A 72,089-nucleotide genomic window follows, 5' to 3' on the forward strand; every position below is an offset into this window, starting at 1 on the left:
TGTTCCAGTTTCAATAAAATATTTACATCAAGCCCAGGTTTATACCTCACCCAACTGTCCTAGGAATCAAACCAGAATCATTCAATGGAGATACAAGAGCAAGCACCCTTAAGAAGAAGAGTTTGAAGTCCTTTTTCTTACAGTCTAGAGGAATGCTTTAATGAGCAGTCTGCTGCAGAAAGCACCTTTCCCTCCACAGGCTTAAGAAAAGCCCACTGTGAGAGCCCCTGCATCTCCAACAGAACAGACAGAAGTCCTTTCTGTACCTCTAGGCACACCAGGCAGCAGACACATGGTGCCTCTTGGATTTGGTGACAGCTGGATGGGACACTTAGGTATCTACAGCTGGGACTTGGGCACCTAAGGTGGATCCCATTGTGCCAGAGCACTCCAGACCTTGTAGCACAGTTTGCTCCAATATTTCAGTATAAAACTGGATGGGCAAGGGTGGAGCATCTGAGTGCAGATGCAGTTATCAACTTCTCAGTACACACTGCTTAACAGATTGCAGCAATCTAATCCTCTAGGAAAGACTCTGTTAAACCCTAAACCCAATACATACAAAAACATAGTGGCAGTAAACATGCCCACATACAGTAGTTAAAATATATTATTGCATATTATAAACATTATATACAAGGATAAAATGGTTTCTTTACCATTTACTTACAAGTGACATTTGTAGATGAATGCCTTACTTACAAGTCCTCATTGCTACGTGCTGAGAACTACCAGAGGTATTTAGCAAGACTATACACTATAGAGAGATATGGATCAATCTGAGCAAGTGAACTCTGTCAGCCACTTTCCCCATCTTTAGCACTGCACCAGTTTTTTAGCAATGATGGAGAGAACTACTGGTAAAGTGATTTACACCAGATTTCTGAAACTAGACCAGCATGGTTCCTTAACATGTTTTAGAATGAGCTTATCCACACTACAATAGGGATTAAAATGTTGCATTTCACATTTGCAGTGGGTCATCTGGTTACAAATCTGGGGGCTGGTAACAGCTTGTGCACTAGAGAGTGGAGAACAATAAATAAGGGACCAGGTTAACATGAGTGGCCTTGTGCTTGACAAACCCAAGTCTATATGCAGTGGGTGCACATGTGCAGAATGGACAGTATTTTCAAAGCAGTCTTGTAACAGTTTCTCTGATCAATGTCTGTCAAGTTCCCGGGGAATCTTCTGCTTTCCAAGAAGGATGAAATGCTGTGGTTCGTTACAAGAGGGCTCTGCCTGAGGCTAGATCTCTGTAAGTGTGATCTTGAAGCCTTCGACCATGCTCTCCATGTGCAGGATGAATGTGTCCTCATTGGAGTAGTGCTCTATAATGTTGTCATCCATGTTTACCAAGATACTGGTGACAAAGGCAAAAATCAGTATTTTTATGTACCAGGACAGTGAAAGGGAAAGCCATGCACTCTACCACAGCTGCTTTCTTTACTACCTCAAAGCAGCACAATAATAGACTCTAGCACATGCTGGAGTACAGGACAATAGTGGGAATCATCATCAAGATCTGCCCCATAGTCCCTAATAGCCTTTGGATTAGAGGCTGCTCCTTGCCAAAGTAGTTAAGATAAGAGACATGCCAGTGCTGGGGTGTTAACCCACTTCATAAGCTGCCTACAAGGTAAGCTGCACTCCAAATCCCTGGCAGACCCAGGTAGCTGCTGTTTCCCATGCTTAGTGTCAGCTCCCCCAGGTACACCCCTGTGCTACTCCTCAGCCATGCCATGTGAGCTGCTGCTCCTCTATGGTGTGAGTTGCTAACATGGGGAAACAGTGTAATTTGTGCTTTCCACACTGCTCACAGGCCTGGAACTCAGCTTGAATGTGAGAATATCGACAACAACTATTAGAAGTGTATATGAGTGTTTTCCTCATTCTTTACCATAAAGTGTTTCTTCCAACAAACATACCACTTGGAAACAGTGTTAGAAAGAAGCAAAACATGAGAAGTTTCACCTGTCTTGTCAAAAGCTAAAGAAATCCCCAGACAAAACAATGCTCTAAGCTAGAATTACAGCTGAAAATAAATGATTGATTTAAAATTATATTACTACAATATTGTGGTTATTTAGAAGTAAAAAAAGTTAAGGTGGAGAGATTTAGATTTATGGCAAGGAGTAGTAGCCTAGCTATTCTAGAATCACAGCTGTGATGCTCGTGTCTAAATTTACGCAGCTGAAACCCCTGCAGCAAACATTGCCTGCCTGCCTGCCTTTCAGATTCAGACAATGACCTGCTTCCTAACACTGTGGGGAAACTCCACAATGCCTTCACAGCAAAGGCTACACCTCTCCTATGCTAGCGCTCCACGATGTTATTAAGCATATAGTCTACAAAACAGACTTTATCCAAATACATTTTCCAAACACAAACTCTGTTTCTTCACAGTAAGCCTATGAATACTGGTCAGACACAGACTGGAGATTCATGTTTCCTCCTCTGCCATGCCTTGCTGTCTCCATAGATACTAAGATTTCAAGCATATGGGCATGTCTTCTAAAAGTGTTTATACCGCCCAGCATCACGAGGCCCCAAGCATAGTTGGGATCTCTGAGTACTTCTAAAGGATTCTGCAATAGTCCCTAGTCAGTATTAGTCCCTAGTTAGTTAGTTTACTTACCCCTTTTTGCTCTTCTTATAAAGTTTTGCAATTTTTTCAACTGGCAGCCCATATTTCTCAGAGATCTGAAATCATAAAAGACTAATGAGAAATATGAAATTATCACCTCTCACTTTACATAGAGCATTAAAACACTATCTCTGCAAACTTCGACAGGAAATATAGACAGGAAGTATAGAAAAAGTCACCCACAACCATATCATAGCTTCATTTAAAGATGATTTGGGGAGGAATAATCCTAAACATCTTGATCAAAAAACCCAATCGTTTCCATCCAGAAACTTGGAGACTATAGTTTTCATAGGGTGTGAGTCATCAAAACTGCTTCAGCATCTCCTACTGCTCTGCTCAAGGAGTCAACACTCTTCCCCACTTCAGATTTTACCAAGGAATTTCAGCCTGATCAGCCACCTTTCTGCTTTTTCTTATTCTGATTGTCTGGGCTCATGGAAGCAAAGGTTTCTTCCACCAGGCAGAAGGCAGATGAGTAGCAACACAACAGGAGCTGATGGACTGATGGATCAACAAAAAAAAATGTGCACATTTCTATTTCTCAGTGGCATTTCAAGGTTTGTTAAGCTAACAGGACCCTCCATGGTACTTCTTTTATCTGAAAAGTATCTTCAAGGTACCTTTTACTGTGGGAGGGCTACAAACATGCTCCACACAGGATTAGGAAGCTTCTGTATTGTTGGGGAGGTGACTCAGTCTAGTTACTAGGGTGGCAAAATGAGACTACTATTTAGGTCACAAAACATCATCTGAGTGTAGATAACAAGATGAGATGCCGCAGAGAAGTGTGTTAACAAGGTAAAGGACTTCTAAAATAAACCTCTTGCCAGCTACTCAAATGACAAAGCAGAAAATATAGGAAAACTTTTGAAGGAAGAACTACTTAGCTGACAAATTACAAACACTAGCAAGCACTTCACTGGGATGCTTTGGCATTGCTTGCAGAAGTGTATTAATAACTTTTTTGGACATCCATTCTGCAGTGAGCCTGTTGTGTGCTTGTGGAAATGGTGTCCCTGAGCCCTCAGTCTGCGCCAGGTTTTCTTTCCAAATTATTACTCTTCTTTGAGGGAACAGGACTCATGGCTCATACTTTAGCAGAGGATTGTCCCAAAAGGCAAAATAATTATGGGAAAATGACTTTTTGTCCGTAATTAATCACAGAATCACAGAATCATTAAGGTTGGAAAAGACCTGTAAGATCATCAAGTTCAACCACCAACCCAACACCACCATGACCACTGAACCATGTCCTGCAGTGGCATGCCTACTTTGAACACCTCCAGTGATGGTGACTCCACCACCTCCCTGGGCAGCCTGTTCCAATGCTTCACCACTCTCCCAGTAAAGAGATTTTTCCTAATATCCAGTCTAAACCTCCCCTGGTGCAACTTGAGGCCATTTCCTCTTGTCCTATCACTTGTCACTTGGGTGAAGAGACCAACACCCACCTCACCACAACCCCCTTTCAGGTAATTGTACATTATGTTCTGTGATACTCTACTGCCAAGCAAAGTAAGTTTCCTGGGCTTCCCAGGTGAAATCAAGTTGCAGCTAAATAGCTGACTATTTATCTTCTGCATTAGAGAACCAAAATGCACAATTAAAAATCCATTTAAAGACTGCCAAACATCAATCACTGTAAAATTCTTCTTTTGTGTTTGTGTTCAGACTTCGGTTGAGAAAAAGTGCTATTTTAGAGAAGCAAATTAAAGTAATTATCATGAAACAGAAAATGGAAAGAAAGCAATGGATAAACTCAGCACAAATGACAGATTCAAACAGCCACAGGTTGAACCCCAAGCATAGCTCCTGTGCAGAGAGCCAGGATTCTCTAAGGGAGAGAATTAATTAGCCTATACTTGCCTACCTCACCTATACTTGTATAATTGTCATCCTACCTAAGATACAACTTTGTATTTAAAAAGTATAGTGTAACTCCAAGATTTTGAAGAACCAATAAAGCTTCTTTTACACTGCAAACAGTTTCCTCTGACTACAGCGTACAACTGTGGCTAACAGAAAGGGGAGGACGTAAATAAGGAGTAACTGATAAAGGACACTACACCCACCCACTCCCTAAGTTTTGCACCTAGCAGAGAACAAAATACAAATTAAATTGTAGGTTGTATTTGCTACTTCAGTTTTACTTGCACCAGCATGTTTCACTGCCCTTTTGGATACGGTGCTGGAGATACTGATGGTAGTCCCGGTTCCATGGTCTCGCCTGCCTTAGGAGAGGCCTAATTCAGCATCAAGGCTGCACAAACTCATATGCTGTACAGTCATACCCTCCCTGCTGTGGGGAGCAGTCCACTTTGTACATTTATGAGAAGAGGGGCTTCACCCCACTTGTCTTATATCTCACACAAGCATCCTCACTATCAGACTATAAACCCAATCTTTTTCACTCTGAGCTCTATGCAGCCTATGCAAAAGGCTCTGTGTAGCCTACATAAAAGCTGTGTAACCACATGCACAGGGTGGAAATGCATCCTACAAAGAAGATCCACAACATACTCAGCTTATCTGGAGCAAGTTCAAGTCTTTGCTCCAAACAAGGCAGAACAAGGGTGATTCGAACCCAGGGTTTGCCATGTGTGGGATGTCCTAACCTATTCCAGCTACTCTCCAGCTGCTCTCCAACACAGATGGGACAGGCTGCCACACCTAGGCTTTGTGAACGCCTGACCCAGCCTACGCACATAAATCCAAGGGAGGATCCATGGACAGGACCCCTAGTAGAAGGAATCACCTATCTCTGGCCAGAAGCACTTGTGTAGGCACCCACACCTTGCCCCTCACTCTGCACTCTACCCCTGTCTACCACCATCTTTCCAAGTCTCCCTTCCTTCAATACCTCATCCTGTGCTGCCCATGGAGGGCAGCTGCCTGACCTGAGGCTGGCGACTCCTCTGGGGTAGCCAGGTGCCACACTGTGAGGGCAAATCTTAACTGTCTTAGAGAAGTTCTCAGAGAAACTTTCACGTTCTCCTTTTATTCTTTCTTACCTTCTGGCTTTGCTTATCACAGTCAGAATAGAATGACATCAGATAAGCAATCTGGTGCTGAACTTTTGTATCTGTGGTTTTGTTGTACCCCAAAATTTAAGTTTGCACATAAAACAATAATAAAAATTGCTCCATTTCATGAGATTGTTGAAAAAATCCTTCGTAACAAGCATCAGAGAAAAACTGCAATCTGAAACTGCAGAAAAAGTCACAACTGTACAAACATGAGGAAATGATATACCTGCGTCTCTGGGTTGTTAACTCTGAAGCCTAGTGATATTGTAAAGGTTAGTACTTGAAGACACTTCTTACTGACTCCATCCAAATAAACAAGCAGGGAGAAACATTCCTGTGCCAAGGAGGTTTAATAGCAGCTAATATACAGCATTCTGCACGTTCCAGCATAAAACTTCCCTAGGATATTTGGGATACCTAACACTTACACATTCCAAATGTTGCTCAAAGTGGCTTGGGACTCTGGGACACCACTTCCTACATAAGCTATGAGAGGTAGGGCTGAGAAAGCTTGCCTGTCACACTGCCTATGACAGGTGTAGGATTTATATAACATGCAGGGATTAGTGAGCTTTGTGAAAGATTTCCAGCTAACTGAATAAGCACATTTCTCAGGAACCCCTAAGGATTCAACCAGTTACACCAAATGGCGAGCCGTGGAAGCAAGGCTCGAAGTGGGAGTATGGGAGATCCTCCCCCTCACAGGGTCAGAAAGCACGTCCCCAATGCAAATGCGCTAAGTCCTGCTGCAGAATCTGAAAAAGCAAAGAGCTAGCATCTGCTAGGGCATCTCACTTAACACACTTTTCTGAAACATGTTTGTTGCCAACACAGGGGAAACACCACTACTGCCAACTTCCATATAAAACAACAGGATTTCTCACCTGACCCCAAGCAGGCTACAATAAATTTTAAAAAGATATATTTATTTGGAGGAATATTTTCCTTTATCATCTCCATTGTCCATTTTTCAATCTTCTGAGCAGAGAATTCTTTCCCTCCCTTAGCATGCCTGAAGCAGTGGGACAGCCTTCAGAGTGACACTGAAATAAGTCTGGGTGTCCCTTTGGACTGCAGTCCCCTGGCATGGCAAGTTTGTCTGTAGCACATATCTGATTGCACAAGCCACCAGAAATGCTTTCTCTGCTGGAGTCAGGAAGACAGAAAGGGCAACATCTGGGCTGGTTGAGGCACATAGGAAAACATCTTTGCCAACTTATTTCTATGGAATGGTCCAGTCTGTTGCCCTGCAATGGTTGGAAGGACACATACATAGACAGGTATCTAATAAACTTCGGTCTAAGCAAGCTCTATTGAGCTCAGCTCAGCTGTTAGCTTTTAAACTTGAATTTCCCAATTTATATTGCCTTCTGTAATTTGAATAAATATGTGATTCTGCACAATGTAAGACTAGGGTACCCACTGAGATCCACAGAGTTAACCTGACTTTGCATCAGGCTGAGAGCAGGGTTTAGAGCTGGTCAGTCACCATGTATGTGTGATGTTTTCTGATGAGCAATTGTTTCACTATTTTCTGTTGATTAATACTGACTAGTGTAGGATGCAAACATGTTAAACAACAAACATTTGCATCACTTTCTGAGATGTACTGTATCTCTGAAACCTGAGACCTCTAGATATTTGCCAGAAGAAAGAAATCTGAGAAGGAACCTAATTGTTCAGTTGGAATGGGGGTATACAAGAGAATAAAATAAACATAGTATCTGAGAAAACAATTCATTCATTGTAGAAAACTAAGAGAAAGCCACAGACCAGGAATAGTGATTAACAAAAAAAAAAAAAAAAGTAAAATCCATAAACAGATAAGGACGGTATGATTCAGGATCATTGGTGCTGTCTTTCAGATATGGGGCTCTATAGTATTCAGAGCCTCAGTTTCTCAGTTTAGAATTAGTTTAGAACTGAGCATTTAGGATGTGCACAGTTACAAAATTACATGATTTGCTGAAACGACTGTAAAGAGAGTATTTAAGAATATGCAGTTTGTCAGCTTTTTGGCATTGATTTATCCACAATATCCTACCAAAGAGAATTAAAATTTTCTGTGTTCCTTCCAGTGAACTGGGACATTTTACAACAGATCAGATTTCTCTGGTGCCGAAAACATGCCACTGAGTCAGCAGCTGTGCTGACAGAGGTATGCAGAAAGCTTTCCTGCTTCTGCACCAGCTTTGTTTTTATGTTACACAGTGGCTGGAGAACAGGCATGGAGAAGGACAGACTACTGGAGATAAAATATTCATGTTACCTTGAAGGGTTATAGAAGGATTATAACATACTTTTAAATTCCATACAAAGACAAGACGAAATCGTGTTACAGCTTATCATGAATCAGACTGCAGCTTCTTCAAGCGAAGCCTGGCTTTTATTAGACATGTGTGTTCTGCCTAACAACTGAGCTGCAGTCACGGCTAACAAACAGTTATCAGCAAAAGCTCAGTTAGGACATCCTTAGAATGCAGCTAACTCTCCTCAGAGATACTCTGACCTGAATAGGTGCTTTAAACAACTTCACTAACCCACAGATCTTTTTTTTTTGCCTTCTCCTGCTGGCCAAATATTGACCAAATACCTCAGTCTTTACTGCATCTGAAGTGTCCGGTACATGCAATGCTGTGACAGTTTTATGGGAGTATGAATATACATACTTTTAGCACTCAGCTGAGCTCTCTAGGGACACTTTCATCCATTCCCATCTTCTCTCCTGCATGTAACCAAGGCTGGAAATCAACTCAGTGTCCTACATGTCAATCTCACATTAGTCCCCCCACCGAAGCAGTGAGACACGTGGTTGCTTCTTAACTCTTCCCTCACCAAATTTCACACATCTACTAGCCATCAGCTCATATAAACAGGATTAAATGTGGATGTAGCCACTCATGATCACAGCTAACAGGTAACAAACAAAAAACTCAAGGCAAAGAAGCAGCAAAGAGGCAGGCTGGTAGGTAGGTCACTCTGGGAGTGAGGGCTAGAGAAGGAATTTGAGACAGGAGGTACGAATGACTAGTCCGCGTTGGCTCCGCAACTGCCCCTTATATGCTGGATCAGCAGTTGCACAAAAGCCATATGAAATTCACATGGAAACAGCGCATCCTTGGGCCTCTTGTTTAAAAGATGGCTGTGAACACACTGATGGGCATTACAGGAGAAGATTCAACAGGCTCTGAATCATCAGTTCAGAAAGAAGCGTTTCAGAAAATGGAACCCACACCTCTGCTTCCCTGACACTGGTCAATTACTGCCATTCCTCAAGGCTCAGGTCTCCAATAAATCAGCTCTGTGACACTATTTAATCCCAGCAACCTGCAGAGAGCACTGAATTCGGAACATGCCAGCATTTCAGAGGCAAGCTCCAGAAAGCCTTTATGAAACGCTTTAAATGTATTTGAGAATAACTTCATCTTTATATTATGTTTTATCTCAACAATACACTGAAAGCCTCAAGATTTTCTTGCCAAGAAACACAAACAATGTGAGGACATTGGATACTTACCGCTTCCATTAGCCCCTTTACTGTGGGTGATTTCAGCATCAAAGCATCAAACACCTCATCTGTCTCCTTCCTCACATACAAAAGCACTGCAACAGAAAAAAAAGTCAAACTTGGAGCAGGTTCAGTCAACTGAACAGATAAAACACCCCATACTGAGTAGAAAACCAAATTTTAATCCTTGACAGATAAAATGAACTGCTGAAGATGGTTTGCACTTAAAAAAATGTACTCTTATATCATCAGTGATCTAAACATGGAAGACACATCATAGTTGCTTTGAAAACACACAAAGAAAATTCAGGAAATTTATTTTAGTGTGAGGAATCTATATCTTCAAGAATTTAAACCTCCATTTACTGAAATAAAAGAAGCTAAAAAGCACTGGGGCCCCATCCCTGGGTCATAGGACAAAACACACAAGCTAGGTTTTTCTAAACCTGGGTCTCAGCTTGCACTTCTATAGGCTTCATCCAAAAGGCTGGGAAAGGATGTTCAGAAAAGGCAAGTCTGGTTTGCCTTTAGCTGAGCCTTTGAGAGCAAAATCAACAAAAAGGAAAATAAATAGTTCTGTCTGACATTACCACATGGATGACTGCAAATGTGCCTGGCCAGTCTGAAAATAAACACTGGAAAGAATGAGTCCAAAGTCATTTGAGACTTTACAGGGGAGACATTCAAAAGCATAGCTGGCAAGCAAGCATTTACCTGTGTGCCCATCCCTACTCAGGTACTCAAATGCCATTTTTACTCCTGAAAATCTCCTCTTCCTCCCTCAGATGTCCTGCTGGGTCTTAGTGGTTTACAGGTGCAGTGCCCTGCCCTCTCTAGCTCTTGTTTTCCCCTCTCTAACTTGTACAGGTAAAAGAAGGAAACTTGCTGTTACATGGCAAAAGTAAAGCAGACAGCTACAAAGCGAATAAACATAAACACTAGAGAAGTGTTTTAGGCATAATCTCACATGACTCTGATAAAGTAGCAGGTTAAATAAGGTGTTCCACAATTTATTTTGATCCCTAAATAAACTGCCTTTTCAAATAGCAGTGCTGCACGTTAGGTACAAACACACATGCACTGTTAGATATTTTATGTCTGTGTGACAAACTACATTGGCAATCATCTTTTTTTTTTTTTTTTTTGCTGGACAGAAAAAGATATCTTTTGAAACCGCTAATCCTTGTGGTCCAAAAGATTATCTTCACCAGGTAACTCAATAGATGACTTGCAGATGAACCAACAGAGATGATGGTATTTTTCATACATAAGCAAGGGTTTGGAAGCAAGTTCTCAGGTCAAGACTTGTAGCAGGATGGACTCAGGCCCATTTGCAGAGTATTGTAGCTTCTTTGCAAAGGTTTTGAAATGATTGAAAAAAGATTTAAACCATGGTCAGATCAGTCCCCCGTCTTGGTCAACAAACCAGACATGCAGGACAATGGTGGTTTTTTATATTTTTAATTCAGAAGTATAAGCCACAAAACTGCTACCACAGGCACACAGAGCCACATCCTTGTCACCTACGTTTTGGGAAGTCTTTGGGACCTGCCTGAGAATGTCCTTTTAAAGGACTTAGAAGCTGAGATAACTTTGGGTCACAGCCTAAATAACTGTCAGAATATAAAAGAACAAAAAAAACCCCACATCAGTAGTTAAATTTTATTGGGTCTGATATGTTTACTTGCACAAGCAAGCACTCGCTCAAAGTGCTAATTTTACCTGCACTAACACTATTATTAATTCAGAAATTCTTTTCTTGTGACTAGAGGGCTGTCCTGTAACTCCTGGCTTTTCAAACATCTGGACCTCTGCTAGCCTTAATAATTACAAACGTATCTGAAAGGAACAAAAAAATCACTCCGTCCAAGGTTAAAGTTGGGGACATTATACAATCTAAGTGCTGAACTTTAAATCTCTCTGTTGTGCTTGGCGTGTCAGGCAACGTTATGCTGAATGAAGGATCCATTACAAGGATAAGGGGGAACTTGAATCACTATTATACACACAGAGAGCCAGGATTAGTAAACATATGGGGGGTTGGTGGTTTTTTCTTTCCCCTGACAGGTGTGAAAATCCTGGCTTTGATTCACTAGGGCAGTTTTCCATAAATGGCTTCTGGTAACAGTGATACCTTAAGAAGCCCCTGTCTCATCCCTGCCCTTATGCTCTGTTACTCTGGCCTGTCTCAATGAATTTTCCTGGATGACGAACTCTCTCAAACAGCAGATGTGAGTGAAAAGGCAACCCTTTTTTCTGAGTTGTTCTTCAAACAGATCAAGTCCCTGCTTTAGTGTACAATGCAGTCCCACAAGCCTTCATGCTGGCATAACCGCAGAGAGAAGGCCAGCTGGCCTGCAGCAGGAGGCACAGCCAGGGTGGAGAGAAACGGGCTGCAAAGGCTCCATTGGGCTCAGCAGCATTGCCACTGAATGCCAAGCCATGACTGTGATGATGTGACACAACTCGTACTTATGCCCTCTGATCCTACTGTCACCATGTTCATGGCATCTAGATGGGCTCACTTTAATAGTACAGATTGCAATATTGGGGGGGGGGTGGGATTTTGTACCAGGCAATGAGCTATTTTTGACTGAAAGTTAAAAGATAAATTCAAATTTGTCTGACCTCTACACCACCTGGTCTCAGTTCTTAACCTTACCAGCATTGAAACCCATTGTAGTCCCTAATGCTCTTTAGATGTTAAAAAGAATTGCAAAAGGTGGGGTTGATAAATTTATCTTTAGCTGCTTAAGAAATAGCCCGGATTCACAAAATTGCAGAATGGCAACCAGGCTTTTCTGAAGGCAAGGGAGGTTGTTGCACCCGGGAGATTTTTTGGAAGCCAGGCCACTGAACTGAGGATTTAAGTGTGAATGCAGAAGAACAATGCTAGATACCTGTTTTAAAAGTGTTAACAGCTTGGCTCTCCATTGGCAAATCTGCCAAGGCAGAAGACAAGCAACAGAGGTGTGGCAAAAATGAAACTAAGGACATGACAGGACAGTAAGATTTGGGCCACTACAAAGGTCTGAGCCCAGTCATTACCGATACTCCAACTGACACCCTATGAGCAATGACTACAGTCTTGTAAAGTGGTCTCTGGATGGAGATGTGGCACATTTAAGTCAAGGAAAGTAGGGCTGGTAGCTGTGACCTGGCTTTCCTTTCCCACATTGGGAGTTTTCACTAATTGTCCAGGCACAAATTCGCTAGGTGACAGAGTGAATGCTGTCCTCCACGGACAAGGGTGGTTCACAAACCCCTGATTTTTATGAATCCAAAATGTTTCAGAGTAGTTCAACACTACTTTCCTGAGAGACAAAAGCTAGACAAAAATATGACTTTCTTCAAGCTGAGAACTACAAGACTGGAAATCTCCCTGATCTGTAACACAGCTGCTGGATTTATAATTAACGGGAAACTCCCTATGAAATCTGAAAGGGAAAGTGATTTGAAAACTCTTACTGAGAACTCAAAACAGGAAAAGGCCACAAGTCCTGCCAAGTAACTAGCTGTGCTGCACACTTGGTACAGATTAACATACTTTACATTTCTGTGTTGGGCACTTGTACCTCCCTTAGAGGTCAAAGAGATGAAAGAACAATTCACAAAGACGCAGCTACCTGTGTGAGAATACGAACCGTGTTTTATCAATGGTTTGCAAACCCCTTCAGACCTGTTCTCTTGAAGACTGCCCCTTAATACTTTTGCTTCCACCAGACAGTATTACAATTAGGTCCATCAGGCAGAGGTGAGGCCACACACTGTCACTTCAGTTCTTCAGCAGGGCTTGGACCCCTCACTGGGTGCTACTTTCCTGCACTGCTCTGATAATGAGCCACCTTGGGATTACATTGCTTTTAATACACATTTTCACATATCAGACCTGCTCTCTCTCAAACTTTACACCAGTGCCCCATCTATGCCTGCTCTCTAGGAGTTATTGATTCTGCTGTACCAAATAAATCTGGGAGAAAAAAGGCTCCTAGTATGGCTAAGCCTGGGAAAAAGAGCAGAACATTTTAATAGCCGGTGACTCCTGTGGCAAAGACAGTATTGTCAACTGGGCAGATTCAGCTGAGCTGCACTCCATCAGCACAATCCCAAATGCAGGGTTCCCAATGGCAGGAAGTTCACCAGAGCACAGGCCACGCTGGAAGAGGCTTGGCCTCCAGCCAGCATAGTCCAAGTTGCAAGAAACACTGAACAGGAAGGGGATGTGAAGAGAGCATCCTCCAGCTTCTCTGGTTCCGTGCCTCTCCTGGACTTAATTATTTAACATGTTTTTCAACTGGTGGCAAAACTATCTTTTTTGTTTCAAATCTTCCCCTTGAAAAGGTTGCAAGTCCTGGACAATATTAAAACAACTTATCACTGCAAAGGACAGGAATAATCAAAGCAAATGAAAACCCCCTTGCAGGCAACTCTCCAGGCTTCCAGCTGGGAAACCCAGGTGAAATGGCAAGAAGTTACAGTTCTTTACGTAGCCCTTGTGGCTGTCCCTTTCTGCTTGATGAAGCCATGATGATGTGAATTTGGTCAAGGGCTTGAGTCAACCAGATGCAAGTCTGTGGTCAGTGCTGACCTCACATAACTAATGGAAGATTTAATTAAAAGAAGAATATGTTCACATTTATTCCAGGAAGATATCAACCCCCATCCTGTAATCTTGTATGCTTCCTCTGGTTCAAGCACACCACCCTAACCAACAGAGAAACTTTGCAAATGCAGGCTCATGGGAAGTTGTTTCTATAAACCTCAAATGAGTCTTACAAATGGTGCAACTAAGAAAAATTAAGCTCACTTCTGTAGCTTGTTGCTTTGTTGTGTCACAAACTGATGGGTGAACCTCAAAATATTTGCAAATTTGAGTTATATAAGTTGGTCAAAACCCCGGATCCTCCAATAAACTTTCATGACAGAACTCATGAGACTGAAGGAATGGCAAATATTCTCCAGGGTGTCTAACTGTGGCAGTGTAGGAAGTTACCACCTATAGCACTGCACTGGAAGTGACTGTACACAAAGCAGATTTTGTGGACCATCTGCTCATCCTTACCTTCAGTGCAAAGTTTAACAGCTCTACCTAAACCATTGCTTCAATGTTACTCAACTGAAGCTTCACTGTAGCAGACTGGAAAACACTAGTTGGACTGGTATAGCATATGAAACGCAACTGTAATAATATTCACTCAGGGCAGTAAAAACAGTTAAGGGAAACAAACAATTAAACAATTCAGTTAGGTCTGCTGGAAGATGTTTCTCCATGCCTTGTATTTCTAATTGGGTAGGAAATTTCTGAGATTTTATTCAGGCTAATCTCACTCTGCAGTCAACAGGAGCTTGCCTCTGTAAGGTCTCTGTATTTGACCCAGTGCATCTTGCATATTTGCTTGTGATCCCAGCCAGAACAGGAAAGATGAGCAAAAGTTAAAAATAGACAACCACAGAGTTGCTACTGGAACATTTATGAACTATGTAGCTTGGCCAAGGATCAAGAAACTTTCTAGCTTTTTTATAGTTTATATACACTTGTGTCCTGATCCCTTCTTGAGATAGCACAGTCCTTTTTTTTTTTCATTTTCTGTTTTTCAGTCATTACTAGCATTTGTTAAAATGCCTCCTTGTATACTGGCAGGTATAATGATCTCTTCCCCCATCTACCCCACATTTGCACTAGCATCAAACAACTCACTTGTTTTGAGCCACACCTGCCCTTCACAGCTTGAGGGCATGAGTCCCACAGCATTATTTTTAACTGCTAAGAATTGACCGTTACCTCTTTTCAGGCCTTCTTCTTTCATTTGTTTCAAAGGAGATGGACCAAACTCCTCCTCCACAGGCCGGAACATCCTTTTGACCAGGACACTGCTACTAGAAAACACACAACAGGGACCATGTCACAGTAAAACTGTGCTCCCAAGCAGGAGAGGAGACATCAGCAGTCATGACTCACTTTGTACTCTGGCAAAAAACCCACTAGCTACTCAAGTAGCACCAGGCCAGAAACTGCAAGGATTTAACTTTTGATGCTTATCTGAACTCTCCAGGCCTCTCAAAAATTGCCCAGACTGACTGGCTGGGATGGGTGACAGGAAAATACGCTCCAATGTTACATATTATTTTGAAAACCCCAAAGGCCCTTAACTGTTTAAATACTGAGGGAAGTGGGGTGGAGACGAAGAAACAGCTAAGTAAGGAGCTGAACCCACATTTACACATTGATTCACCTCCTCTTTGGGGTCAAGGAGACAGCCTCAGGAAACACCAGCAATATTTCTAAAATCTGAGACCATACAAGCCAGCAAGTTGAAAAGGAATAACATGCTGGGCCAGATCCAGCCTGAAGCTGCGACACCCTCCGCCAGGGAAGTTGAGGGCTGGAGGCACTAAGGCCACCCCCTCCCCTCGGCGTAGCTTTGGCAGGACTCTGTGTCTGCTTTTAGTCTTCGAGGAGAGAACTGAAGCCAATGTGCTTGGTGCAAAAAACCCCTTTGTTTCTCGAATTCCACTGTAAGCCTTATGAAGAACATTAGCTTCATAAAAGAAACAAAAAGGGCCTCATGTTTTCAAGTCAATGTTAGCTGCAGGTGTCCTGCCACTCCCTACCACAGGCCACTTTTTGCAGGCTTACGTGAGTGCAGTTGTCTTACTCCAAACTCTCAGATTTGAGGGTGCTCACTTGGGATTTAAGCAACTTATAAAGGTATGGGACTTGCACACATTACAGTTAATACTGGCTGAACTTCAGCTACACGTATTAAAGCCCTTATTTCATGACATCTCTAACTATTTTAGGGACTTTCTGCAATTATTCCAGTCCCTCCAAAGCCAGATAGGGGGTGATCCCATTTCTAACCTTCCCCTTTCCCAGGATCTCCCATTCTCTTTCTGCCTTTCTCTGCTGGCACGTGGGCATTCTCTCTGCAGTTCCTGTATTCGTTGCATACACACGTGTAATAACAGCTTTCAGGAATGCAGTGAAGTTCAGTGCTTCATTAAAAAATTCCTGTTTTTTAAATTATTTGAGAACTCATATATAAAAGGTACTTTATTATCAAATACATTGTCATGTTGCTGTATTGAACCTTATGGTTCTTTAAACTGTTTTACTTGGAAATGTAATAAAAAGTAGATATAAAAAGCAGCCAGTTCACATGAAGGAAAAGAAAGTTACCATAAAGTAAACTTCCCTCTACCAGTTCCACATATTATTCGCCTACCATTAGTGATGGAAGAACATGAGGGAAGGGGGAGAAAGGGGATCAGTTTTATCTGATTTTCTGTTTTGTGCCTGCTTTCCACGAGTTTGAACTGCTAGCTGCAAAGTTTGTGAAACAATAAATGTCTTACCCTTCTCTCTCATCATCTGTATTATAGTAAACCTAGAAGGGTGAAAAAAACCCAATTATTCCCAAAACTTGGACACCTGCTTAACAGAATAACTTCAAAACAGAGAAAAGACAACAAGTGATTTGCAGTTTTTCATCTGTTAAAAATTCTTCTCCTTCTATAAAACACAAACATCTCTAGTTCTAATTGTGATCTGGAAAAAGTGTGGCTTAGAAAAACTGCTGTTTAATATCATCTAGTGGAAATATTATCAAAGCATTTTGACAGATATTGCCCTCTCCCCTGGTTTATATAATTTTCCCCAATTATTTTACAATCCTCTAAATCAGATCACTACTCACTAAATTACCCCTAATACGATTTAAGCCACAACACTCACAAGCTTTTGTATGTATTTAATACTGTCTGAAAATCTAATTAAACTATAAAGACCAACATTAAACTACAGGCCTAATGGAAATACAATTACTAATGGTACAGCTGAAGTTTTTTGCACAGGCTGTGGGCAGAAGCTCAAGTCCAGACCATCGTTTTGTGTAAATCAGCATAGCTCACAGTCACTGGGACCAAATTTACAACAGCATCAAACACAGCTAACAGTAGCAGGGGAGGTATAAAAGCCTGTTGTCAAAGGCTTTGCAGAACAGCAAGCCAAATTCCTCACAATGTGCCTGCACCATGAGTCCGCACCAACAAGTGTACCAGCATTCCAGCTGCTGAGTTACTGTGCAAGCATGGGGCAAAGGCAGGGCACCGGAGCCCTGCATTCTGCTGGAGCAAAGTAAGGCATCTCGGGTAGGTTTCCAGTTGTGCTGGCAAGACTCAGAGCACACTTGGCACTCAAGGGAAGCCTTCACTTCTGAACCTGTACAATGAAAAGAGCTCAGAGGTGTGTGTGTTTGCAAAGCTGAGGTCTGTAACTCATTCTATGTCCAGGACCTGAAAGTGGCTACACTTTCATAATAAAACATTCATAAATAATAAATTATTGTCATAATAAATCATTCTTATATTAAGTAATACACAAAACAATTGAAAAGTTCACGATAGCAAGAATGCCAGTACTGCAATCTATACAGCAGGTCTTAGCTCATTGCCTAAGAGCTAGCAAACTGGGGTATCTTCCAGTTAGTTTAGAAAATTATTTACAGGATTACATATACTAAGGAGTGCTTCCACCTTCTCCTGTTTCGAGACAAATCCACATTCTGGTTTGAAAGCCGTAAGGACAGAAGGTACTCAGCACTGATATGTGAGTGGGCGTCTTTCCAATTTTGGAGAGTAAGTCAGTGACAGCTGTGATTGCAATGTCTGCACTCTTTGTGCTTTGCTATATCACAGTTCTCACTGCTTTAAAATAAACGACAATTCCAACACTCAGTGTCATTTAATCTTCATTATCATAATATTTTACAGCAAGATGCATATAAAATTTCATCATCTACTATTTGTCTTTATAAACATACGCATAAAGGTTTCATTCTACTCCCTGTGATGTTAATAAATACAGGTTCATGTTCAAATAATTGTCAGAGCTGACCTTCCAATTCAGATTTGCAATTTCCCAGCAAGCAATAAAGTAGGTCTTAAAAGAGTCAAGTCAGCAAAGACTTCCTCACACTGGTGATAATGACTCCATGACTTCTGCACTGAGCCAATACTGAATATTAACCTTAGCATGATAGATTTTTACTTTGTAGAGTGAAAATATTTTCTTCCAGGGAATTCCCAGATCTCTAGGTGATGCCGACAGAAAATGGGCAGTGGTGTTTAGTGAGCCTACTCTTGACCTCCTTACAGATGTAAGAGCTTGGTCTTTCTGTACAGTTGTCACAGGGAGGGGGATCTCTGCTACCACAAGGTGGCACTTCATTTCATCAAGCCAAATAGCACATTCAAACCCAGACTTTCAGTCACAAATCAACCTTCTATTTCAAACTTCTTGACTATTTGCTCCATTCTTTCTTCCTAGCAAAAGAACAGCAAAACCATAACAAACACAAACTAGTCAGTTGTTAATGAAGTATAAATTCCTTTTTCGAACCCAGAACTCAGAAAGACACTTGTCTCTTTTAAGGTCTTTTTTAAGTGACTCATCAAGAGCTGCATTTACAAAACGAGAGCTGAAACCAAAGGCCCCCAGGAACAATGATCTGTTTTCCTAAAACCCACCTCGGAGCACACGTGGCCGGACAGCAGGTGGGGACCAGCTCAGCTCATTATCATTTCCTACCTGTCCAGTTCTTTGTAGGTTTCCAAAGTGAACATCCGGTATGAAGAGAACTGGCTGGGAATCCAGGTCAGCCATTGTTTTGAAGAAGGTGATATCGCTCTTTTTTTGTGGAGGGAGTGCACTTAACTTCCCTTCAGCTGCTAGGAGGATCACAAAGCAACGTGGTTATAAGAGGAGGCATGTTAAGCGCGACTTAGCCCCAAACCAGAAAGGCCTGTCTTACTCACAGTTATTACACGAAGCTTGGGACGCCTGGCCTTTGCCTTTCTTCCTGTTCTGCTTCCTCTCCTCATCTCGGATTTTCCTTTCTGCTCCCTGATGCAAAAAAGACAACCCACAGATATTATCCAAAGATGCCACTGTCAGCATTGTACCCTGCGGTGCTTGGAACTACGGTGATAGACACATCAGAAATACTGAAAGAGAGACTAGTTATCCCATTACAGATAAATCTGTCCAGGTTGTTGGGAATGTGACAGCTCTGGATCGATCACCTGTGCCCGAAACTCAGGCTGGCACATCCAGCAGCCCCCAGGGCTGGAGACAGCAAGAGAAACATGTCCACATGCTGGCTTGGAGGAGATGGGATGGCGGCTCAGGCAGCGTGCAGTCTATAGCAGGGCTGTTGTCACCACAACTAGTACAAAGGGCATCCCCAGCCCAGCACCTCTGCAATGGACGGAGTGCTCAGGCCAAATACTTTGCGTATGTACTGACGTAAAACACCTGCAGGATTGCTATTGCCTTAGATCATGTCTGTGCTAAGCTTTTTCCCAAACTCTTCTCCACCCACCTTGTCTGGGGGTGGCATTGCTCCACTGTGGCCAGCTTTGTAGAGGCCTTTAAGATTTGCCAATGCAAGAAGGCTACACTGACAGCTTGCCAACAGTGCAAGGGCTCTTACAGAAAAATACAGGCATTTCAAACAGGGAGAAGCCCTCCAGAAACTGGAAAGCAATGTAGCACTGCCCTATTAGGCCCCAGAAACCCTTGCGAAGTTGCAGGCTTCTGTTATGTAAATACACTCTCAACAAGTTTAGAAAATAAAACTTGTTATTGACATAAAAAGCAGCAATGACTCCTTTGAAGTTCTCCAAATTTATTTTATAAATATGAATAGTCATGTTGTGAAGGGTATTAAAGACCCATATGCTCCCAGGCAGTCAGCATGCAAAATTTAAGATTTTTTCCAAATTAAAATTAGAAGTTTCTTTAGAAGAAAGGGGCGAGGGAGGTAAGGAAAGACAAAAATATCCACTCAAGATGGCAAAATCCACACATGAGCCGATGAACCAAGCTTGAAAAGAATGCAAGGAAAGATGTACTCCTGGCTGCGATCTATCAATAGATTTCCAGAGGTTGAAAGAAGTGGAGGAAGAAACAGCTTTTTAAAAAACGTGAAGGTGCCTAACAGAAACATTGCCTCCAGACCCAAGTCCCAGTCCAGTTGTCACTGACCTCAACCACAGAAGACAAGGGTTTAGGGTCATGCCCTTATCAAAATTGTTTCTAGGGGTATATTTGTGTCTTTAAGGGCCACCTGTTCTTTGGCAGAAAGAAACAAAAATATGCCTCACAGCCACTGCCCTGCAGAAGGCACATCCCTGAGAGCCCTGTGCTGCACAAAGCGGCTCTGTCAGGCAGCCACAGCCCTACCTACTGCTCAGTGCTGCCACTCTGCTGCTCACAGGTAGGGGATGAACCTTGTAAGTCATTTCCTACGTGGCAACAAGCGCGAATTCCCTCTCAGGAAGCAGAAACTGAGGAGGACTCAGCCTTTTATACTCAATAAAGAATATATGTTTTGCGGATTTTTCTTTGATATTCTCCGTAACGATGAACTTTTTAAAGCTTCACAGCTTTGTCTGCATTCACTCAAGGAAAGACACCCCCAAGTCCTCTGGGGTGCAGGCAATCTCTGAGCAGGGCAGCGATTCCCAACTACCAGTGCTTATTTGTGCCACAGCCACTTTACAAATGTGGCAACTGCAGTACCTACCATACCAGCCCTTCTGAGCTAGGAGCATCCCACATGGCACAGTGCAGGGGCCAACCAAGCCTACATGATATACGTCATTGTTGCTGATACAATGGACCACAATAAGATTTTTGCTTACCAGAGCATTTCTGCTGGACAGTTTTCGCAGCTGAGCCATCTGACACGTATCTAATAAATCACAGTTTGCATATCTTTTCTGGACAGAAGAAGAAATAACCCTCTCATAGGGGACTATAAATTAGGCTCTGATCAGTCAAATAACTGAATGAGTTTTTCACTTTTTCATTGATGTCTGGACTTTGTATAAATGTAACGAGTACATTAGCAAAACGCAGCCTATGAATTTCAGCTGATTCAAAATATTTTTTTCCAAGACTTCAGCTCATTTAAGCTTATGTCTTGCATTCTAGCTCCAGCCTAGCAAAGCCCTTACCATCATAAGGACCACTCCCACCACCATTATGAAACTCATGTGTACACCTGTTTCTAGTTCAAGGCCAAAGCATTCCACATCTGGTAGGACAGGCCCATAGACTTCAGCCTTCTTCTCTCTAAAGCTGAAGATTAATAGGCAATTAGAGTTGCTCAATACCCTATGATAATCCATTTTCTCTATGACGATCCATACGGAAGACAAGAGGGCAGGAACTGCATATATTCCAAACAACATGTAGGTTTTCAGAGTAGAGAAAACAGGATTAGTTTATTTGATGTTGGAACAATGTTGCGGTATTTGCCAAGTCAAATGGTTCCGCTTCTTTTCAGCAAGGCTAATCACGTATAGAAAATCAAAATATCTCTGAATCCCCAGTTCCTTCATACACAGTGGCTAAACCATCTTGCAATATATAAATATAAATAGGCCCGGTAGCAAGTTTCCCTGACAACCTACTTAAGGAATAAAAATTATATTCTCTTATCATAATGCAGCATCAGTGATCTGCACATGATAAAAAGACTGCAAGGGCAGAGAGAATTAGCACTGAGAAAACAAGATGTGCACTGTAACAGTTGCTTTAAAGATTGCCTACTGGAAAATAAACAGGGGCAAAAGCTTGGAGAATAAATAGGGAGCAAGCACATGATTTCAACCTTTGCAGCCTTTATCTCCATACATTTATGTCACAAAGCACACACTGGATCTGAGTTGGTGTCGCTCTCTAGTTTGTATGTAAATGAATACCAAATTTAAGCAACTGCCTGAGTAAATACTGAAATACATATAATATGTACCACTTAGCTAAATGCTGGTTTATTTCTTCAGGGATACTCTTTCCACAACAGCTATGCTGTGTTTCAGCTGGAGGACATTAATTTATCAGCAAATGTTTTTCTTACAAACTGGACACCTCTACCCATGATTTATTTAAGTTAATATACAAACACATCTACTGGTCCTAAAGAGGCACCATCACTGCAGAAAAAACATTTGTAAGAACACTGTCAGGCACAGAAACATTTTTTCTGCCACATTTCAAGCTAAGATACATTTCAGTACTTGGGTGGGAGGAATTTACTGTGCAGTTCCTCTGATCCAGATGATTGTAATAAATTGGGCACTTTTCTCATTAGCTTCTCTTTGGGGTTGTCAGATTGGGGCATAACGGTAAAATTCACACTTTTAAAATGTAAAAAAATGACTATATGTTTGCTGTTTTTTTTAAAAGACCCTGTAACATTTTTTTAATTGATCCTGACAGACAGGTGGCCAATAATTTTCTCTGCTTCATGGCCTTTCCCAAGCAGGCAGCAAACCCTGTCTTTGTCACTGGAGGGCGAGTCACAGACTCGTCAGAGAAACTGAGCCAGGACCCTCCGTTTAGCACCGCCTCGACCAGTGCCAGGGTTTAGTTTGTCATCTTGGAAAGATGAGGGTACCCAGGCCCACCAGCTACCTTCCTCTGAGCACCACAAATTCTCCCGGTGCCACCAGCAAGTGGAAATTCTCCAACCATTTATTAACTTACAAAAGCACTGTGACAAACAGGTATCGGTAAAGATACAGCAGTGTAAGTGAGGGGAGAAGCAGGCCTCAGTCTCTTTCCAAGTGCCAATTAGCACAAACTGTCATGTGAATCGACCTCAATAATCTTCATTCATTTTCATTCACACAACTCATTTTCAGCCCTGCATTAAGTTAAAAAGCTCTGTGTGCATGTACACATTTATATTATACAGATATATAACCCATTATTGATACCCTTGAGCCCTCCAGTTCCCACTTTCAATATAGTTTTGATGTGGATAACGTTTTAACTACCCCTATGACCTTTTCCTCTACTTTGAGACAGTTTTGATTAAAAGACTCAACATCCATTTCCTGCTTTCTAGTCTGGATATTTGAAGTACCAATTAAGCCAATAGATGCAATAAACATGCATTATTCAAAATCTCCACCAGTTGTGCCTACAGGTCACCCTTGATGAGTCTGTGCTCTGAATTTCCTTCCTTTTTTTAAGTAATTCAGATTTTTCTAATTGCTTTTCAAAAACAGGTAGATGAAAACAACTTGTTACTTTGATATTTACTGAGCTTTTAACATCCAGCTGTAGCTTCAAATCTCTAAATATTTGACATTCAAAGTTACAATTAAAAGCATAACATTTTGACTGCAAGAGGACCTCAGTGCATACATTTACATTCATTACTGTAAAAGTTTTTGCTCCACTAACACAACTGACTGATTAGCCCTCAAAATCCCATTGTCAAGACAGCAACAAGGGAACGAACTGAAAAAGGGGAAGGAGCAGCAACACAGAGACCTGGAACAGTTGAACTCTTACCCTTCCATTAAAAAGTTAATGCTACGTATTGCCTGGGGCATGGCCTTTTGCCTTTCTATTCCCACCTGTAAGATGGCAAGACAGACTGATTTGGATAAATTTCTGAGCCACTTAAATAGATGTAGGCTCCTGAATCCCTGAACCTTGACTAGAATCCAGGCATTAGCTCCCCTCTGGAAGATCTTTCTCAGCAGTGTTAAAGTCATCTGCTAGCAGGTGTTGAGCACAGCTGAAATGTGGTCAGGCTCACATCTAAGAATCATCACTGAGATAACATTTGTGAGCAACTGTTTCTACTCAGTGACATATACAGCTGACCGTGACACTGTCAAACTCATTAAGGCATGATCTATGTCTCAGTGCTGAAAAATCTTACCAATTATCAAAAGGAGTGGGGAAACCCATTGTAAAAGAACCAAATTTTGCAAAAGGAGTGAGCAAAAAACCTGAAAAAAAAAAATAGTTACTGAACTACAAAATGGGAATGGGTAATATATTTTTGCAGTTTACTTTTAATAAGAAAATCATAGCAACACAAAAGTCTCATTGAAGCTTCCAAAATAACAGTTTGTAATCAAGTGAGGGGAAAAGAAAACCATCAGCTGCATCATAGGGACTCAGTGTTTTCCACTGTATCATAAAAGAGAGCTTAGCAAGCCTTTCCGAAAGGTGCATTTCTCTATCAGAGACTTCTCCACAAAGTTTACACATTACCTGTGCTGGCTGTTAGTGCCAGAAGGGATAACATCATCAGACTGGCACTTACGTGAGCCTATGGTCAGCACTGACTTTCCAAGTAGAAATCTTTTTTTTTTTATATTCCTGTATCATGACCTATAACATGCTGTCCTTAAACAGTCCAACTATTGCTGACAAGCTGAGGAATCAGGGCTAAAAAGGCTGCAAAGCAGGAAAATCATTACAGGATAATCTGCTAGATTTATGTTTAGCTGCTCCAAATTCTACAATGAAACACAACTCTTTAGGGAAAGAAAAAACATTTAATTAGGTCTAAAATACAGCAATAATAAAACTGTCTAAGAAGGTTCCTCCTCTATCCATGGTAATTGTGCTTTCCACTTACCTTGTCACAAAAAACCTTGATCTGGCAGTAGGCTCGGTGGATGGGTTTATTGCTGCGGTTGTTGTAGCTGTACGTATCAATCTGAATCATCAAAGGAAGCCCTTTTACTCCTTTTTGTGAGGAGAAGTCTGTGCTCAAGCAATTCACTGTGATGAAAATCTGTGTGCCAGAGAGATTACTTTTAAAATGTGGTGCAAACAATAAATGGGAAAATAAAAGCAGATACCACCCCCCAAAAAAAAATTTTAATTCAACTACGATCCACTCTCTGGCAATTCACACATTTATCCTCCACTTCTAAGTCCAGCAAAGATGCTCCCACACTGGGAAGAAGGACAAACTTTTAAGGCGTGTATCGATGCTTCAGTTTGGATCAGAAGTTCATGCTTCGGTTCACACCAGAGAGCTCAGAGTGCATGAGCTGGATTCTTTTTGCAAGAGCCAGGCCAGAAGATGTGTTGAGAAGCACACCTCACATACTCCAGCTGCAACTGGTTGCTTAGTCTGTGGGAACTGACTAAAGATAATCTGAGATAAAAAACTCCTTAAATGTGTCTCACATGGATGTCAGGTCTTTAGCCCTGACTTGTTTCACTCTACAAACCTGCTCTGTATGTTTGCACTATTTGATAATATAGACATAGCAAGATCATCTTGCACTGTTCCTCTCCAGCTGTCTTTTGGTCTGACTTGTTCTTCTGACAGCTCACAATTTAAATTCAGTGTATCCAGAGATAAGTCCTACCCTTTCTCTTATTTTACAAATTCTCTTCACACTTTCATCAGCAGTACCCCTTCCTCCATCCCATCAACAGGTACTCCTGATCTTCACTTTAAGGGTCCTTCACTATCTTTCTTCAATTTCAAAAATGCATCTCATCCTGTCTTTCAAACTGGGAAGGAGTTTCTCAAACATTTATAAAACTACTCCCTACCTTTTCTCAAAGGTCCCCTTTGCCATGTAGCATCCACGCAACTTGACACTGCCTGCCCTTGGCTCCTGGCAAGTCCTACCTGCCTTTGCTTCAGAAACCCGTCTCATGCTTTCCTTCTACACCCACTTACTTCTGTTGATAGCCCCTAGTCACCTCCTGCTCTCTAACCTCCATCCGTACTATGGAATAAGGTGTGCCTCATCTGCCATGCGTTTGTACAGCACCTGGCAGATGGGTCTCCCACCACGAAGTCTCTCAAGGACTATTTTGATGCAAAGCAAGCTGTAATCATGAACTGAAATATCCCTGATATCTTTCAGTCAGGATAGTGTGCATGAAACTTGAGAGATGAAACTGGATTAAAAATCCAATTGTTCTTCCCAGTGATGAATATGTGCATTACATAGTAATTTGGGCCAATTGTTTATTGACCTGATTTCACTTTCCTCAGTTTAAAAAACAACATCAAAAACCTGAAACTGCAAACTAAGGAAAAGGACAGAGAAGACTGCCAGTACATATTTCCTGAACCAGGAGGATGTGAAACCCACTCCAGCAGAATAAGCACAGTCATGAAGGAAGAGATCTGCGGGGTCTCTCAAACAGACCTGATGCACACCTCACCGGACAGAGGAGAGGTCAACAGGCCCCCACGGTCTGGGATATTCAGGAAGGGAAAACATGAAGGAACTCCTCCCCGATCCACAACCAGGGAAAAAGAAAACCATTTTGAGTGACCAGAATACTAACAACCCTAAGAGAAAGGCAGCTGAGAATAGAGAAGGGCTCCAGTAGGGCTGGTGGGGGGATACTTTACCCCAATGGCAGAAGTTAACATTACAGTCAGGTTTTTCACCATGGAGCCAGAGCAGCTTGTTTGCCTGACTGAGCTCATGGCACCTCCCCATTTCTGCTTCTGATTGTATCACAGAGCTGCATTTACAAATGAAATAGTTGAACTTTAACTGCGGGGAGAGGAGGGAGGCGGGGAAGGGCCCTAGGTGAAACTCTGATTTTGAAGCCGATAGTGTTACTTCTGTTTCAAATTACAACTCGGTCTCCTCCAGCTCCAAAGGTAAGTGTGGATACGGGTGCATATGCCTTTGAAATACAATGGCCTGAATTTTCATTTGCCTTCAGACTCCTACAGTGTCAGGGCAATGCTTTAGCGTGTGTGTGAACACAGAGCAGTAGAATGAGGTCTGGCATAGAACAGAATCTGGCCTTGCTATATTTTAGACCAAACTTCTGCACAGGCATTTTCCAAACTGTACGTTAACATGTAAGAGAGGACATGCAGGCTTTGCATCTACCCAGCAGTTTGTGCATCTACCACCTTTGCTGCACACTCAGCTAAGAAGTAAAAAAAGACCTTGTCCCACCTTAATCAACTACATACACTGTGTGTCATCTCTTCTGCTGCCTCCAGAAACACAGAGCAGAGTAGGAGCAGCTGGGGAAGACAGATTTTATCATTTCAAGAGTCCCCATACAGCAATAACAGATTATTCAGCATGAATAATAGATTGATGCTGTAAGATTCAATATCCTTGTCCTGACAGTGTAATACATCAGGATCTCTCTGAGGAGCAATGACTGTACATTCATGCGGATGAAGTGTACTATACTTTCTGTCCTATCATTTGCACCTCGCAGATAGACAGATGGATTTGAATTAACACAGATCATTTATTTTTGGGAAGATTTTCTGTCTCCATACAATCTCCTGTTAGCTTTCCTGTAAAGCACAACACTGACTTTGGATTTGGAAAACATGGGGGGGCGTGCAGAGAAACGGGGAAGAGGGCGTTGTGTTACTTGAGTTGATTTTAGGGGGATTTTTCTTTGCATGACTGAAGATTTGCACCAGTTTTAATACCGTGGTACAGCAGGCTGCTGTGGTGAACAGGACCTGGGGAACCGTCTGGACAGTTCCCTTCTCTCTGCCCCTGCTCTGACCAGAAACCTTTGCCTCCTGGAAGCAGCGGCTGAGGAATACCGCCTGCTCTGAGCAGCAATGATTTCACCTGCCTGTCCAAGCATAGTGTGCTTTGCCCTTTACAACCCTCATCTTTCCCTCCTTCGCAGCTCCTGTCTGTAATGCAGGTACTCCCACTCTCAATGAGACAAGGAGCAAAACAACTCCACGGGCAGACATGGAAAGATGAAGTCCCACTCTACCTCTCTTGGAAGACACCTAGGTTTAAGATCTTTCTTGCTCTGGTCTCTTGCATAGTAGAGTTACATGATTAGAAAATGTAGAATTAAGTAGAAATGACAGTAGCAGCAGTAGAAATCACTGCTTTTTTTTCCCCAGGGCCCTGTCTACACTTGACTTAGAACTATTTCAATGGATGTGACTATGGCTGTACCTGAATTAATTTACAAACTTTTTTTTCCCTCCTGTGCAAATTGGATTTTAGCAACATTTTGCTATCAGGAACAAGTCTGTGTTGTCAGTATAGTGATGTCTTTTTTTTTTTTTTAATGTCAGCGTATCTTAAATTAGAGCAATTAATGATAGAGTTCCACCCATCTAGTCTCCAGCTCAGGCATGCCATTGGCAATGAAAACTAACTTGGAGAAAAATTTGGTGCCTAAGAAAGTTTCAAAAGTGGCCTAAGATAACGACAACTCTTCTGTTTGTTATAGAGCACGTCTAGAAAAAGCACTCTCTCTTTCGGAGAGGGTGCTCCTCCACAGCGTAGCTGTTATTATGTGAATTACTGACTGACTGTTAAACACTGCGGTATAATTAGTGATGTACAAGACACAAGCACAGTAACCTGCCTTAAGAGAAAGCAAGGCTCAGATATGCATTTCCCCTTTTATCATTTAATCCAGCCAACATGACTCCTGCTGCAGTCTCTCAGCTTAAAGACTTTAAAGGTCTACAGTTATGAAACCTCTAATATAAGCCTTTTATTACTACTTACATTTCTGGCTCCCATTGTCTCAGAAAGAGCCAAGAGCAAAGTGAAGAGAAGAGTGTGTTATAGCACAAAATCATAAACTTAAAGCAATTTCTCTACTGAATATTGGCAATACATAGAATCATGCTGGGGTGATGGGTCTTTACAAAAGCCTGTTTTAAAGGGGTTCATCCCTCCGGACTGTAACAACAAAGAGTTAAATGACTTGTCTCTTAAATGTCTAACATCAATCCCATCATTCCTCGTATACACAGAAAGTGTGGTTTTATAGTTTCTGCTGCCAGCCGTTAGCTTATAAATCCTATACAAAGGTAAGACCTTTGTTTTATTTCAATACAAATGTCTCCAGCAAATGTTTACACTACTCTTTTGAAGCTTCCTCAACCCACACCACACCCCAGCAACTACATAAAAATGCCATTTGCCTTGAATCCCAGATGCATACTTACTGAACCATTTGTATGCACTGAAATTTCAACATTATTTGCTACTGCAGGTTAACTCTTCTTTAACAGATACATGTGTGGTGCATGCTTGACATATATTTATTAAAAAATATATACGCAAGCATACACACACAGACATGGTTTATTAAACCAGTTGCCACGTCTAATCCTACATAATTTCTGGTACTAATTCCCCCAAATAAAGTATCTTCCTCCAACCTTTAAATTTTGAGAATAGAGAAAATATTAATTTCCTCCCTAATGAAACGAAATTCGATCTAAGTTAGGAAGGAAGTTAATAATTAAGAACAAAATAGCTCTTATACTAGGCAAAGCTTGTCCTAAGTTTTGCTAACAGTGTTAAAGAAATATGGATTGTCACCATACAAATCACTGATAGACTGTGCTGCTCTATCAGCTTGATTTTACAGTTGCACCCACTGGAATGATAGCTCACTTCAGCCCACAATGTCTAAGAACCTAATCCTGCAAATCACTCACTCATTGAAAACACAGCTTATTATCGTATGGGCTATGCCAATACTCATTAAATGACTGGAAAGCTTCCCAGAGGCTTCAGCATGCTTTGGATTAAAGATCTACAATTCAGTTAAATATAGCAGGACAATGACTGCAAGCAAGTATACACAACAACTGCACAGCACACAACTACTGTACACACCAAAAAGCATGTGCCAGCACCTGTCTGAATAACATATCCGCCAACATGTCTGTTTACCGCATGTCCAAGTTGCAGCACTTTGCAGAAATTGGTAATTTCTTGATGTCACTGAAAAGTATTTTTGTCTGCTTTAAGATGACGTTTTTCTTTAGCAACTGCTCACTGAAGTCACACCTTTGAATTTAAGGTTAAAAAGTACTTTCCATAAAGATACACAATTAATGTATTGTTCCAGAGGTAACATCATCCTAACCATTTTAAATTAGCAAAGTATTAATCAGAGAGAAGGCATATCTCAAAGAGTTGGTATGATTTATGACAAAGATACTTTCCTTTGACCAGGAGAGTTCTAGTTCTTAATTATCTTTTTTGCAAACTAACTTCTGTCAGCAGTAAGACTGCAAGCAGGCAGATATATGTCTATCAAAAATGAAGCTTAGTTCTCTGTTCAAAAGCCTCCACTAGAACTTTGTCAACCAGCCAGACGCTGCAGCAAAATCTTCTGTAGGGCAACAGCAAGGCAACTAACTACCTTCTAACATATCATAAAAAGACTTTTAAAAGATGGTTAAAAAGTCAGCTAGTTCTTGTTAATTGTTGTTTATTTCCTCACCTTTTTTGAAAGAACTCCTTTAAAAATACCAAACATAGCATTCAGGTTCAACCAAAGGGAGCTAACAAATCACCTTGCCCATAAATTATGTATATTTATATATAGAAGTAAATACAGGAGTGAAACAAAGATGGACTGTACAAAAAGTGTTCTTCACTTCCTACCTCTGCTTCCTTACTGCACAGTATTTTTGTCTCAAGGAAGCATAAGGAAGAGTTTGACATGGCTGTAGACCCTTCCCCTAATTTCCCCGTATCCTGTTCTGAACCACAATCCCCACGGTGACCTCGAGACAACAGCCCCAGCAGAAGAGGATGTTGTTCTTGAAAACGGTAAGGATGTGCCGGGCCCAACTCTGCTCTGCCAGAAGGCAAGGGGACTGCTGCTGTCGACCAGATAAGGCAGACGAAACGCTAGTGGAGTGGTGTTTCTGACGCTGGTGCTGTTCCCTTAGTCTACAAAAACCAATGGTGAGATTATTCACAGCTCAACAAATGCTGTACAAGATTCCCTCTTCCATTGATTTCTTCTGCCAAGCAGCAGCCAGAAAACAAGGGACCAAGCACGAGGAACTGGAGCCAACACCCCAGTTCCCTTCACGTTACTGAGGTGATAAAGAAAGGCCTCTGCCTGTACTCTCTGAATGCCTGTTTCTTCCACATAAGATCCAACTGAGATGCTGCCTTACAAACCCTTAGCAGGCTCACTGTTAACGGGCAGATTCTGGCTGTCACACCCACACTGCTATACCCTCATCCTGAAGGACTACCAGGAGGAGGGTGCTGTTCTGCCTGCGTGTGGGAGGAGAAATCTGGCTTTAAATAAGCTGCCCTCCAGGTGGAATAGGAAAGTGAGAAATCTGATGGTCCAGATAAGTCTTCCTAGATGCAGGTTCAGTCTCCCAGGAGAGACAGGGTTATCTGGTTAGGTGATTTCAGCTGCTTCTGTTTGATTTTTGAAGATCGCTCCCCTGTGCACTTCCAACAACTGGTGTGTTTTCTTTATTTCTTCCTGGGCCAGTAGAGTGCTTCATCACATCTCAGAGACCCTGGAAAGAACTGCTCTGTGCCACTTTGGTCTGACTCAAAAGAGAAAGGTCTTTGTGCCTGTGAGGTTAGTTTTAATCTTGAAATTGTGGTGAAAAGGGAAAACAGCACTGAGCAGAAACAATGGAGCCAGTTTAAAGATCATCGTTCAAAAAGCTTAAGAAAGGAGAGTCTGTAATTAGGCCTTGAAATTCTTCATCTCTCTTGGATGAGGTAACCGCTAGAGAAAAGGCAACCTTCAGTGACGTGCCTCGGAGTCCACAACTTTCAAACACCACAGGGGCATCCTATGGGAATCCCCAGACCCAGCACAACCGGTTATTGTATTAGACTCTCCAACAAGAGCAAGCATGTGGGTGCATGTACACGGGGAGGGAAACACTTTAGTGCACGGTGATAAACTTTCAGGTACGACCTGATATATGCTTGATAGCCCAATACCAAATTGTGTTATGAATACTCTTACTTTTATCAATACATTTGCAGCTCAAGCTCCTAAAAGATCAGATATTTGCTAACTGCCCCCCCAAATAAATATGCATAAGCCAATTTGCATTTTATTGACTACTTCCTGCAGAAATACAAGTGGCTTTGTTAAATTTCACTCCTGACGCTTTTTGAAATCCAGCAACAATAAGAGAGTCATTCTTTTAAAATCTTACTATGTTATATTTCCAGTGACCATTGCGAGAGTTGTGTTCTTAATGTTCTGGCATGCAAGGCAGGAACAATGTGACTGGTGTGAGATTAGAACAAAATGGCCAAAGATAACACCTGACACTAGTGGATGTGACTTTCTTGCGCCTAGATCAACATGGTGTCTTGCTAAGTCTGGCTTGCAGCTGCAAATGCAAGTGTGTTAAAGAACTGCTAGCCCTGGCAATGGGGATGGTAGCTGCGAGTGGGAAGAAGAGACAAGACTGCCCTGCTCTAGCCCTGGTAGTGCTTCTGTAAAGGTCCTTGGGAAAGTCTGTCGTGTTGGAGATCCCAAATCTGTATTTGCTGTATTTAGTTGTATAATGATCACACCCACACAGCGGTCATCTGTTGTGGCTGCAGAGGACAACATATCGCTGTATTTTGAAATGGGGAATAGCTGGGGCAGCGAACAGGTAATCATTACATGAGTAAATATAGCACCATTAGCAACTGGGCCAAGTAAAAGTCTGTTTACCAAGGCCAGCTTTTGAAAGAGCTAGGCGATTTTCAGAACTGTTGTCTTTTCGTTAGTGCTCTATTCTTTTAAAATGTGCATCAGAGATTAAAATCCCTATTACGACAAACCTAAGCACCTTCAGTCAGCAAGTCAGGACAGTAAGTGTTAATGCTACCACTGTGCGCTCAATGCAATCTCTCACAGGACTCACTTGCTGTTAGAACTACAGTGGGGAATCGTACATGAAGATGTCTCTGTATTTGAAATATCCTTAGCATTACTTGAACATTGGGCATTTTGTATTCAACATGAAAACCGTATCAGGAGTTTGCTAATCTCAACAGTGTTTGCTGTTTATTACTTCTACATCCCTGAGAGTCCCACATTACCCCCACTCATTTTACACCGCCTATTTCCCTTGCTGTTTGCTTTCCGGGGCCAACTTCGTATAATTACTGGCAGCCTTTCATTTCTCCTACACTAGTCCATGCAGCTGAAACACTCTGCTACCCTTTGAATAACCTTATCTATAAGAGACTTGTTAAGGTGCTCTGCTGTCCTGGTTTATAGGTCCACTGTAGCGGTCACATCCACGAATGCAAAACCCGATGTCTGAGAGTACTTAACCATTAAAAAAAAAAAAAAAGAAAAAAAGAAAGAACGAGAACGCACCAGTCCTCAAAAACAGTCCTTGAAAACACGTTCATTCCCAATTGCAAGGACAGTCTGTGCAACACTATAAAAAATAATGGCACAAACACAAAGGAAGGCATAGTCTAGCTTTCAGAACATTGATTATTGGAGATGTTAATAGAGTAAAAAGGAAGTTGGTAATTTAGAGAAAGAAGACATTCACCTTGTGTCCTACACTGACTTTGCAAGTAGGAAAAAAACTTTTATTGTTTCTCAGGCGGGGCGTATTTTAAATGGAAAATCACTGAGAGGCCACAAGTAAGAAACTACACTGTGAGAGCCCTACAGGATTTCCTCAGAACTACATGTCGATTTGTCAGTGATACAGGTGTGAACGCAATATCATCCCAACAGCCGTTACATACCGTCTTGCCTTTTACGGACGGCCAGAATCTCTGGGGTTAGTGAAAGACCACGGTTTACCTGGCGTTGCAGAGACTGAGCTCACTCACCTCCACCTACCCTTCTTATTATTTGTTAAAAAGGAGAGAATTGGAACAGTGACTAAGGATGGATGTTACTTATAAATGGATACTATCTGCATGACTTTTCCTCACCTTTGCCTCCTCATTGACATCCCAAGTAAAGGACACAGCATTGAACGCGATTTCTTCAATATTCCCAATGGTATTAAAACTCTCCTTGTAATCAGCTGTAAGAAATAACAAACAAGAGACTCATGAACAAGGTTTGAACTTTCTCTTTTACAATTCGTGGTATATCTTTGCTTTTTCAGCTGGTTTGTCTAATGCATCAAAACTACGTCTTGTATTGTTTATGTTGAACTATTAATAAGCTTAATTGCAAAGAGGTAACATACTGCAGCTTGAGTCTTACGCATAGTACATCACTAGGTAATGTTCTTGCAAAATATTGCTTGCTTTCAAAAAGGAATCAGTGTGACTGTAGTGGGAATGAGTAGGTGCATTCATTAGCTTGGCCAAGGAATGGCCAAAACTGGAAAATTAACTAAAAGCTATTGAAACAATTAAAGGGAGTGTTCAAACCTTGACATAAATAAACAACATTATGGTAAATCCTAAAGAAGCTTTCTAAAAAGCTAAGAACTATCATTGGAGGAAATAATCAGCAGTGTACATTTCTCGCTCACCCGTTTCAACTTTCCCAGGAATTACTGCACTGGATGCTGGATCTCTATTTTAAACAAAAAAAACCCAAACAAACAAAAAAAACCCCAAACAAACAAAAAAAAACCCCAAACAAACAAAAAAAACCAACCCCAAACAAACAAAAAAAAACCCACCACCACACAACACAAAGAACCAAGAACACAAAGATCCTTTCTCCAAGAGTGTATGATACTAAAATAGCAAACAAACAAAGTATTTTTAAATTTTAACTACAAAATCTGCACCCTCTTCTCACTTTTTTCCAAAGGGATGTTAATATTATCAATAAACTAGTATTTCAGCAGGAATGCAAAGCAAGAGGGAGGAAGCCCAAATTTCAAAGACGACCCAACCCCACGCCCCAGAAACAGTAAGGGCGGAAAACCACATAAGACAGACAATTTACAGGTCTTCTTTATAATCTGAAAGAGGAGCAAGCCCCCTTTTTGTCTCCCTTTGCTAGCCACTTTAACACACTTTCTTCTTTTTGATGACAGATTAAGAGAAAGACCAGGTTTGTAGGGAGGTAATATCTGCTTAATTAAAGGAACTTCCAGATTCTCCATGCAAATACATCAGCTCTCTCTGGGACATATACATTTCCTTAGAATCCCTCCAGGGCTGTAATGGCTGTAATTGGACTCGGTGCCAGAGGGTTGAGATTACGTCATCTTGATCTTACATTTGCACTTCAGAAGCACTCTGATTCTCAGCTTGGTAATCAGTTATAGAAAGAGGATGTTTTTGTATTCTATAAGTGAGACACCCAAATGGTTTTAATATTAATTTCCTTTACCCTTCTAAAAATAAACTGTTGATCTCTAAAAAATAATTTCTAGGTAATAACTGTTTTAAAATAATTTATAACAAAACCATTGCTGCAAGGAGAATTATTTAACATTTGAGACGTACAATCAGTATCCTTTTCTCTCATCTGAAATGCAGGGATGCTGGCATTTCACTGGGCAAATGAAACTGTGTGCCTGGGATACATGAATGATTTTGGATACAGTAAAAATTCACTGTTCTAACCATAGGAACAGCACAAGATATTTGGTGATGCATCAAGTGAACATGGTGTTTGAGAGGGCAGGCAGGCTTTTCATTCCCATCATGAACTCAGATCGCCTGTCTAACTGAAGTCATTGGCTTCACGATCTAAATTCAGTGTAGGAATGCAAATGAGAGGAATTAGAAGACACATAAGTAGTTTAATATGCATGTGCACACATCCACCCACCCCTTAAATTTATGATTCACCAGAAAGTGCCTCGTGCAACTGACTGTTGCATATGGGCGTGCTGTGTAGGTGCACTTTGGAAAGACATGAACAAGATGCCTTGTAAAGACACATGTTTTCTTCTCCCAAAAGGCTGTCAGAACCTTGCATCCCACCAACCCTTCCCTTCCCCCAACACATGCCTCTGCTTCTTTAACTGCCATACACAAATCTCATGGAGTGTCTATGTGACATGCTGTTTAAAAGCAGAAGTGCATCCTGTTCCCCTCAAGTTACAGATAATTAAAGAAGGATCCTCAGTAGATTAAGAAAGCATTTACATCCAAGGATATTTGAAAGTTGTTAGTATGACTACAATTCTTCCTCTTCTGCTGCTGTGAGTTACCAGAAGTAGAAAATATGCAAGAAAATGACTCGACAGGAATTCTTTCCTCTTTTGTTGGGTAAACTGCATATGAAATAGTGGCAAATTTCAACATTAAATACCAACCATTTGCATGCATTACATACCATTGTAGTAGTTTTTGTATTGTGCACATAAATAATACAAACTATCCTGCAAAAAAATATGGGCAAGACTCTGGAGCACAAATAACCCCAATCTAAAGCTTCCATATCCACTTTTTATGTCCAAGTTTGAATCTGTTCCAGTGTTTGTCAAATTATAGTACGGAATCTAAATAATCAATATTTGCTGCAATCTAGTACTGTATTCTTTACTTGACATTATTTTAAAAGAAAAAGCTAGTGATCCAATGTCACAGCACAGCATTATGGAAAAGTCAGCTTTTTTCCACCACCCCTCTCACTCCTGCTAAAAACAGTGAAAGTGCCTCCCTCCTTCTTCAGAAAAATCCATAACAGCACATAGCCTAAATTTGGGAAAACAACTTTCCTTGTTGCTTAATAAGCGTCAAGTCCTCAGTTTGAGTCCTCAAGCACTAGGGACTTACTTACATGTAAGCACATGCTTATCCTATTAATTTCAATGCATCTTCAGACCCAGTACTGCATCTAATCCATTCAACCATCCTTCCTCCCAGGAGGTGCACCAGCCAGCACACTATTTCCTCTGATCTCCAGAATATAACTGCAGGCCAGAAGGCAGACAGACAGACCTGTGACACCAGGGAAAGCAGCACAAGCAGAGTCATCACCCCTATCTGAGGGCTGAATAGCTGGACCCCAGAGCTAGAACATCCCAAATTCTTTTGATTCTCCGCCTGCTAAGGACTAAGTCATGCTCTAGATTAAAAGTGCATTCACAAACAAGCAAAAAAGATTCACAGATGTTAAACATATGCTACAAACATTAAGTTAAAATAATATTAATGATTGTAAACATCTATGGAACAGGTTACACAGATTTATGGCTATTCACAGATAGTTTTAAAGGAGCCTAATACATTATTAACCCTTTATATACTGTTGATAGTTGGAGTGAAATCCAAAATAAAAGAGAAGTGGGGCTACCAGCAGATTGCCAGACCATCCCCTGAAGATGGGACAAATCTGATACACACCCCTGTTCTTATCAAGCTTCTCTCACTGCCTGTTTAAATGGTTCTCCATGGTGTGTCCTGGCATTTGTTAATCTCCCTCACAGACACCTAATTCTCTCTTTTAACTACACAGGGCCTGGACACTAACTCAGTATTCCTTTACAGGAGCCCTTCAAGGATCTGAATTTTTAACATAAAGGGAAATCTTCATAAAGCCACACAATAATTTAGCTTGGAAGAGACCCCTGGAGGTTATCTGGTTCAACTCCTACCCTCCTCCCGCTCAAAGCAGGGCCAACTTCAAATTTGGATGAAGTTGTTCACTTAGATCATCTGATGATAAAACTGGAAGATTTTGCTAAATGCAGCTTGATACTTGTACGGGAAATGTCATTGGGAGCCATTCTGCCCTAATAAGCCCAATATCCACAATGTAAGTCCCAAAGAAAATGAAATGTACTTCAGAAACACTGTACTTAGTAGGAGCTAAGGCCGTATTTCAGTTGTTCTCAAGAAAACACTACTGAGCAACATCTAGGTCTTTCTTCTGAAAATGTTGAGGTAAACTGTGCTTTTACAGTTCTTACGTCTGACAAGGAGTGCTCTATCAGTAAGTCTTACTACACCAGGCTTTGCTCATGTTTGCAGTCCAAATAAAGAATACGCGCCAGAGTGCCTCAAAAGTCAGCACCGACCTATTTCATCTCAAACTAATGGAAACATAAAAGACATTCACTTTAACACAAATAAACACATAGCTCATGCACAGCACTTATTTTGCAGAGCACGATTTTACAGAATATGCATCACAAGCTGACTTGTTCAGGTAAGGGGACTGAAATGTGCTGGTACACCATGAGCGCGGTGGAGTCAGAGGGTGTTGGCACTGCAGTGGAACGAACTCCTCAGCACATACCTTCAAAGGTATGAGCATTAGCACTGCAAGCTTGTAGGGACTAGCACAAAAAAACAGGCAGCTTTCAGAAATAGCTGTGACGTGGCATACTTGCTCTTTTAACGTGTCATGATAGGAGTCATTTGGTCTGGGGTGGAGGTTTTACTGCCTTAACTACCCCAAAGGACAAAAGCCGGGGGGGGGGGGGGGGGGGGAAGGAGTTGGGGAAACAGTTCAGCCAGAACTATGATGATAAGACAAGAGACAGAGAATAGATTCAGGAAGAGCTGCTTTGACCAAATACACTTGACTTCAAATAATGCCAGCCTCAGTGGAGGCTGCAGCACTTGAAAGTCAAAAGGCTCTGCATGAGTAGGACCACTTGGGGACTGATTCCCTGTTCAATCACCCCTGAAGTCCTGCAGTGCTCTCTCCAAGTAACCCTGCTTTTTTTTCCCCCCTCCTCTCTGCCCCCTCTCATTCCTGCCATTTGATGGTTTGGTTCCCTCAGGCGGTCAAAACAAGATAGACTTTGTCTGCTTTGGTCTCCCCGACTCCTTTGACTGGAATCCGCTGCAGATGGCTGCATGAGTAAACTGCATGTGGGAGGGGAGAAGTGCTTGATGTCTAGACACTCCCACAGATTTCAACTTCAGGCTCCTTGGCAGCAGGTACATTCTTCTTCTGCTAAAATCTCCCAAGCATGCGGATAGGGCAGTTGTGGCTGAAAGGGGCTTGTAAATACCTTAGACAGGATGAATGGTAAACAGGTCTCTCAGGATAGCACACCAGAGCTCGCTTCTCCCTCACTTCTCTCTGACACCAACAAGACTCAAAAACTGCGGTTGTAGGAGTCCTGTGTGCACCTTTGCAGTCACCATAAAGATGGCATCTTCACTCTCAGCCTGCACTTACACATCAGATTAGCTAACATAACTGTTATGTGGGCTGCTACTGTTACTGGATCAAAGAATGGATCAGCCTTTGAAAAACTAAAGGAAACAAACACTCTGCCACTCCTGAGGAGGTGCAGACCTCAACTTCCCAGCAGCAGAAGGTGGAACGCCATTAAATATGGATGCAAGGGGCAGCTCTACTTTGTGACTCCTGAGGACCATTCCTTCTGCATGGTCTCCATCCTGCTTCACAGACCCCATAGTCCAGTCCTAGCAGAGATGAGCCATTGCTAAAAACTGTGGTACAAGCCTTGCAGCCATTGCCAATATATCCCACCACATCCCTGTGCAAAGTATCAGAGCTTTCCACATTGTGCAATCTTCCCTGAAACATCTGGAGATCCTCTTACACTCACCAATGTCGAGGACCCTCTGTTTAGCTGTGTGCTGCCGAGAATGCCAGTATTTCCAGTATTTCAGCTGTTCATCTCTGTTTTTATCCTCACTGAAAACAACCATGACCACGCTCTAAGAAAATCAACAGCACAAGTTGTGTTAGTTAATGCAATTAATAGTCAGAAGCACAAAAATTAAAATCTCCCATATGCCTCTAATGCTGATGGAGTCACCGCCCTCCCCTAGTACTTTGATTGTAGAAGATTGCTGGTTTTTATTCCAGTCCAATACTGCAATGCACTTAAAGACTCAGTGCAGAAGAAATGTAGTTTTAAAATAATGCAGGGCCTAGGATTATGTTCTTGATAGTCCAAATAAAATTTAATCGTATTCTTAGATTTAAGAAGTCTAAGTTCCCTTAAGTAAAAAGTGGTAATTTCAAAGTCAGAGGATCCCCAATTCCGATTCTGATCCAAGTCCAGTCCAAGTGTTGGAGTTCAGGTTCCTTGTCACTCTGGAAGATGACATTGCACTGTAAAGGGGTGTGTTGTTATGGAGCTCAGGCTCACTGGCTAAAGGCAGGACATTTTTAGTTTTACCATTCATAGTCCAAATACCCTTCTCGGTAGCAGGACTCTTGCATACATGTATTTAATGACAAACTCAGTGTGATTATTTACTGAGTTTTGCCCAGCTTTTCAGTTCAAGTTCTGAATTCCCTCTGTTAAACTGTGTGATTCAAAGGAAACAGATTGAAACTTTATGCAAAACTTCACCTGAGTAATGAAGGCTTTCTAAAAAAGCCCTGCTGTAGGCAAGCAAAACAAAAAACACAAAACAATGAAAGAATGCTCATACTAGGTAAACTGAAGTGAAAAGAAATCACAGAGAACAAAAAATTCACTTTTAAATATCCTCTTTGTTCCCGTTCTTCCTTCAACCCTGAGTCACCAAGCTCATAAAAAATACCATCAAGCTGTTTCACAAGCCAAGGAGCTGGATCACAATTGATTCATGATCTATGTCCCTCCACGCAGTCACCACTGCAACCCTTCACATGCTCTGTGACCTTCTCTGTTCCACCTATAAAAGCCAAACGTCATCACTGCATCTTCCATGTCTAGCTACTGTGTGGGCACAAGGCAGAATATGCCACGGATGAGTTCTGAGCTATGCATATGCATACTGGCTGGCCATCAGGTATATGCTGGCAGGCCAGCTGATGCACTAAGCAGAATTGGCAGTGCAGACTGTAGCTTTTCCACCAAGGACAGCATTAATCTTTTTCCTCTATCAACCACTTACATGGAACTTGTAGAGGTTTAACACCTTCAAAACCTCTTGTCCCTCTGTCAGGTTTGGATGGAATTGGCAATAAATTCAACAGTCACTTGGCTGGGGGCCTGGCAAACAGAACATGATCGTGAAAGTTGCATGCAGTTTCACAATCTTCTGTAAACTGTACCTGCTCCAAAAGAAATGGTCTCATCTCTTCTCTACAATTTCCACCCTTCTGCTGCCACACAGCTTCAAAACTCATGTGGCTGTGCAGTGAACGAGACTTATGAGGACTGGTTTCCAGCCAGACCACTGAGCTCCTGACTCCTGTTTCAGCCATACAAGTGCTAGAGCTGGCATAACAAAGGGGGAAGGAACAGGTGGCTGGCTGGGAGAGAGACTTTTCAGCAGCAGAGAAGTCTTACAACAGCTTCAGCCAACAAATAAATGCCATCATCAGCCTCATGTCTTTAAGAAACTAGGCTAAAAATTAACTGCTATTCAGGTTTATAAATCACTGCCTCTCTTTAGGAAGAGTCTCTCTAAATTTCATGTATGACAGAAACATACAGGTTGTTGTCTGCTTCACTGCTCACATTGACTTTCATTGGTTCCTTCAACTAAAGTCACAACATTTTTACACTACTTCATTTATTTGGATGGAAACACTTTTGCAGCCTCATACATATGCAGCCCCTTCCAGCTTCAGGGTGAAATTTGCAGGGCAGCAACTCTGAGGCTCATTGCCCATTCCAAGGTTACTGGGTTAGGATTTGCTTACTCAGAAACATTACAAGGGAAATCAGGAGGCCTGTTCACCAGGCAGATGTTGCTGAATACACAAGCTCCGGTTCTACCCACGGGATCTAAGATGCAAATCATCCTTTTTGTCATATTTCTAGGTGAATATCAAGTGAAAGCTCACACTTGTACAATGTAAATGATTTAAAATTTATGTCACAAAGGATGGCTTCAACTCTTCACATTTTATCTGAAACGCACTGGAAAGCCACTGCTGAAGTGCACAAGTGAGTGAAGATGGACTTACACAGTAGATGTAGCAGTTCTGATTTTTTTCTTTAATCATAGCAATGATAAGTTCACCAATGTCAAGTGCAATATCTGTGTAATAACCATTCTGCCAAACCATAAACTGAGGCAGATATGTATATAATTAACTCATAAGATCACACTTCGAAAAAACTGGACCCCAAAGTATTTGAGACCACCATCAATATTACTCTCCCACCTTTACATTAAGCATAAGAGTAAGCTTGCTCTGTCCTCTCCCACAAGAAAAAAATAATTAAAAAACAACCAACCACAACTACATTTATCTGCAGAGCTCCATTCCCATCTGGGAAAGGAATTGGACTTACCCTGACTTTGCTGATGGGATGCCGGAAACATTTGTTGTCACCCGTCTCGCTCAGGGTGATGGCATAGAACTGTCCTTTGTTCAAGTAGGTCATGGGCCCCTCCCCTTGCTTTTGACGCAGAGATTTGGTAGCTTCTAGCGTATACTGGAAAGTGCTGCTGAAAAGACAGGGAGAGAAACACCAACAAAATCCGTATCACTTTCTCCTTTTCTCTTTGTCCCCATTTATTATGTATTCCAAGCATTGTATAAGCAAGGCATAAGAAGCTAATAATAAAATTCCAGGAAAAGGTCACAGAGGTATTTAAAAATGCAATTTTCTCTTTTCAAGTTCATCAGATCTGGCAGTCAAGCGTAAAACTATCTGGACTGCAAGGCTCTTGGAGCAAAGACTATGTCTTTACTTTCTCCGAAAAGAACCATCATGAAGTACAAGACTACATACCCCACAGTAAGAGTGTCAAATACCAAGAGGGATTCAGTATGATTTGCAGGAAACCAGCTACCTCCACAGACATTTAAACTTAGAAGCGTTGCAGAAAGAGACATTAAAAAAAAAAAAAAACCAAACCCCGACAAAAAAACAACCAAACAACCAAACAAACCAGAATAAAACTTGTTGCAAAAGATGGACATGGAGAATGGAAAGTCCAACTGCTACTTTCATCACAGGGCACAGAAGGAATACAACCAGAAGGGACAGTAGGTTCATTTTTTTAAAGACAATGTGCAATCAAGGTTTTTACAAGCCTTCTTTTCAAAATTAATCAGACAGAACAAAGTACCTACATTTAGTTGCATCTGCAATCAAGTAACCTCCCTTAGAAAAAGACAAAAATTAGAGAAAAAGTGAGTTTGCTCTTGTGTTGGAAGTTAGATTTTAGAAAAGATCCTCTTTCACAGGAGAACTTTCCACCTTTAAAGCAGTTCTCAAACCATGAAAAGTTAAAGCCCCAATAACTAGTGAACTGTTAGCCGAACACAGTTCTCACAGAGCCTCTTCCAGCCGCCTCCTCCAATAACGGGCTTGAACAATAATCCAATAAAAATGATGCCTGCAGCTCCTCACATTCTCTTAAATGAAAAATAATGTTAACCTTGCAGAATAAATCTTGTCTTCAAACTGCATTTGGTCACCACAGGAAGCTTAATGCAAGAAGTCACTTGCCGGATGTCCTCACAAATTGGAGATACAGGGGAAGCATTTTCACAAAGATCCTAATTCAGCTAAATATTTAAGCAGTGCTGAAGTAGACCCAAAAGGATGAATACATTGGTCCAAAACAACAGTGTATCCTTAACTTTCTAGGTCAAGCAAATATTCTGGATCATCACAACACTGCCATAGCAATACGGAAATAAGGGGAAGACAAAAACATTTTTAACTATCCAATGGAAAAAAACAAAACACTAAAATGCATGAATAATGGTAACATTTAAATCCCCACTTGAAGAGAAGGTAGAAGAAAAAAACAACCCAATCCACTGTCTTTCCATCCAAAGGAAGAAGTTTCAGGCGGTTTAATACCAATTATTTAGTTTAGTAACAAACATGCAATCAAATGAAGAAAATGTCTAAGTGTTTCTTAGCTTATAAATGGAAGTCCAGTCATTTTTCTAGTTGCTTAAAAGTTACAAATCAAAGCAAAACTAAGGTAAAAAGCAAACACTAACCTATACCTATCTGAACCACTGATGGCAGTACCAGCGCTTCCCAACAATGCAGCTGCTGCCGACACAAAGGCTCTTGTGCACAGTGGAAAGTCAGCACGAAGGGGACTGCGGTCCCTTCCGCTGTCGCCCACCGTAGTGTGTGCTGCCATGTCCCTCTGTCCTGTGTGCAAGGGGAACAGAGGTTCTGTCGACACCGGCAAGCAGAACAGCCCCATCCAAGAGGACTGGAAGACCAGAACCACTGGTGTTGTGGACCCAGCATCCATCCCGCTGCATATGCTTGCCCTGTGGATTGACCACCCATTAGTGGGGGGGGAACATCCTCCGATTTAGTGGCACACAAAGGGACTGCAGGTTGCGTGCTACGAGACTGCTGCACGATGTACACCAAAGCATGCCGAGTGCCCTGGGACATGCACCTCAAAACCTCCCACCAAACAGAAGGCCTAACAAGGATGTGTGCTGAGAAGGTCTTAGGATGAATCAAAGTCAGACACACAGTGTCTTAACAGAGCTGCCTACAGTCTATCACAGTCTGGTCTTTTGTTTCTGGCATTCTGTATGTTTCAGAAAGACATCAAAAAATGTAAATCCCAGACACACTGCAATTGGCCAATTTCGCAGTCTCTGTGTGGTACCACTTCGGAATTTTCTTCTTGTTCCCCGCTGGCAATCAAAGTGTGCCCCATAGCGGGAGTATTACTGTTACTCTTAAAACTTACTGCAATCACTTAAATGACTATAATACTATTCTGAATCTCACCACCAGTCTTAACTAAAGCCCCATGTAGTCATTAAGGGATCTTCTATCAGGCTTTCAATTAATTTCATATTCACCACTTCTTTTTTTCAATCTGAAGCTTTCCTTTCTGAGCACCTATCACTTGCACGTAACTCCCAGGAAAGATGTATTTTGTTCTTCTTAATGTGCATTTGGAGGTTTTGTGGACCTGGGCCATAGCATGAAAGACTTAATGTCTGAGAATTGTTAACAATGCCAATGCTTCAGGATTCAATTTTATAAATATCCAGTGTAGTAAGTGAGCAAGCAGTCTTTGCTAAATATGTTTCATGTGCACTGCCTATTTAATGTCTCAGTTCTGAGCTCACTGCAGTTAATGATTGTTTTAATATACCTCAGAAAAAAGATCAAGCTGTAAGGAACCTCCACTACAGAAACAGTCATATGCCTACTCCAGGAAAAATATGTAGGCATGTTCCTCTTTCTAAAGGGAGAGTAATCTCTCAGATATAAACAGAACTATTCACAAGCATGAAATGAAGCATCAGCTTATAAATTTTATTGATCACAGTCTTTATTAGTTAAGTGACTTTTCAGCATTTACCCATTCTATGCAAGCATTTTTCTGTGCTTAGCAGGGAGGACTCTATTCCTTTCAAACGTCAGTTTTTGAAACTTGTTTTAAAACCTTTTGGAATTCTTAGTTTTTTTCACATGGTTTGTAATAGACACTTCATTTATATTATTTTATAGGTAAACATGAAGTACCACAACAAGCAGTGTAAAAAGACAGAGGGTTTCCCAGAAAACCTACTAGGAGTAACTAGAAAAAAAAACAGAAGAGAAAAATAAAGATGGGAATTTCATAAGGTCGGTGGAGCCAGTTCAACCATCCTGGACATCTGATTTGTGCATCCTGCCATCCCAAAAGGTGGGGAAGACTTTCCATGACCTGGCTATCAAAGCTGTGCCCTGTTACCTGGGGGACCTCTCTTAAAACTTTTAATCTTGCATATCTCTGGGGGCTTCAGAGGAGTTACTACCTCAAAACAATGCTGAGGGAAGATAACAGATGAAGATATAAACTGGTCAGACATGAAAGCTAACACACGCAGAAGAAGGGGAGAGTGCTGCTGGGCAGGGTGATGAAAGGGAGGGTAGAAAGTGGACACGGGCAGCCTCTCCTCGATACGTTCTTACGTGATGCCAGTCAACACATTTCAAAGCTTATACCATACCTTGTTTGTTCATAAATATATTCTTCAGCCCCCACGGACACACTGCGATACTTCTGAAAAATAAAAACAACAATTAAGTATAGTTTGATATAATCAAAATGACAATACCAACAAAAGTAGAATTATGTTTATTTAAGGACCTCTCAGAAGAAACCATCAACCTTTTAAAACTCAAAATCCCTAAAACTGGAGTGGACCCTACATGGTATTTACACTAGAATTGACAGAGATAATTCATTTATGTCAAGCTTTTAGAGCTTTTCATAACCTAACTGCTAAAGGAATGTAGCTGAAAAACATCTTCTGCCTTATTAAACTCCTTGCCTACTCATTAAAATATTCTAAAACAAACCTGTAAAAATGTACCCCATCTCGAAGATATTTTCAAATGGAATCAGTTTTCCTAGAGACTTCACTTTTTTTTTTGTTTTGTTTTATTTAAAAATGCATGTGGTCAGCTGACCTTAAGGCCTACAATGAAATGCTGACAAAAATTTAGATTGCTATACTGTCTATTTTGAACAGGAGGGGCGACACAGGCTAAGAAAGTATTTTACCTTCAATATAAGATTATGTTTGAGCAAAACGCACACTTTACCAGATGAAAGGAGACCTACAGTCATTCTTTAAAAAACGAAAACACATCTATAAAAAAAAAAAAATTACATCAAGAGGTAGAATTCTGAAAAACCGAAATCTTTTGCATAGACTAAGCAAGGATTTGTACTCTGTCTTCCTGAGCAAACAAGCCCATTCATACTCTACTATGTAAGCCTTGCTGCTGCTTCTTGGCTTGCCTTTTGCCTGAAACATGTTTTTGCTGATGTCTCTCTGACTCACTGATGGATCATTACATTTAATCTCCACGATTTAGTTTGTGATCACCAGTTAGAAATTAAAAGCTGTTTTGTTTCTAGAAGTGTCAAGTCAGGCGATTTTGAAAACAGTTTTTAATTTTACATTACGCACAACTGTGCCACAACAAATATCCAGTCAAATACTAGTTAAGTGCAAAGAAAGTTATTATGTACTGGTTAGGAATATTTCCTGAAGATCAAAAGTCGAGGATCCATGAGCAGTAGAATAGATAAGCTAAATACTCTAAGAAATCTAACATCTGAGGGGGTATTACAATAAAGTTTGTCCCATATTAACATGCTAGTCACATTTCATATGAAGGCTAGAGTTTGACATTGTCAAAAACATTCTACTCACTTACATAGCCTCAAAAATTTTGTCTATACTATAAAGGACTAATAAATTAATCACAGCTAAATAAGAATATGAAAGAGATGAGAAAGGTATATTTACATAATTGTTAAAATTGCATCTGAAGAACATAGCAAGTGATTGAGCGAAGTGTCCACTACCATAGGGATCTATAAAAACTCAGTTCTGTTATACAGAAAGAGTGCTAAGTCACTCAATAAGCGTTTTGAAACAATTTCTCAATACATATTCATAACGTGTTTAAAAATTGATCAAGCATCAGAGCAAATCTACTGCAGCCAAACCCAGCCATTGTCACCAAGTGAATAGGAAAACTAGTAAGAACAACTGTATTCCTACTTTAAACATTAATTTAGCACAAGTTTCTCTTTTGGTATGTTTTGACATTTTACCTTATGCTCTCCCCACACCTGCTTCATACAGCTGTCCCTACACAACAGCACATGGCTGGAGAAGCCATCAGACCACCGCAGGGGTAAAGCACATCCCAGGATTTGGGTAGTTGAGAAAAAATGAAGGGACAGGCTAAGTGTTGAGTGAGGCTACAGCAGGGTGGGAAAGCTCCCCCTGCTCCCATGCCGCTTGCGTGCAAGCATTTGGGGCTGGAACGCCACCAACAGCGGCACACACCTCACCTGACAGCTACAGATGGGGACCTAGTTAGTTAGTTGTTCAGTCTCCCTGTACAGTTAATAGGGGAGGTGAAGATGAAGAGGAGTGAGCGCACCTGGTAAACCTTTCCGCTCATTTTTGGCAATCGAGTTTGAGCTGCCTCTTTCTCCACAGACTGCAGAGAAAGCCTAGATGACAAGTGTTATTAACCAATCATTTTAAAAAACACATAACAAAATATTACCATTGTAACAAAATTACCACAACATGGAGTTTGGGATGCAAGGCCAACGTATAGATGTAAATTCACTTTTTACCTCCAAGATAAACAACTTTGCACATTCGATAGCACTTTGCACAGCGCACACTGGCTGTTCAGGTAGCTCTCAGCAGTGCATCCCAGAACAAAAAAAATGTAACAGAATCACTCAGCTACAGCACCCCAGTGAAAGCCATGAGTACGGTACCACTGGATTCCCATTAAAAAACCATATACAAGTAACAATGAAAAATGGCAGAAATTATGTGATTTGAGAACGCAGAACAATGTTTCTAATCCAAGGTTTGATCTTACTGATTTTTCAACAGCAAGCTAGATTTCTTCATTAATTATTCATTTAGTTGACCTAAATGTGTTCTATATCTGAAAATGGATTTCACCTCCAGACGTCTTGATCTATGATGCATGTGTGGAGACAATTTACTTTTCTATAATATACGTACACAAATACACGGTAAATTTCTTCTATACTCAGAGTAACTCAGCCTTAACGTAGCTTGCGTTGTACTTTTGTTACATTTACAATTTCATAGAGTTGGAGGAGAAAAATCCAGGGAGAGTTTTACCACCTAATATCTCTAATTTCTTGCAGAGGTACTATCAGCTTTAAACAATTTTTACCTTTCTACATTTCTGGCTTGTTTGAATTATTCTGCAGCAGGCAAAAGCAGCCAAGGGTACTCACCATATTAAAGCTGACTGTATAATTACTTTGCCTCAACATAACTGTAAAATAGTTACAAGATAGCTCCTTGTGTCTCTTCTCCTCTTCATTCCCCTAAATATGCATGCACCTGAGTCTTCTCCTGCCTGTTAACTTCGCCGTTCCCCTCTAGTCACCTAATTCTACTACTTTTTCTCACTTGCCCACATTGCAAAGTAGAGCTTAGTGCAACAGACAGCTTCTGAATAAATCACTTGGGTTTATCTAGCAGCAAAGGCTGACACTGCTCATTTGCACTTTCAGAAGAACAGTAAGAATTTCCCAGTTACAACGTGGCTGCTATTTCTTACTGTTATGAATAGGTCTGAAGGCAGATCTTGTTAACAGATCTTCTTTCAGAATGGCAACTATCCTCTACTTGACACAATATCCCAGAAGACAAAAGATCAGTATCTATTATTCTCAGAGTTTCCAATAAACAACTTTAAAACTGTGTTCTGAAACACCTCATGATGCTCCGCTATTATCAGAGTGCAGACTGACAGGAACACAGCAAGAAGCAGAGATTAATTTGTTGAAACAAGCATCACTGATCTTCTAATGGCTCTTGTGGACAGCTCAAATCTCCTTATCTTGTTTACAGCTTTTTATTGTGTTCTTAGATGCTAATATGAGGTGAAAAACTTACTTCTGTTCCTCCGTCTTTGAAGGTATCGCTGTACGTACTGTCAGGAGTGCTGCGCTGGTCATCTTTGAGATAATTTGTGTGGGGAGCAATGTTGGACACTTCGTATGGTTCAAAGATAACTCCTCGGTGCTCCTCATTTTCTCCTCTTGCATAGTGCGCTTGTGGGGTCATAAAAACAGGGGTGAACTCCTCTGCTTTAACCACAGTCACTCCAGTCCCCGTAATGGGCGTTGAGCTCCCAGACACATTTGTGTTGTATTCCCTTTTGGACGACTCCAAAGGGTCTTGGTTCAAGGAAAGGTTAACCGGCACCGTCTTCAGGACTTGCACGCGGTTCTCTCCCCCACTTAAATTACTCTGAGCTTCTGTGGTATTAAGACAATTTCTGTGAGACAAAACCAAAAAACGTTATGAACTGTCCTGATAGAGTAAATCTCCTCCTCAAATAGTTTAATGTTCTTAGATGGAAGCAAAAGATATCTTTCAACTCTGACAAGTCATTGCCATAAGAAGTAGTACATTAACAAATACTAGGGAAAAGACATCATAAGATACAAGCAGAGAGGTCCAGAGCTCTTTAACAGCTAGGGAAAGAGGATACATTTGATTTGACCTATAATCAGTATGACTTGTTACAATAAATTTTGGGTATCCAGGGTTGCTTTTGCTTATAATTTGGATGCAAAAATCAATCCACCAGTGCAACAGCCTTTTGGCACAAAATAAGCATAAAGAGTAAGGCGAGGTATGGATTACTCACAGTAGAAAATTTATATGTGAAATAGGCACAATATCAACAGCAAAATTCATATGCTGATGCATGCTCTTTCAGGCTGTTGACAGGTCACTATTGTTTGTGTAACTCTGGTACCAATGCTCTTCTGAAAGAACAAGCCCAGGAATCCCATTGTATCAGAGTAGATCAGTAACTACAGCGGCTGCAAGGTACCTCCAGCAGCATTCCCACATCTAACCACCGTTGCTGTTGAAAGCAATCTTATCACTGATAGTAGTTGCACTGACATAAAATTGTTAACTCATAAAACTTTTAGTAGGTGTAACATACTGCTTTCTTTTCAACCCAGGAGATATGTTTTGACATTACAGTTCCTCTATCTTAGCTTTCCACCAAAGGCCAGTTTTGTCAAACACACTCAACTTAGGAATTTCTTCGGTGTTCGCAGAAGAAAAACTGTCCCTCAAAAAGTTTCATATTCTGTTTTGAAACAGTGAATTTATACTACTACCTATTTAAACTTTCACCTTACACAGCTAGTGGAGACCGTCTAAGGCTGTCCCAAATTAGCTACATTAAAATAAACCTTGTGTAGCTTCTCTCCACTATAATTTTACATGAAGATACCTTCCTATATGTAAAAACTTAGTTCTTTCTACATAAATATACACCCTCTCTTGGCCACAAGTATTAATAAAGGCAGGAGTCAGCTTCCTCTGACTCTTCAAGTCACTTTTAGCCTACAGAGGAAGGCTGAAATCTGGGAGGAGTGAGAAAAACATTTTGAGCAAATTGTTTTGAGAGAGTTACTTTATTTCCTTCTGGACAGACCCTAAGTTATGATAAATAAAACTATAAATCAGGTTACTGAGGCCAAACAACTCACTTTTTGCTCTAGAAGAAAATTGAAAGAGAAGCAGCCAATAGCCAACTGCCAGTATAATCTGATTTTACTAATCTCAGCAGCAGCAAAACAACAAAAAGAAACACAAACAAATAATGAAACTTCCTGCTACTTTGCAAATTGCATGTTTAACAATACTGATCAGTTTTTCTAATAAATTAAAAGTAAAAAGGAGTAAAGTTTACTTCCCAAAACAGTCTTCATTCTTTTATCTTTTGGAAGAAAACCATAAACCCTCAGGCTACCATAGTTCCTTCAGTTCACAACTGATCAACACTGTAAGTAGCTGGGTGTATGATTTTGAATAATACTGTACCTTTTATCTTGGTCTTCTTGATTATCACTCACTTTGTTAACAGACAACAGCCTTTTATCTCTGGGAACCTGAGAACAACACCAGGCATCGGGTCAGGTAAATGCAACTGTCAGGTATTTGCAGCTTCAGACTGCTCTATATTGCAACGACTAGAAAAATGTAACCGTAGCAGTGTTGTCTAGTTCACATATGCCAGGAGCTGTTTTTCTTTGGGACACTGATTGTGAACAGAAAGATAATTTCCAAAAGGGAAAAAATGTAGGGATTTTTTCTTTTCTAGTTCTTGGGCACACAAATCTGGAGCAAAGCACTTTTCTATATGTCCTTTTCTTTGGAATATCAAGCTAGGTCAAGCTATCTCAAAATTAAAGTTTATATTCCCAAACACACACACGCTTTTCACTGAATAATAAAAGACGAGAAGAAATACGTGATGCTTTGATGAGCACTGCATGGAGACCCTTTTAGCTCAGAGGAAAAAGGGGTTTCAATTAAACCACAAGCACTGGCTAAGTCCTCCTATTATAGAGCAGTCTGGAGGGTGCAGAACTCGTACCCAGGGGAAGTTTGTGGATCTTTCCCTTTCCTAGCATGAGGACAAGTCGGGGCATGCTGGCATATCATCAGAGAACACCGACTTCTGCTTTGCTGACTGCATCAACAGCCACGAGAAGTAAAAATCCAGTAAAATCTGGCCCCTCAATAGACTCAAAATTGACACCAAAAGTGACTTAAAAGATTTGTCTTCCCACATACCAGTTTCCTGATACCAGCACAGATCTGAAATCACCAAGGGCAAATTTGCTTCCATGACCGTATTTTTCTTTTCTTGCTGAACCAGCAATTTAGGAGCTAAAACTTGTCATCTATCTTTTACAAAAGAAGGTATATCCACTCCATCACAGCAGTTAACTCAGGATTAAAAAGCAAGAATGGGCTAAAGCTGTGCCTTTTATCTTTAAATACTTTAAAGAAATATCAGGAAAATATCTGAATTTAAAGGAAAAACAATACTACAGTGAACTACAGTAGCCAAGGTTAACATCAGCTATATCTGCAAGACAGCAGCAGAGTCAGAGAGCGCTAGCCAGAGCCTTTCCTTCTCTCAGGGACATCCTCTCTCCATATTAAGCATCCTGTTGGTTAAAAAAACCTCTTCCATAAATTTTAAAAGTGGGATCCAAGCCACAGTATGCACATGTTGATTCCTCGGTTAAGATCACATATTTATCCCTGAAGGAGGGTCTATGCTTAGGTAAATATCACTACAAGAAAAAGGAGAAGAGGAAAAAAAAAACAAACAAAAAAACCCAGTTACGTTCAAATAATTCCTATTGACTGCAAAAAGTACTTCAAAAAAATTACCCAGCATGTCAGAATAAATGAGCCAGATCACAAATAAGAGCAATTCGAGAGAGTCTTGTGCACTGGAAGTCCTCCTCTACACTTCCACATTACAGCACAGAGGTTTAAGTTAGGTTTTAAGTTCCTGTTTGAGAGCATCAACAGGAGTTATCCTTTTCTCCCAGTTCAAGACAGAAATAGTTATGACTGAATGCTGGAAATGGCTTTGAGATTAACATAGCTTATTCCATCTGAACCCCAAGACTTTTGCAACTGCCTGGAACAAGGAACAGACATAGTTTTGAGAAGGAAAAGGGCTTTTCTCTGTTTTTATTTTAAAAATCCAGCAGATTAATGAACTGCTACATACAAAGGTATTACTAAGACGGAAGCCAACACTCCAGATGCTCATGCACATCCTGAATTTTACAAATCTGCATTAACTTCACAGACTCTGGCACTGTGGTAACTCTGTCAAGTAGAGAAAAGGACCTTTCTTCTTTCTCATTGGGAAAAGCTTTTCTCTACTGACAACAAAAGCAAGGAACATCTCTTGAAATATAATCAGTAAAGAAATCAAAACAATATTTAACCATAAGGTTAGTATATGGCAACTTACCTACAAACCCTTCTCCTGAACATTCCATTTAATTATCATACTAGAGGCTAAAAAGAGCAGCCCATTCTCTAAAAGCATTTATACCAATAAATACTAAAAGCAAAAGTTCTTAATTTTAAATTTCCATTCCCGCTACTTCTTCATGAATTACAAGGGGAGCTGGCATTGTTCTGCTGGCTTTCACAGAAGATCATCTGTCCAATGCAGACATAGGTGGGCTCAGGAGTACTGAGATAGTTTAAGTGAAATGAACAATTTCATACTTCAGTGCTTGGTAGGCAACACTGATTCTGTTTGCAGAATACAGAGGGGTCAGCCTGGGTTTCAGAGTGAAATTTCTGCATTACACAGAGATGCACCCTGTAGGACTCTGCTCTGATTTCAAGAGAAATCTCAAACATAGCTCTATTTAAACACTAAGAAATATACGAAAAAGAAAGGTGGTATCAAAATGGTAGGTAAAGCCCCAGGGTTATAACCTGACATAAACTGAAACTGTGTGTCAGTGCTTCCCCTGTAAATTGACTTAGATCTCTGTCTCTGTGTCCAGCTCCATTTCTGTCCTCCACCTTTCTATTTAGACTGCAAACTTCCAGTGCAAGGGCTAGACCTCATTATATGTTTATATACAGCCTACTGCAATCATTATACAAATAAAAAAAACATGGGAAACTGTCAGATGAGAGATACTCCAGTTAAAGAGCAAACTAAAACATGTGTGGAATGAAACAGAAAAGCAGACAAACCTACAGATGGGCAAGGCCTCCTCTTTTCCACTTTTTAAAGAATACTGCAAGTATCTGAGCACAAATAAGAAGTGGGCTTATTCATCCAATGCTCTTGTAAGGGAAGAGGAAGAATGCTATGCTCATAAAGAAATCACGGTTGCAAATACTGGTTTTGTTTTTTCTCTCCAGAACTAAACACATCAAAACAGCCTCAGACAGGCTTCCCCTAAAACAGAAAGGGTGCTTGATGCAAGTATCAGAGAGAAAACAAGATGCAGTTGACTTCCATCTTTGAAAACTGGCTCTTTTGATGCCTCTTAGAGCAGTCCCCTGCTCGTGCAGCAGAGAGGAATAATGATGGAGTTACCTACTTTATAATAGTCATACAATAGGCCAAGAGCAGCAGCACTGTCCTCATCACCATTTATGCTCATCATAGCTTTGGTAGCTGCTGTTAGGGGATTCTCCAAATACGACTTCCAGGCTTCATCTTCGCTGGTGTAGGCTCGTCTGGTGTTGAATGAAGTGTCATTTGGCACTAAGGCCACAAGTCGCTTGTTACTGCATAGACAGGAAGAATAAAATGGTGATCCAGAAGGGATAACTTTATTCACAAGGCATGTTAAAGAACATCACATAGCTCAATGAAAGTGATATGATTACATCAAGGAAGCATCTCTGTATTAAACTTGGTGACATAAATATTTATCAGTATTAGGTATCTTCAGTACTTAACCAAAAAAATTAAATGTGTGTAGATCTTGTGATAATAATTCAAATGTATTTTTACTAATATACAGAGCTATCAAAATATTTTAAAACTACTTGGAAAAAAAGGAAGTAACAATATAAGAACATTTTGCCCCAGTATTTTTGCCAGATGTACATTTGATTAGGGAAAAATACATTTAACGGAAATCAGTTATAATAAGAAGACATGAATAAAAAGAAGTATCTCATACTAATCTAGTGTTCACCTAAAGCGAGCGTAGTTCAGTTTTGAATAACTGGGTACACCTTATAATTGAGCTATTCTCTGCTTTTGGAATGCAATTTGTCCATAATTTCAGAGAGGTTTTCTGTAACAGGACATGAGCAATGGGTCCAATGGATGGAGCAGAAGTTGTCAACATATTTGGTCTCAATTCCCACTTTATGACTCCCTACATCTAGTTACAGACCCATGGCAATACACACAAGATCATTAGTAAGTGGGATTTGCAGCAGAGCAGCTTCCTCCAGCCTGAAAGTTGTGCAAACTGACCAGTACCTGTGTATCACAGGAGAGGCTGCTGCACCACAGCTATGGCCGAAATTTCCAGTATAATGGAAACATAAATGAAGATAATAGTACTTGCTTTTGTAAAACGTTCCATAAACTCATGGATAAAAGAGCTAGGAAAAAAAAAAAGTAGCATTCCTATTACACAAGATAGTAGGCAAACAGATTAGGCAGGAAATAGTGGAGCGAGGGGTGTACTGCTTACTGTGCGTTGCAAGAGCACTGTCAAGAACTGTGGCTCAAGTTACAAGGATCACAGTGAAACTTTTAACACGTTACACCTTACAAATTTGAAAGCTGCAAAGACGGCGGAATAACTGAATATACTGACTTAACTGGCAAAGACTAGCAGTTATTCACAGTGACCTTCATAAAACATTTCTTGCTATCTTCTACATAAAAACCATTCATTATTCAGCCTCCTCTTTTTGCTCACCCCTGCCTGCAGCAGTGCCAGCTCCACAGACCCAACCCAACCAAATTCTACTGTCGCACACAGAGCAGCATTCAAACACTGTGCAACCGAGCCTTTTATTTGATTTCAGAAGTAGGTCTTGATAAAAGCACAACTGAATCCACGCGGTAAATGCTCTCAGATGCCAGGAGTGTGTCTTGCCTGCAGCCCCCGTGCCGCAGTGACCAGGAGGCTGGGGCTTCGTCGGGGCTCCACTGCTGCTGAGCGCAACCTGCAAAGTGTGTGTTCTGTGCTCTTAAGGAAGAGGAGGGGGATGGTGGAGATTATCATCTCTAAGGTACAGAGCACTGTTTACAAGTTTCTTTATTTAATGAAAAACAAAATAATCCATCTGGTACACAGAGCACAATTTTATGAGCTCCTGGTGGGGAAGAGAGCATTTCATAGCTTTGTATCACAACATACAGCCAACAATTACAGTTCAGATTATATTTTCCGTTCATCTAAAATATCTGGATTTTTAAAAGCTTCCTTTCTTTTTCGAGAGCCTTTCTTTCCGCCTGGCCTTTTGCTGTCTCTTCGGAAGATTTCTGTCCTTCTTGTTACCACATACACATTTGTGTTGTTAACTGGTTTGCTTCAGCAAGCAAAGCTGAAGAATAAATTGGGAGCCAAAGGAAAGACAGAGAGAACTGCTAGGTCCGCTTGCCTTTTCAATACCTTATTGTTAGCTACTCAAATCAGATTTGCAACAGCCCCGCTGTTTGTGCCAGAGGTAGCTGGGGGCCTGTTCCCACTCTGGAGTAGCCAATTCTCCCTGGCTCAGAGGCAATTATTCCAGGCAACGATTCTCCCTTCCTCAACAAAGCTCCCCTTCAGCTAAACTTGGGCTGTTTCACCGCATGGGCAGCTGCCCATTGCAACACACAAAATACCGCTTGCTCTCCTTCCTGTAGCAATCTTCCCTCACAATCAATAACCGCCTTTTGTTACTCAGAGCGCTCATAGCCATGCAATAGTCATAACTGATTTATGAGCACTAAAGGCAGACTGCAAGATGCACTTTAAAAACACACCTTTTAAGAGTTGGACTGTGCTTGTCTGCAGAAATGCTGGAAGGGAGGAGTCAATCTCTGCTGCTCTAACTTAGTCAAGACAATCTTAAAGCAATGAAGAGAGTGCTGTCCCTCAGAGGTGTTGTATATGATTGTGTTGGGGACAAGCTAACATAAAGGGGATAAATGCTCTAGGAACAGCCACTCAGTAAGTAAACAGTTGGGATGGCTGGAAAGGCACAGATGCATAGACCTAGAGCCTCCCCAACATCTCCCCAGAGCATGTTTTCTCTAAAACCCAGGTTTTCCCATTTAAAAACTAAATAACCACCTCCTCTGGCTTGAGAGATGGTCTGCAGCATAATCAACCAACACACTCATTGTGTTTACTCTGCAAACAGACTGAAACAATCGCACTAAGAAAAATAAAAAACTTCCTCATGACCCCCATCCCTGTAATCAGCTCTATGGGAGGTTAATGGTCAGACCTAATTATCATGATTTAACATAGTCACTCATTTCAAAGATTATATCCAAAGCAGTCAGCCAAAACAACTGCACTCCCTTTAAGAAAACTTCTCTATTAAGGTCGTTTGGATGGGAGAGAGGGTTTGTCTTAAGCAATGAGACTTGCATGCACACACACACATTCCCTTTCCTTTTCCGTGACCGCTTAACCTCCTGGACAATTTCAGCCAAATGTGACAGAGGGGTAGCAAAGTCCCCTGTAACCAGAGGAGATAAATAGTCTATATTTTAGCCAAGAAAACCCAACCTCCTGAGTGAGGCTCTGCACAGGTAGGCTCCCCTGGTCCCATTAGTCACCCTTCCATGCTGGGGCACCCCCAGCTGTTCCAGCTGTGTAACTGATGACAGCAGGCAGCTGCTTGCAGGAGAGTGACTCTGGTGGCACCTGGACCATGGGGAAGACAAAGGGTGACACCTATGAGAAACTTAAGAGCATTCCCACTGGAGAGAGCTGCTCTGAATGCCCCACCTGGGAGAAAAGCCTCAGTTGGAGCCTGCAATTAGCAACACATCTACAAATTTTATCAAAAGCTGCAAATCCATCAGTGACTGCATTCATGAAGAACCACTCACTTCAGGAAGCAAGATAGGCCAAGATTGCAGGTGGAAGACTCCCATTCAACCTCGCCAGCAATATCGGCAAATACCCTCTGTAGCCCCAGGCACGTCTTCTAAAATAGCCTGCCAAGAAGCAGAGAACAAGCCCAACCCTGACCATGCTCACTCCTCACTCAGGCTAGCCCACCACCCCTCTATGTACTAGTCAGGACGTGTGCTAACCAGAACACAGCTAGGAGGGACATGCCTGCACAAGCTGAAAGCACACCATTCTTTTACCATGGAGATACAACTTAACAATTGATGATACTTTGTGCCTAAAAAAAGTACGTTTCCTATCAGCTGAGCTTCTAATGAATGCAAAATGTTTCAGTTATTTTATGTTAAACAGTAGTAGGTGGTTATGTATCTTAATTTATAGGTGTGTGAGGTTGAAAGGTATTTTCTGAGGAACGTTCTAGCTTAGGAGGTAGAGTGCCTTGACGCTTGAGTGTTTGCGTCAAGACTAAACTTCAGATGGCCTTTATTTTGCAAAACCTCTTTTTTTTTTCCCCAACTGTTTAGTAGAGATTTTCTTGTTTGTACTGTCTTACATGATTTGTGTGCTTTCCTCGTAAGAAGAGATGTACATAAGTTTTACAGATTTATACCAGTTATGGTGACTTCTGCATCCAGTAAACTAATATTTTTGAACTTATTTAAAATTAAGATTATGGAATTTTATAAAATCCTATACCAGTGTAGTGTATAAATAGAGATGTCCAAAACTGTGCTCACTTCATTTCATTTCCATTACTGCAGTACAACAACATAAACTGGAGAGGTACACTGTACTTAATGTCAATAAATTAGCAGAATGGAAAGGGCTGGCCTTTCAAGCTCTTCTTCAGATTAGAGATAATGAATTTCCAACAGTCAGCACTTGGGGCTATAAAATCCTACTACAGGCAAATTCTCACCCAACTTGATGCAATTTGTGAATTAGCTTACACAGAATCAGAAATGCTCATTAACACATTCATGAACAATGGTGAAAGGCTGCAGCTTTGTGATGAGAGCTTGCTTTTTATTCAGAAACAAATGTCCTGCTTGCCAGTCTCTCTCAGCCAATTTTGATGCTCAAGAGCTTTCTGTTGAATTTGCAAAGTTCATGCAGTCCTCAATCTCTTTGCTAGATTTGCCACTGAACATAAATTAGACTGATGCAGTCAGGCTGCATCAAGTACAGCTGCGTCCTACTCTTCTCCATCATACGTTCAGCATTACATCCTGATCTGGTTGGTGCTAGTGGGGAAGAGAGTCTCGTCCCGCCTGCCCCCCAGCTTTTGCCTTGCCCAGGAAATTCACCCCTGAAACACAAAGCAGACTGTTAAAAGCACCAAGGTGGGCACCCAGCCCAAGTATTCCCTGAGGGGTTTTTCATTGCTTTTTTTGGACATTATATTTGTTCTTTCAACAAACTTAAAAAAAAAAAAAAATTGTAAGAATCAAGGTGCCCCATGCATATCCCTGCAGACTTCTTTTCCCCCTGACAATGCATTAGGACTTCCCCCTCCCTGCAAAGGCTAGGTGCCAGATGGGAACACAGCAAGCAATGCATGCGAGGCAGCAGAATGGGAGGAAACCCTGTTTCCAGGTTTCAGCCCAGGCCTGAGCCTGCCTGTTCTTACGCCTGAGACAGGAGCACCAAGCACATCTGCACAGCATCCTCTGCAAACTGTCCCTTCAGGAGAAGAGATGGGAGGCTTTTACAGCTGTTATAAAGCACACAGAAGTTTTAGCACCAAATGACCGGAAAAGGCAAGACAGACTCATGTCGTCCTGGCTCCCAGCCCAGCACATCAAGGCCATAGGATATTTATCATAAGCTCCTTTTTTTGTTGGATGATAAGAAAGTGCACAGGGGAACTGTCTGCAATTGGAAAACCCTGGAAGAAATACAAACCCTAAAACAAGATGCTATCCAAAGGGACTACTTTTTTTATGTTGCATGCAGACATGCATCACACACCATGTTGCATCCCAGGTTTCTGATCCCTTAATTGTCCAGATCAGAGACCTGGCTAAATTACGCTGTGACTCAGTGTGCTATGGGAAGAACACCTGCCTGCTTAGTCTTTCCTCCAGCACAAAGTAAGAAGTGAGGAACTTCAAGAATGCTCGCATTTTATTTGGTATGACACGATGTATAGGAGCACGCTCCAGCCGCACCCAAGAGCTGGAAAAAGAGCTGAAGCTCCACTAGGAGCTTCCTCTTAGCTAAGGAGGGCAGAGTGTGATCATTTATAAGCATTTCAGTAGCTCTAAAGCCCTTTCTAAAATTAGTTTACATGTACAAAATTCTCAGTTCAGCTATAAGGCTACTATAACACAGATTTAGAACAGATATGCACACAATTTGTCTTACAACTAATGTACATACCTATAAATTCACAGCCACAAACTGAACTACTATGACCATTTAAAAGGCAGCTAAGGACAGATTCCACAGAAGCTCAGTAAGTTAACAAACTTTTGATTCCAGATCATAAATTTTTGTCTGTGCTCATTATACAAAGAAGTATGAATCAAAGTTGGCCCTAGTGCTTGAAACAGTTCATTTTAAAGATTCTAAGGTGAGCCCAAATTTACTACCCTCAGCATACTGCTTTGCCTAGACATCAAATTAAAAAAAAAAAAAAACCCACCACACATGGGTGACTCACTGCAAGTTTTGATTTATTTAGTTAAAAAAAGTTTAGACTCCTCAGGATTTATTGCCAAAAGTATAATTAAAAAGTCAGCAACACTGTTGTTTCAATTAGATAATAGTGTTCCGTTAAAACTACAAAGGAGCATAAATGTTTAACCAACAGGAAAATTATGGCCCATGTGTCTTGGTATTTTGTCTTTCATAGCTGACAATCAAATCGTTCCCAGAAGCACGAACAGGTCTCCAAAATGCACTTAGCCCAATCCAGTAAGCATATAAATATACAAATGACTTGAGTGTGAAGGAAAATCAAAGCATTTAGACCACCAGGAAACCAGAAGATAAGATGCCCTCTGGCCCAGCCAGCAGTCCCTACCAAGGAAAGAACTCCCATTAAAGTGGCTGAGTAATTTTGCCTACTAATGAACACCGGTTTGGGACTCTTGCAATTTTGGGACAATTATTCTTTTTCAGCACGACAAATCTGAACAAGATTAAACATGTTAAATGATTAAAAGAAATTATTTTACCTTTACAAAACACTCTGAGAGGAAGTAAAATAATATAGAGAGCAGAAACAGTGAATGGCAAAACAGACTAGTTCAACAATTAGATGCCTACTAGAAGTTTTATTTGTTTTTACTCAGAACCAAAATAACTTGAGCATGTAATAAAGATTAAAAAGATTAAAACAAATAGGTGATTCATTAACATTGACAAAAAAATATTCTTAAGTATGTCAAAGTGGAGATACAAAAAAGAAATCTGACACAAGGATTAAATACATATAGTAAATGCCTACTGAGGACTAGGTTCAAGTAGGCAATTACTCACCCTGAGACAGACTTTTTATACCTATGATTTCAGAGACTTTTTTTGCTTTACTTTTAATTAAATATTATTTCTACCAGACAATCTTTTTGTATTAGTGCACTAATTAGTGTTGCCGTTTTTTTTTTTTTTTAACCAAGCAGAAAACAGTCTCAGGAAAAAAAGGCAGGCTTCAGCATATTTGGAAGAAAACCCACTGACATCTCAAAAATTGAGGATACTCTGGAGCTCACAACATTACTGCAGTAGCTAACAGAGTTGATCAGAATTAGCAATTACTTAGCAGCTTCAGATCAGGCCATGTTCTGTTTTGCTACGAAGTGTACTTCCAGCGTGCATAGCACCCAAGGTTGTTCTAGCTGACTTGAAGCAGCCAGCAGTAGGATTTAAAATTAAAAACAGGTCATGACAAGGCTTCCCAGACTTGCTGCAGTTTAACCTGACCCTTGACCCTGTGGCCCTTGTTCATTCATTGCTTCCACAGAGTTAATGGAAATGGAACAGTTACTGCACTGATAGCACTGATTGCTGTTTTTTTTCAGAATACGAAATCTTTTACACAGTCAGAAGGAAAACATGAATTCAACAACTGAGCAATCCTGGGAGTCAAGATTTCCCACAAATATTTAAAAAAGCACACAAAGCCAAAAATATACTTTACAGAACAACTAAAATACAGAATGATGGAAGATGCCATTGTCTCCCACTACTAGGAAAATTAACAAATCTACAGACATAAGTAATCTTCAAGGCTGGAGACATATTCTCAAACTACAAGTATGTTGCAATATTTGACTTCTCCACAGTTCACATGCACTTAATATGGTTTCCTTGGTTAAATATTTAATAAGCAACACTTCTCTTCTTTATGAAGTTAGTACTACCAAAGAAGAATAGGACAGTGTCCTGGTATACTAGGATGTCTGAACTAATTACTTATCTTCTTTTAATTAGCTACTACTGTCCTAATCACTGATTGAAAAGCTAATGAAGATTCATCCCAGCATGAATTCCTAGATCAGCATTTGAAAGTGCTATTTTGTGTCTGTGTACAGAAAAGGGCAACTTAATTGGCTGTTCCATAACCATGGGAAAAAAATATTAACGGTAACCATCAATGGTCTGCACTGGATTAATATTTGTGAAAATATTTGACAAGCAATGTCAACCAGCGTAATATCATTTCCCCTTCAGATGTCCCTGCCAGAATGAGAATGATGATGTCCCTGCTCACCCTTCCACAGGGAAGAGGTTATGTGATCATTACAATCAAGTAAGTGACCTGGGAAAATCCCCTCCCTCCTGTTCTGCTTTGATCTTCAGTCTGGTCTCAGACTTCAGCACCAGAGAGACAGTAGTGTTACAGTGAGATGTAACCGTTTGATATCCTTACTCCTCTCAGTTAAGCTTATGGTTGCAGGTTCTATGAGGTTCTGCACACCGACTTTCCACCTTCCTTGCACAGAGATGGTTTTCTGGGGAACATCCACAACAGCATGTCTGACATTTGAAAAGTGCACGCACTAAACACCTCTAATTCCTGTTTCTCCATTCATTCCCAGATGAGTAACACTTTGGAAAATTCATCTCAATGGATGCCCTATCCAGACATTCAGCAGTGGGAAAAAAAAAAAAATAATTGAGTAGTCTGTAACCTAATTGCCACTCAACATCTGCTGATGGGAAACATGTTTGGCCCTCAAAGAAAAAATTAAGAACAATTCACAGAATCACATTGTAAACCATAAACGCCCTTTGTTGTTACAGTACTAGATGCTTAAGTTAAATATTATGAAGGCAGCATCTACATTTACACACTGAAGAAGAAATAGGAAACCAGGACAAAATTACTCTGTGAAGAGTCCAAGATCAACTTCTGCGACAGACAGTATACCAAGTAGCAAGCTGGATGTGAACATGCCTCCACTGACACACAGGAGCAGGTCTGAACCCATTCCCACCTCCAGGCTCACTCTCCCCTTGGTTATTTACCCACAAGCACATGCTCAGCTGCACACCCAGGCTGCCCCAAGTCCTCCTTAATGTGGTCAGTCTGAGCATGCCCCAGCCCTGTCTACCTAGTGTCCCGAGTAGCTCTTGCACATACTGGGGATGTTGGGAGCCTGACCAGCCTCACTGACGGGCAGTCATGCGGCTGGCCAGCTAGCAAGAGAGCCACAGCAACCGGCACGCTCAGGCCTGCTACCAAGCCTGCTCTTTGTGCAACTGCAGTCCCAGCCTAGGTGGGACTCACAACTTTACACAACACCAGGAGTGGCGGGGACACAACTGTGGCATTTACCAGGCAGATCCCAAGTGGTTGTACAACTGCTGCTCCTCATTCACAGAGGTACTGGCAATCTCTAAAACCCTGTTAAATCTCACAAGTATGGATGTGACCAATTAGCTTCACTAATGCACTAGAGCCATTAATCTGGAGTTCTGTGGTGATATTTTTTTTCTGTATACTACAGTAGTAACTTTTCAGCCCATAAATGCAGAAGTGAATCTGGAATCATCTTTACATCCTGCAAAGGGGATGCTCCCTCCTCCCCACCCTATGCCTCCCAGCCTCTGTTCAATCCCCAGGGTCCCCTTGTGATGGCTCTGGGAACTGGATGGTAACAGAAGCAGTTGCATGGACCTCCCAAACGTTCATAGCGAGGCAGGGACACACATTACCTTCTGAGAGTTTAACACCTGCCACTTGCTTGAACCCCCTCTGCATATGAAGAAGCCAGACCGATGGAAAATGGATATAAAAATAACCTCCAAAATGAGATCAGGCTACTCTCAACCCAACACTCCCCCGAGGCAGTTCTCTAGCTGCACAAACAGCTCTACTGAGACAGCTGAGAGGGTGGAATGGAGGCATGAAAAAGTCGCCACAGCCTGCTTAAGTCGGTACTACCTCTGAAAAATGCATGTGAAATCATGCCTTATCTCTTCTGACCAATAGGAGTTTGTGGAAGCAAGCAGGCAAGACCCAGCTTAGGCACAAAGACTAAAGGGAAAGACAGGGAGATATGCACACTATCTTAAGGATAATCTCCCCTTCCAAGCTCCTCAGTTAGCATTAGAATCAAACGACTTGTTCTTTAGCATTTTCACCTGACTGTCCACCTTCCTCCCTTAAAGCTGATGGTGCAGGTGGCACTACAGCACCCCTGTCCCTGCTCCTCCCTCCAAAGAGGGACACTGCAGGCAGCCCTGCAGAGCCAGCCATTGTGCAGCGGGATGTACCACCTCTCCAGAAAACCCGGCAAATCCCACTGAAGGACGAGTCAGGAACATATTTTTCCATGCTTTCTATATCCCCTCAGCTGCTTAGTCCTCTACATCAGCACTTTACTAGCACAAACCCCACAAAAACATGTCCAATGACACTGACAAATTAACTGACCTCGAAATAATGAGCTTCCCTCTCCAGTCTTGCCTGTAGGGAAGATATGTTTTTAAGTAAAAGAAAGGCCATGTGGAGGAGAATAATGTTGTACTCTCTGCATTAGGTTTTAATTGGATATAATTAGAGCCTAAAAAAAAAAAACACTAAAAAACCCCTTCCCATGCAAACTCCCCCCACCAGTCTAATATCTCATTCCACCTGGACATCTTTTATGAAAACAAATGTATTTGTCTTCTCATATTACACTTGTGTACAGAGAGCCCTGGGGATTTCTATAGTTTTCATTTCCTTTTCAAACTTTTACCTACCATCTATGAATCTTCTAGACACCTTAACCAGATGACAGGCTTACCTACAACAGGGGAAGTGCTGTTACTTGAGGGTACATGCTCTGCTGTGCTCCTATGTTCCTCGCAGTGGTAACAGCACCAGCACTACACAGAGCAGGGGATGAAGGGCATTAATGCTCCAGTCTCAGTAGTTTACAACTATGCCACACTGTGCCTGTTGGGAAGGAAGGATAGTCCTGTAGCTTAGTAGCATTCTAGACCCAGAAGGGAATCACTTTTGCCCTAGTTTCTATAGTCTTACACAAGCTAGGTTTCCACTGCACTGTTTTTCAGTTTCAAAGCTGACTGTGATACAAAGTTGCTCCTTCTCCCCCCCCTCCCCCCTACTCTCCTCCCGCTCCTCTTAACTGCACTTGGTCTGCTGCAGCTTGGTTTCTGACCCTTTGCTGAAACTCCTGGCAACTAGGCTCAGCCAGGGAGTAACGTGCAGTTCTGGAACCGCCCATTGCTTTGGGATGCCCTCCATCACTGCTTCTTGTCAGCTCTCAGCTCTTTTGCACTTAACCTGGTTCCCCTCCCAACTCAAAGACGGCTCTTTCAGCTGCTCCTCCCTGCCTCACCGGCATCCCTCAGGGCTCTGTCCTTATTCCCTTCCTTGCACTTAAATCATTGACTGCTTTTATCTGGCCACCTGAGGCATTAGTTCCCATCACCGCTCAGATGAACTCCCAAACGCCACTGTTCTCAACTCCTACCACAATCAGTTTAATTTCACATCAGTAACTACCTTCGCACTATCACACCGTCAGCTGATGTTTGAAAAGGCCAGGACTAAAATTATTTTTTTAATCTTTCTCCTCTGGACCGCTCCGTCTCTTCCCTATCAGGGCAGCCAACCCTGCTGTTTTCTTTTGTCAGATAATCTCTTTCTTTCACTCCTTGACAGGCAGGCTGTCACCAAGCCTCTCCTAGTCCTAGGTCTCCAACATCAGGCTCCTCCTCCCCACCTCCTTTGCCACAAAGGCTCCTGGGGAGCCCAACAAGGGCTTGCATCTGAGCAGCACCAAGCGTAGCCGAGATTACACTCATTACTGGGGCGCTCCTACCTGCACCAGTGCAGCAATGAAACAAAACTGCCGTCTCCTGCTTGGCCTCTGCGATCTCCTGCCCTCCATCTTCCTTCCCCCGTTACTCTCCCCAGCCGCCTCCTGCAGAAACACTAATAACCCGAGCAGGTAAAATGGCCTTCCCGCCTGGCTGCCTCACGGCAGCTCCCCGGCGCTGCACAGCAGCAGGCCGCCGCCACGCTCCCCGCCAGGCTCTGGCCTTCACAGCAAGCCGCCTCGCCACCATCGCGGCAACACAGACATCGGGTTTACCCCACGGCGAACCGGGGCGGGCGGGGAAGGGCGTAAATAAAAACCCCTGGTTTGGGGCCGATCGGCACGAAGCGCTGATGGAATCGGACACACGCTGGGGCGGCAGGAGAAGAGCAAGCCGCGGCCTGCGCGCCGAACGACAGCTCCTGGCGCCGCTCCCCACCCCGGGACAGGCCCCTCTCCCGCCGAGCCCACCGCTCGGTCCTGCTGTGGGCCCCGCCGGGGCCCGGCGTCCCCCAGCGCCTCCGGACGGCACGGGGAGCTCCCCACTTCACCGCCTCTCTTCCCCAGCCCTCGCCCGCCTCGGGGCAGGCTGCTCTGGACGCCTCGCTGCCGCCAGGCCTGGGCCCGGCTACAGCGGCCTGCGGCCCTCGCCGCCGTGCGCCCGCCCGGGCGGGAGAAGGGCTGCGGCGGACCTGGCGGGAGCGGGCGGTTTCCACCTCCTCCTCCTCCGCTACTGGAAAAGTTACTTTTTAACCCCGGGCGGAGGCGCCGGTCTCCGGGCAGCCGCGGGCCCGCCGGGGCGTCCCGCCGGGAAAACAAGGTCAGGGCGCCGAGGCTGCAGGCGCCGCACGCAGCGGCTGGGGCGGCCGAGGCTGGGGAGCACCCGGGCCGGGCCGGGGCCTTTCTTCCCACCATCCGCGGGACGAGCCTGGGGGCGAGGGGAGGAAGATTGGCCGCGTCCGGCCCGGGATAAAAGCCCTTTGTTGCAACTACACAAAAACCAAGAAGCACTTTTCGTCCGGGGCCTTCGACGGGCGGAGGCCGCTCCTCTCTTCTCGGCGAGCAGAGCTCCCTCCCGAAAAGCGACCCTCGGGGCGGGGGGGGGGGGGGGGTGTGGGGGAGAAAAAAAAAACCTAAAAGGGGAATTAAAAAAAACATCGCGAAACCCCACAACCAGATGGAAAGCGAGGTGGGGGGCGGCGCGCCGCAGCCTTGTCCTCGGGCGCTCTGGGAGTTGCTCTGCCGCCCCGTCCGGCGTCGCTTTGTGGAGGGAGAAACGCCGTCCCCAGGTCCGCGTCCGCCACCGGAGAGGGGGAAACACAGCCAGCCAGACGGGCCGGCCAGCCCCGCGCAGCGGGAGCAGCGGCGTGCCTGCGATCACTTACTTGTCCGTCTCTTGTGACATGTTTGATCCAATGAACTCTCTCCCCTTTTCCCGGTGCCTCCGTCTCCCTGGCGGAACTGGACTTTCAGGTCTGTGCAGGTGAAGGTGTGTGTGAACGCCCGGGACGGCAGAACCAGAGCTACTGGTAATTCTGCTTTCCTTCCCCCCCTCTCCCGGCTCCGCAGCCAGCCGCCGAGGTAGGACAGGTAGAGCCCCCTCCCCCTCGCATATGGGGAGCGGCGGGGCTGGGGCGCCGGCGAGGCTCGGCACGGCTCAGCTCGGCGCGGAGAGCGGCCGGGCCGGGCGCGCACAGGTAACTTTCCCGAGCGGCGCTGGATTCTTTCACTAAAGGAGCGGGGCAGAGGGACGAGCCGCCAGCTGATTGGGCGGCGCGGGCTGGCAGGTGCGCTGCCATTGGAAGAGGCGCGCACAGGTAAGGCTGCCGCCGAGCTCCAGGTAACGCATCTCGCGGCCGCGCCGCGCCGGGAGGCAGCCGCGGGGGCCGCCGCCGAGGGGAAGGGAGGAAGGGGGAGCCGGCGCTGAGGCGGCGGGCGGTTCCACCGTGAAACAACCTCTCCCTTCCCCTGGCGCGGACGGAGCGGGCCGGCCGCGGGAGAGGCGGCCGGCCGCACTGAGGCGGCGAGGCGAGGCGCAGAGCCGTTGGTGCCTCGCGCGGCGGCGGTTGGCCGCTGGCGGCCGCGCGCCGCTGAGGCTGAGGAGAGGCTCCTCGCGTGTGGCGGGGCGCGGCGGAGCGGGGCACGGCGGGGCTGCCCCTCGGCGAGGCTGCCCCTCGGCGAGCCGGCTGTGCCGCCGTCTGCCTGCTGCGGGCCGGCGGTGGAAAGGAGTAGCCGTGCCCAAAATCCCTCAGCTGCCGCGCTGGCCTGTGGCTGTCGTTGGATGGTGCTCAGAGAGGCACTGGCCTTCGCACGACAGTTTCACAGTTAAGCTTTTTATTGGGTTTCAGGGCTTTTTTACCTTTTTTTTTTTTTTTTGGACCTCACCCACAGTTGGGACCGGCCAGTTTTGCCGTTGGTGAAATGTCTTGGTGCAGAAAGCAACTCACGGCAGGGGGATGAAGTGGTGCCAGGAGATGACACCCACTGTGTGGATCTGAGAGCTAACAGTTGAGCTGGGGGGGTTGAAGGGTCTGTTTTCTCAGCAGGGGAAAGCTGGAACGGGGTGTTGACTGAGGAAGACTCTGTTATGCAGGGGCGAAGTGGATGGAGAAGACTGTGCCATCAAACTGTCAGTCACCCTTCAGTCCAGTACACCCTACTGTGTACTTTGCCTGGAGACCTAAGTGGGCTTACGAGGGACAGGATCGGGCTCTGGGCAGCAGCTTTGCTCCTGATGGGGAAGGTAAGGAAGAGGGCCTCTCCCCTCGTTGGGTCAGTTTGAGAAGAGGGAGTGAAAGGGTAACGGAGAGACTTCCATCTGCTCTCACCCATTCTCAGTCTTCGGTCTTCCACCAGAGACAGGTCAGGACCCCACTAATTCTTCCTGCTACCACCTGTCCTCCTGGAGACATCTTCCTATAGTAGGCATCCAACTTCACTGCTGATAACCTCTGCTGTACATACAGTGCTGTAAAGAATGCACCATTATGTGGGGTAGACCATTATATTACTTAGTCATCTTTCCAAGAAAATTAGCTGAATTATGCCAAACCCACCAAATTTATACTGTCTTAGGTGAAGGCGTTTTCCATTTTCTACCTTTGATTCCACCTGACAGGGGAATGTAGTAGAAGGGATATTCACAGAAATATATATTTGTATAACCAAATATATATGTATATATAACACATGTGGTATTGCCATCTGGGGCCTGATCTTCTTCTTTCACCCACTCCTGCAGCTGAAATCAAACTTGACTCTGTAAAGTCTTTGGTATTACGGGATCGCAGTCAGGCACAAATATCTATTATTGGGTCTCAGGCCTTATCTGTATTCATAGTAACTAACCAAATTAAGCCAACTCAGTATAAATCAGTCTTAAATCAGCTTAATCATAGCCCTATGAAGATTTTTGTCACTTTAACTAAACAGAATTAGAAAAACACTTTAGCTAGATTAACGATGCTTTGATTGAGCACAAGGTATTAGTTAGCCATTCTCTTCCTCTGTTCACCAGTCACAGGAAGGAAACATTATTATACAATCTGTAAGTTATTATTATTATACAATCAGAAGTTGCTAATGTGGCCTGAATTTTGAATAACAAATACTGGTATTGAACTTGTAGGCCGTTATTCATCACAATGCTTGTATGAATTATTTTGTATTCACTTTGAGGAAGCCATAAGGCTTCATAAAAAACAAAAGCGAAACAGAGTAATTTGTTCATTACAAATAATGCAGTTGTTTTGAATACAAAATTACTATGTAATCTTAAAATAAGTTGAGCCTCTCAGGCACATTACTGTGAGACACTGTGAGTTGTTTTGGAGAAATAGTGCTAGAATGCTGTAGCAGTTTAAGTTAGTGAAGCCCCCCCTGTTAACTGCAGAAATGATAAGTTTCTTTCCCAAATATTTGTTATGCTGAAAGAAACTTTAAGACCTGAAAAGATTACCCATTTGAGCAGCATCAGGAGGATTAAGGCCAATGCGGGTATCCTCTTTCTCTTTTTCAGTTTTTCAATGATGAGAAACATTTGGATGTCATTTTCCCCCCCCTTTTTTTTTCCTGTATGAAATGTATAGGAAGAAGGAGAGGAAGATTAGTGATGAGCACTTTTGAAAATGCCACCTTCCCCAAGACAGAAATGCTGCTGATGTGTGATTTTACAAGAAAGAAAACTACATTTGATGCCTTCTGCAGTCCTGGACCAAACCCAAACTGTAACTCAAACTGAAATGGAGTTTGTTGTTCTAGTACTGGGTCAAATACAAAACTGCCTTTAGCAGCCTGCTCTCAGGAGAGATTCTCTCAGAATGAGGTAGTTGGGAGACTGAATTACTGCTCACCGTCTTAGGTGGTGTTCCAAGGTCAAAGTTAGGAATATAAGTGGAAAATGCAGTAATGAACTCTTGATTTGAGGTTGTTGGAGATGACAACTGTTATTTAGTTGGACCTTGCTTAGATGCAAAAATATACCCTGAAAATTATTTTAACTAGGCAGGTAAGCCTAGGGCTCATCGTTTTCTGGATAAGCCTTTTGCTTCAGACTGCAGACTGGAATCAAATTGAAAGTGTTGGAGTCCACCTCTAGCTGAGCAGGTCAAACAAGTCCTACCTAATGCAGTCTGATACACATTCTTCATGATGTACAAGATTATTATAAACTAATCTGTTAGTCATTGAAAAATCAGCTAATGTTATTTCTGGCCAGACCAGTCTCACTTCCTGTAGAATAAAGGCTGTGTAGAGCAAAAAAGAAATAGTCATGCAATACATTATTGAAAATCTAGGACTTGTCTTTGGAGTGTACAGGAAAAATTTAAACTAGTAAACTACTGTTTTTCATACTGTGCTTGCTTCTTTGTTTGCACAGCAGCTGATAGTTTTTTGTGGCATTGTAAGGATTCAGAGTAGAATTAAACTGTCTAAAGCTTTACCTCATGTTTACACTATTTACTTCACAGCAGCTAGCATCAGTGTTGTTCGGACTTGCCATTGCTGGGTAAAGGAAATAGAGTGTACAAATAAGGCTTCACTAAGCTTACTAATTGCACTAAGTACCTGAAATATCTTTCAGAAAACTATTAAAAGAAGTCTATGCGATAAAAGATGTTAGAGAGATATTTATGTCAAAACAGGGTTGTAAAGCAGTTCAGCGAGAGAGCAGATGTTTGAAAACAACTGTTTTCCGTAGGCAACGATTACCACGTATTTTTATTTGTGTCTTTCTATGTCATTGATGGCTGTTGATATAAAATGTACTCTCTCACAGTAAGTTCAAAGACAACCACCTACCTACTAATTTTGTGATATGCAACGTTTACTGTTAATCCTCCCTGTAGCCTTTCCTTTGTAGTCATCTTCTGTATGAAACTATATTTATTGGAATTTGTGCAGACCTTGATCCTCAACTGACTTCAATGAAGCCGTGATGTACAAATAAGCTTAACAGGTTTCAGTGCAACCCTCCTATACCCCAAACAGATCATTCTTATTCTCTAAGAATGAATTACTCTGAACTGTTAACTTTAAGAAAGTAATTCTAAGTAACCAAGATCCTGGTAACAGTTTACTTCTAATGCTTCACAATCAGACTATAAAAGTCCTATCAGAATAGAAGATTTTGTGATTAATGGCAAGTACTTGTGGATTTCTGTCCTGCTGCCTGGAACTGCAGTTTGTGCTCCCCAAACAGGTCTGCTGGGAGCCCTTAAGCAGCCTGGAGCTCTCAGGTGCCTCCACATCATGTATGACAGTAGCAGTTCAGCAGTGTAGAGGACCATGGAATATCAAGTATTTCCTGGCCACAGGGTAAGGTGTGGAGTTGATCGTGGCACTTTCTATTTGAAATGCTGATTTGCATTTCTTTTAGATTCATCAAAGCAGTATGCAAACATGTAAGAAAAAAAAAAAGGAGGGGCTTTATTTATTTTTGTTTTGCTCATTATGAGTGTAGAATTCATGGCTCTGAAAGATGTCAAAGTTATAACATGACTCTCCCATATATCTGCAACACTAAACTTCGGCAGTGTGGCACACACGATGTGGTTTCGGCTTAAAACAGGAGAAGTCATTTTTAGTGATGAAAATAGCTCACAGCATGGAAATCCTTTCAGGATTGAGACATAGAGACAGCTAAGAAGGTGGCAAAGTCTGACAATAGATTGGAATATTAGGTTCGTACTTGATTAGCACACATTAAAGTACCAATCCATTTCATAAAGATTACTCACACTTTTGGAACCAATTCAATAGAATTTAATATAGAAGGATAGCTTTTCTGCAGATGC

The 72,089-nt window shown here is 42.2% G+C and overlaps 1 protein-coding gene across 1 annotated transcript; it reads right to left on the reverse strand.

Annotated features, from left to right (window-relative positions):
• Positions 1 to 6,626: 6,626 nt before the first annotated feature.
• GRHL2 (grainyhead like transcription factor 2) lies at positions 6,627 to 54,271 on the reverse strand. Its single transcript, XM_059815409.1, is given in 15 exon segments — positions 6,627 to 6,729; positions 6,731 to 6,822; positions 9,194 to 9,279; positions 14,967 to 15,061; positions 16,541 to 16,572; positions 18,774 to 18,913; positions 19,001 to 19,088; positions 24,640 to 24,798; positions 33,701 to 33,795; positions 39,223 to 39,334; positions 41,860 to 42,016; positions 45,513 to 45,565; positions 48,987 to 49,371; positions 50,943 to 51,010; positions 54,005 to 54,271. Coding segments are annotated over 15 exon segments (1,932 nt in total).
• Positions 54,272 to 72,089: the final 17,818 nt, after the last annotated feature.

Source organism: Gavia stellata, chromosome 3, assembly GCF_030936135.1.
Source record: "Gavia stellata isolate bGavSte3 chromosome 3, bGavSte3.hap2, whole genome shotgun sequence".
Taxonomy (NCBI): domain Eukaryota; kingdom Metazoa; phylum Chordata; class Aves; order Gaviiformes; family Gaviidae; genus Gavia; species Gavia stellata.